The 72,089-nt window shown below is 41.7% G+C and overlaps 2 protein-coding genes across 2 annotated transcripts in view; one reads left to right on the plus strand and one right to left on the minus strand.

The window, feature by feature from the left end:
* The window catches only part of LOC108789311 (protein-glutamine gamma-glutamyltransferase E-like), a 44,832-nt gene extending 31,982 nt beyond the window's left edge, over nt 1–12,850 (plus strand). The window contains exons 7-14 of the mRNA XM_018559283.1: nt 192–327; nt 840–943; nt 2,376–2,618; nt 5,104–5,138; nt 5,172–5,430; nt 6,981–7,141; nt 10,455–10,588; nt 12,661–12,850. Coding sequence (XP_018414785.1) covers nt 192–327; nt 840–943; nt 2,376–2,618; nt 5,104–5,138; nt 5,172–5,430; nt 6,981–7,141; nt 10,455–10,588; nt 12,661–12,814 — 1,226 coding nt within the window. The 3' untranslated portion in view covers nt 12,815–12,850. The remainder of the gene's footprint in view (nt 1–191; nt 328–839; nt 944–2,375; nt 2,619–5,103; nt 5,139–5,171; nt 5,431–6,980; nt 7,142–10,454; nt 10,589–12,660) is intronic.
* Nucleotides 12,851–24,711: 11,861 nt separating this feature from the next.
* Nucleotides 24,712–57,821, minus strand: LOC108789329 (protein-glutamine gamma-glutamyltransferase E-like). The gene is made up of 13 exons (XM_018559307.1): nt 57,604–57,821; nt 55,773–55,891; nt 51,888–52,016; nt 50,218–50,392; nt 43,076–43,211; nt 40,347–40,450; nt 38,461–38,704; nt 38,151–38,154; nt 37,457–37,766; nt 31,815–31,877; nt 29,105–29,262; nt 26,658–26,791; nt 24,712–24,951 (listed from the first exon to the last, which is right to left on the minus strand). The coding sequence occupies exons 1-13, from the start codon at nt 57,716–57,718 to the stop codon at nt 24,795–24,797; spliced, it is 1,848 nt and encodes a 615-aa protein (XP_018414809.1). The 5' UTR covers nt 57,719–57,821; the 3' UTR covers nt 24,712–24,794.
* Between the last annotated feature and the right edge of the window lie 14,268 nt (nt 57,822–72,089).

Below are 72,089 nucleotides of genomic sequence, written 5' to 3' on the forward strand. Positions count from 1 at the left end.
ATGTGCCAAGGGATTTCCTATATTGACTGGTGTGAGCCCACTATTATTAACTCCTTTTTTACTACTTTCTGTGTTATTTTTATCTATGATTTTAAGCCGTTTTTTATCCAAAAATTCAGATTTTATCATGTCTATGCAAATAGTAAGAAATTGCTCTGGACAGCATGTGGTAATACTATTTTTTTTTGCAGTACTTAGGTGCTTAGGCATTCCAACAAGGGTCATCACCAACTTTAACTCTGCCCATGACAAGAATGCAAACCTCTTTCTAGATATGTTTTATGACAACCATGGAACAGCCAATGTGTCCCAGCAAGATGCGATATGGTAAGCAAATGTTAACATAAAACAGTAATGGCTAGTCCAAAAAATGTTTGGCCATAATGAAAAAATGGCCATATTCGGTCTGGACACTAAGGGTCTATTCCTATCATACTGCACGGTGGTAATACATGCATAACAAACGTTTTATTGTGCATTGAGATGCGCTGCAATACTATAGCCCCAGGGGTATCCCTGCAATTTCCGCGGACTCAGGGGGTGCTGGCAGTACACGTAACCTAGAGGTGGGGGTTTGTGCTGTTAGCGGCACACATTACGGGAGGTGTTGGTTCGGGATTGGTGTCCTGCCCAGCTGTGTATTGTCCTGCCCAGCTCACTGATGTCACTGGTTACCAGTTACTGATGTTACTGGCAGGATCTGCTTTTAAGAAACTTTGCATCAAATTAAACTGTATACAGAAAGGCATTATACAGTATAAAGTCAAAAATTGATTAAAATGTTTACATGCACTTCAAGTTCAGCGTTACATAATGTTCTCATACATCTCAATTTGCAGGAATTTCCATGTCTGGAATGAAGCCTGGTTCACCCGTAAGGATCTCGGCCCTGCCTATAATGGTTGGCAGGTTATGGACTCAACACCGATGGAGTTAAGTGAAGGTGAGAGGTTGTTTATATAAACCCATGTTTTCATCGTTTTTAGTTTTACTGCTCAATTATTTTAGTTGTATGGGAAATGTACTGTAAAAAGAGCTAATACATTTAAATGACAACATATTAACAAGAACATTTACCAATTAAAACAATTTAGATAAAATATATCAGGAGTAAATAGTTATTTAATAATAACGTAAATGAAAACATTAATGGATGATAGTGTGCTAAAGCACCGTGTATCATAAACAAGTGACATATTTTTCAAATAATAATACTTGTTTTGACTTTTTTTTTTACATTCATCATGTTTCTAAACAGCTGCTTCCAAGCCTTTCCAGTACAAGATCACAAAGGACAGAGCAGACTCCTGCAGCTAGCAAAGAAGATATTGCTTCCCGTGATATCTGCCATCATTTCAGGGGTGCTCTCTCCCCCCCCCCCCCCCCCCCCCCCAAAAACCCACCATCAGTGGGGGAGAAGGCACCTCCCTGAAGTGAGAAGGGCACCTCCCTGAAATTGCTTTTTTCAGGTTGGGATCCCTGTGAATGCATTTTTAGGATTTAACTCCTGAATTTAGTGTCACTTTAAAGAAATAAAAAAAGGTAATAGTAATAGAAAAAAATACATGCTTGGGAAGGGGGGGTGAAAGCAAACTTGCTAGGTGAAAGCAAACTTGTGACCAGAATGTAGCCCTCCTCCCTGCTTATTTCCTTTGTTGCTCAGATGCTCTATTTGGCATTGGGACCTGAAGTCAATGCCCCATGCTTCTGGGAATGGAGGAGTATGTGAGTCACTCCATGTGACAGCACTGGGCCAGTCATAGCCCTGTGCAATCTCTGACTCACAGTTTACATAAGACCTTCGGCGCTCCCAGTGGCTAAACAGAGCAGCAGAGGAGTAAAAGAAAGGTAGGATCTACTGCTGGTGAGCAGGGAATAAACGTTAACTTGTTGCTTTGCCGTGCGTGGGCAAAGCAAAGATTTACTTTAAAGGGTATTTATGGTCAAAAAATAACTTTGTATTTCTATATTGATTTTCAATAAGTTCGATCCCTCTCCTAATGACCATATCCATCTAGAAATGTGTATGCTTACATATTGAAGATGTCCATAGGATATACTTCCTCAATGCACTGACAGCCCTGAATATGCACTGTCAGCCCTGAATATGTACTTGCTTGTGTCACAGCTCTCACAGAGCCTGCCTTCTGAACTACAACTCAACATCTGGACACTGTAACATTATCATTGCTTGCTGAAAGCAATGCATGATGGGATATGTAGCCTTGAGAAATCAAGATTGCATCACATTAAGCAGCTGGGAAAGAGACGGAAAGCACACTAGGAATCCAGGAAGTTGTTGAAAGTATAAAGCTCTCAGATGATGTTGCAAACATTGGTGTCCTTACTTTACTTTTGATGCCTTGGTATTGTAGGATTATATCGCTGTGGCCCTGCACCACTGGTAGCCATCCGGCAAGGAGACGTTGACCTCAGATATGATGTTGGCTTTATGTTTGCTTCAGTTAATGCTGACCTAACACTCTGGATAACAAGTAGCGATGGCACTAAGAAGAGAGTCTCTAATGACACCAAATACATTGGCAAATATATCAGCACAAAAGCCGTGGGAAGTGATGATCGCGTGGATGTCACACACATGTACAAATACCCAGAAGGTAAGAGAGACCTGGCAAGTGCCAGTCTTTAAGGTATACAATAAAGCATATCTACATCCATAAACACAAATGTAATATATTGCAGCTTTCTAGATGTGGTGGCTGCGTTAGTTTTCTTTTTTCAGGGTTTTTTTCTTCTTTATTTTGTCTTGGTGATTCTGCCAATAACACACTTTCTGTCCTAATATGACAACACTAACTACTCTATCGGGGCAACAGAAACATGACAAGATTACTGGGAACTTCCCCTGTCCTCTTGTCTATAACATGGGGGGCAGAGTTATGTAGTCCTCAGAACAGTATAACTGATAACAGGGCAGCACATGCAGTAAGCACAGGAAGTTATATTCTGTCAAGGTTTCTGGTAGGATAAGCAGGTGTTTATAGCACAAATATAAAAAAACGATTTCAGTGGTATCCATAGCAGACCATAATGAAGCAAATAAGAGACGTTCATTGTTCAGGTTTACAGAGAGCCCAACTCCAGACACAATGTGAATGCATTCTAAGGCAAATTATCTCTTTAGAGTGCATTGGAATCGGAGCCAAAAACATTAGTCAGTGGAGGTATGTTGACTTGAATTTGCATAGTGCATTGACATCCGTTGCGTTTTTGGGGGTTTTCTTTGGTTTGATTTTTACACTATGCTATGTAAGATATTGGTTCTGCCTTGTGTTGAAATGCATTAGCAGTTCACACCAGTCCATTGCATTGTGTTGTGCTGAAAAAATTTAGAGGCTGCTCTACTTCTTCAGTGGAGGACAGCGCAACGCAATGCACTGGTACGAACTGCTCCCATTCACACCCATTCATTTTTAGATGTTCTTGCATTAGCCAACACACCTAGTGTGAATGGGGCCTTAGAATGAACTAAAGTGAATGTCCAGCCATTGGGGCTCGGTTCCCTTTTGCAGATTTTCCCTCACTTCCTGACTGGAGAAATGTTGTCACTAAGACCAGAAGTAAACGTAAATCCTTCTAATGGAATAAAACTTGACAAGGGCGCTCATACTTCCCTACTCTGTGCAAAATGGGACTCATACTTTAATATACAAACTACCAGTGTTGCTGCCCAGGAATCAGTATGAATGAAGCTCAAAAATGATGGTTAGCATTTGGGTCCTGCACATAATATACTGTATATAATATGCACAAACTGATTCTAAAATATCATAATATATTTACATACAGTACATAATACACAAGTAAAAAGTATAAATTGCTAATAAAGTATTAAAATGAATGGGGTACCCTACTGCAGTACATCACACCACACCGCACCCTGTGGTACCTCTGCAATGTCGCACCCAAAAGGTATGGACGAAGGCTTAAACACTATACAAGCAGGGTTCATTCATCAGGCAATGTGATGATTGGACCCAGCATAATGAAGGACCTTCATTGACTGATGAAGGGACCCTGTGTTATCTCTATGCTGTATATGGTCAGAAACATGGTCAGAAAGGTTAATGTTGCCTTTAAGAAATGAAAAAAGGATGATTTACCCAGAGTACCAAACCCTGACTTGATTAGCCCCTTCAATTTTGGGCGTATTAGTTTCTAGGTAACTCTAAGAGAAAGACAACCCCCAGCTGCTTAAACTGAACACAAGAAAAAAGAGCTGAGCCAATAGGTGAGCTGAGCCAATAGGAATCAACTCAAAGTGCAGCTGATCAAGAAGGGTCGGAGAGTCAATATTTAGTACAAATTTGTAAATTTATTTAGTGTTAAAAAAGATTTTTTGGACATACTCAATGCACCAGTAAAACTAACGTCTAAGACGTTTACTGGGTGTTAGTTTTACTGGTGCATTGAGTATGTCCAAAAAAATCTTTTTTAACACTAAATAAATTTACAAATTTGTACTAAATATTGACTCTCCGACCCTTCTTGATCAGCTGCACTTTGAGTTGATTCCTATTGGCTCAACTCACCTCTTTTTTCCAATGTAGCCTTTAAACCTTTACACTCAAAAAACAAATTCTATCAATGCATCCCTCTATGTATGATGATTAATAATAACATAGACATGTCAGGTGTAAAATGCTGAGATTTTGTGATCTGTGATCTGTGATCTGTAATCTCACGAGATCTCAGGGAAAGGCATTTTCCTCCCCTGAGATGATGTGCTTGGTCACATGTCCTTGTCACATGTCTAGTCACATGTGCCAGAAATCCAGGAAGTAAAAGGAGAGCTAGTAATATGCCCTTAGTAAACATGGCCACTGTCAGAAGACTGGGGAAGAAAAGAGAAATAAGGAATGCAAAGAATACAAATACGGCAATTATCTAGAAGTATGTGTTTGTAGATTGTCATTACTAAACATTTCTGAAGGTGTGTATGTTGCTATTTTAAAGAGTGAAGGTCCACTTTAAGTAATCTTTACCCCAGGTACTTGTATCTTTGAAAAAAAAAGGGTAGTTTTAACAATAAAAAATTTTCTTTTAAAGACATGCTGAGGCGTAATATCATTCTCCTTACAGGGTCCGTCGAGGAACGGGCGATAGTTGACAAGGCAGTTAACAAGTTGTTAGAAAGTCCTTTTATGGAGCTTGAGAAAAAAATGCTGCTTTTCAAAAGAAAAGCTGAACAGAAACCACAAGAAGGAACGGGACTCCATGGAGGATTTTCATTGCTACAGAGACCAACCCTTGGACAAGACATAGATATGATACTGAGCCTGAAAAACACAACTTCAACAAGTATCAAAGTGGTTATGAACATGACATCATCCAGCATTCTGTATACCGGGAAACTCAAGCATGAGATCTGGGCAGATGCAAAGGCTCTTCCTCTGACTCCTAATGAAGGTATGGACACAGCCAAGAGTACCAAATCATTATATAAGTGATGCTAAGGTTTTCAGGTGAAAGGCAGTTTGACCGCTCGCCGTCCGCCCATTGTGAAAAAACGGACAGACGGCAAATTCACATTGGTGGGTTGCCGTAAATAGACGGCTTTTTTTTTGTGCTCGCGCACGCCTCCCTAGCGCGCAAGGGCAGAATAAACCCGTCCATTATAAAAAGCCGTTACCGGCTGTTTCACATACAAGCGATCGGCGGCACTATAGCCAGCCAATCGCTTGTATGTGCTGCCGGCGTGTGCCCCCTCCTCTAGTGCCGCTGTCGCTGTCCCGCCGCCGCCCCCCCACTCTTGCACCCTCACCTTCAATCCCGGGATCTTCTGCCCCATCTGCAGGCCCGGGACCAGCTCAGGAGGGTGTCAGGAGGAAGTTGGGAGGGAGATCAGCATCTCTCTCTGTAGTGTGAATGCGGAAGTAATGTGTATTTATGCACATATAAACGTAAATACTTTTCAGATGCGTCAGCGCGCGAAAATGACAATTGCGCTACACATGTTACATATCTCTGCGAACATCAGGACTAAAGGCAATTATTTTATGGCCATCAATCATTGATAATACTAAACTGATCAGCGGCAAAAGCTTTTAAAGCGTCGCCTATGGCCAATTTTGGGTATTGTAGTTTTTTGAGGTTTCACGGGCGAGTGAAATTTTAAGGCTTGACATGTTTGGTGTCTTTTTACCGACGTGACTCCACCTTTTACATTTTACCAAAAAATGGGTTAATCATAAATGTTTTATAATTTAATATAGGGGAAACGTTTTTTTGTTTTTTTTAAATTCGGTAATTTTTCCTTACTATAGTAAAAAATAAAACCCCCAGTGGTGATTAAATACCACCAAAAGAAAGCTCTATCTGTCCCAAAAAATAGTATAAAATTAATTTCAGTAAAGCGTTGCATGACAGAATAAATGTCAGTCAAAGTACTGCAGCGCTGAATACTGAAAAATGGCCTGGACGGGAAGGGGGTTTAACACCTTGGACTTCAAGTGGTTAAAGTAAAAGAAGAAATCTGGGGGGAAAATGCTTAACCCTTGCAGCGGGGATGCTCTGCGATGCAAACCATTGTGGCCATGGCAATGTATACAGCACTGTTTGTGCAAAAGTTGACAGGGAGGGCGGTAAATCAACCACCTGGTTTTGTGGCCCATGTTAGCAAGGCCTTAAAGGAGAATTATGGGGTTAAGGCTTTTCCCCATAGTTCTCCTTAGGGTAACGGGAGACAAACCTGTCACATATCTGGACACTTAATACTGAGCACACAATGAAAAAATGAATTAACAGTGTAGAGCAAAAGCAGAAGTTGAGCTTGGTCCCACCCACCTCTGCTTCCCAAGCCTCTACTATTTGTCCTTTCATATTTTAAAATAATATAATAAATGCTTCCTGAGCTATTCTTTAGTTAGCCCTAACATATCGATTTCTAGCTATGCAATACCAACTCTGTGGAATCTGTGAAAAATTAACAAAATGTCTCTTTTCTTCATTGACCCTAGAAAAACTCATAGCCATCACCCTGACATATGCCCAATACGGGAAATATGTAAGCGAAGACAATGTGATTCGTATGATTGCTCTGTGTGAGGTTGAAGGGACAGAGGAACGAATTTTAATGGAAATGGATGTGATTTTTGCAAAGCTTTCAATAAGTGTCCAGGTAATACGATTGAACAGCTCTGCAGTGGAAACTTTTTCTATGTTAAACATTTATGTTAACCATGTTTTGATTTATGATGGAAGACATGACTGCTAGGAACACCACTGGATCTAGATTAGTATTTATCTCTCATTATTATTATTACAGGTATTTATATAACACCAAAAATTGTCGTGGTGCTTTACATACAGTCCCTTAAGGAGCTTACAATCTTAGGTCCTGATCTCACATGCATACATACAAGGGTCACTTTAAACAGGAGACAATTAACCTACCAGCATGTCTTTGGAGTGTGGGAGGAAACCGGAGTACCTGGGGGAAACCTAAAGCAAGCACATAGAGAACATGCAAACTCCTTGCAGATAGAGTCCTGACCGGAATATGAGTCAGGGACCCCCAGTGCTGCAAGGCAGAGGTGCTAACCACTACGCTACTGATCTGAATTCAATATTTTTTCAATAATTCATTCAGATCAAACAAATATATATTGCCTAGAAAAGTAATTATTTACTCATCCACCTAACCAACCACTCAGTTTCTGCAACCCTCTCTGCCAATCCCTCCACTCATTTCCAATCACCCAAAGGATAAAATTCAAAATATTGACAGCCACTTACAAAGCCATCCACAAATCTGCCCCCGGCTATATCTCAAACCTTGTCTCAATGTATCACCCTAACCGTCCCTTTTGCTCTTCCAAAGACCTCTTGCTTTCCAGCTCCCTCGTCAACTCCTCCCAAGCTCGCCTCCAGGACTTCTCTAGATTATCCCTCATCCTCTGGAACTCCTTACCACAACCTGTCTTTCTATCTCCCATTCTGCCTGTAGGTGATCCCTAAAGTCGCATCTCTTCAGGGAAGCCTACCCAACCTCAAACTAACCACTCAACCATCACGTTCTCAAACAATTCATCCCCACACAGCTACCTCCTCATGTAACACTTGCCCCTCCATTTTAGAGATTGTAAGCCCTCAGGGGCAGGGCCCTCCTTACCATCTTGTCTTGAATTGTATTGTAATTGTCATGTCTTCGTTATACTGTAAAGCGCTGCACAAACTGTTGGCACTATATAAATCCTGTAGAATAATAATAATGTAAATAATAATAATTTATTTTTTTCCCTAACACTCTATGCAATAAGGAAAACAATGATCAGTACCTTTTTGTGTTCCCTGTCTCCCCCACACTTACCTGTCAGCGCTCTCACCGCCACGGTCCCCGAAACAATCCTCCCATTCCCGCTTAGGTTATGGAGGCACTCGTGCAGGGGGTGGGGGGGGGAGGGGTATGAGCGCTAGAGGGACCCACTAGAAAATAAAGAATAGAAAGCTTTTTGAAGAAAAAAAAAAACAGGTGATTAAGAAGGCGGACCTCCTAGATAGAAAAAAATATATATAAATACAGCTTTAATATCACTTTAAATATAATTCATATTAAGCTTTAAATTGCACTTCAGATACAAGATTCCTAACAATGAAACCTTTCTTGGCAGGTAAAGGAGTTACTGGCATTTCTGTTAACTTAAATGTAATATCAACTAATACACTGAGGTCCCCTATTTATTTTATTTTCTGCCTGAAAACTTCCCTCTGCCTTAGCGGTGGCTTTAGAGAATGAAGTATTGGCGCAGAGCTGGGCCCCAATTTGACAAGTACTTCTCAGATCCAAAGCAAGGACAGCTCTCTGGTTGTCAGCAAGACCAATGGGGATCACCACAATACTGACTCTTAAAAATTGTCAAAAGATAATAGCATCATAGGCATTTTAGAAAGTCCAGTCTGCCGCAGTAAAAGTCACAGAGGTAGCCAAGGTGTTGTATAGTCCTGTGACTGTTACTGTGATAAATGAAAACTAACTGAACTTGCTGAAACATCTGTCACACTCTCATCTTTTGACCACTTTGACCATTAAAGTTAGCAGGGACTATGTCCTGCTCTTCATGTTTTGCCTTTGATATCAACCTCTCTTTCTGCAACACTATGAAATCCCTTCATAACATACCTATAGAACAACTTGTTGGCATACTTTAGGACAAGTTCCAGCCTTGCAGAGAGCAAATATGGAGGCTGCTGTAGTTAAACTCTCCTTTTGAAAATGCTGGTGTATGGCTGCCATTTTGCTCCAAAAGGTTGTGTACTCTCAGAAACACTGACTTTAAACATTGTATTGTGATTGTAATGTCTTCCTTATATTGTAAAGCACTGCGCAAACTGTTGGCGCTATATAAATACTATGTAATAATAATAATAATAATGTAGGCAGGACTTCTGACTTTATTTTTACTTTTTAATCTGCTGGGCTGGTTTTCTGCATAGCCTAGGGAGGCAAGGCTTCAAAGAGGCATCACAAAGGCATTGCACACCAAGTTACATCAATGACACTCTCCACACTACTACATTGCCTAATGTAGCAATCCAGATGATTCCTCATTACTGCTACTTTGTACATTCTTTTCATCTGCTATTAATCCGTACAGCTACAAGCAAACTTCTTGCACCTTCTCTTTAAGTTGATTGTTTTAAGTGTAATGATACCGAATGGGAAAAAAGGTCAGTTTCAGCAACCTTGGCCCCAAGCCACAACATGCCTTGTGTTGATATGACCTTGTCAGTGTCTAGATTTGTCCATGAGGCAGTAGTTTGGAAAGTATTAAAGAGTCAGCTAGGCAACCAGTATCCCCAGAAGGAGGCCAACAATGCTCCATATTTCTCTAACTTCAGGTTTGCCTTAATACTGTCTTTCTTTGCTTATTTTCTCTAGAAACTCCTTGTTTGTAAGGTGCTTGTAAGGATAGTTAGGAGAGAGTCCACTCCAGTGTAAGATACAATGTGTCTTATACGGTTATGAGATTAGACCTTGTTAGCAGCTAAATTTGTCCTCGCGGCAGTGGTATGAAAAGTATTGAGGCAGTCAGGAATTAGTATTTCCAGAAGGAAGATCCATATTTCTCTCACTACAGGTTTCCTTTAATACTGTCTTTTTTTAATGTTTTCTCCAGAAACTTCAAAGTGCTTGTAAGAACAGTCCACTCCAATATAAATATGCATGACAGGTGATGTAAATTCTGTGCGACTGAGCCCCAGCCTCACAAATGTAGGTTAGTTACTCTGATTGCTAAATTAGACAATTTTTTTTCTGACCAAAGAGCTTCAGTGCCCTGGTAGATCTGGAATCATGTAGGTGAAAGAATAAATGGTCAAATAGTGAGTCTTACATGGGCAGACACAGAATAAAATGCATATCCAATGATTAAATACAAGTGATGTTATAGTACCTCTTTGTTGGTTACTAATTGATAATATGTTGTTTTCAGGTTCCACAACATATTGTTATTAACATTGCAGTCAATGCAAATGTTACAATTACCAACACTTTAGCTGAAACAATGAACTCTTGCTCGGTGCTGCTTGAAGGAAGTGGACTTCTGAATGGAGTTCTGCAGGCAGAGTAAGTGATGTCACAAGCTGCAAGAAACTGTTAATTTTCTCAAAGTGAGGGAAGAGGAAAGCTTCCAAATTATTGTCGGGCGCATTATGCTGGTCTTTCACATTTAGGCACATCTTGGCAGAAGGTTATTGGACAGAACCAAATTTCTCAAGCAAAACTCAGTTGTATTGATAAGGGGACACCTTATATCCTGGAGGTTCTAAAGCCGGGTGTATGTGTGTTCACCAGAAACCGGACAAAATTTGCACAGTGGGTGCTGCTGCCGTACCCTTTCCAGCCAGCATCCCTCGATCGGCTGATCGAATTAGCCAGTTAGAAAATTCTCGGCCGTACAGCTAGCTTTATCCAGATACAGTGCAAACAGTGGGGGATTCGTCCATCAAGGCTCTTGAGTGTTGATGGAGGAATCTGTTATATTGTAACCATGCACTTTGCATATGTCACAGATTTGCTGATTCCGGCAGAGGTTTTTGTTAATGCTCTGTATTCCCAGTTTGTTTTAGCTCTCTAAGCAAAGGTTCCTGTGTCTTCTCTGCAAAGAAAAAAGGGGGGATTAACTCGTTAGAAGGTAACGAGTCAGTAGCGGTCAACTGAGGGATCCGGACAAGCAGCCAATATGCAAAAATTAAATTTTATTAGAAAAATTCATTGAGACAACATGCATTAAAGACAACACCTTCAAAACACCTCTCACCATTAAAAACTCTTTGGTTACAGACATACATAAATAATTGCGGATCGATCCTCGTGAATAATTAGCCTAAAAGGTTCACACTTCGAGTGAAGACTTCTTCACTGTTAAGCAGCATGCTAATATAATTTATATGAGGCTACAATGTCTCACTCGAAGTGAATGATATCTATCTCATGACGACTGATTCGAGCAGTCTCCTCCTTCTCCATATCTTATAACGTTTACAGGTGCATATTCAGGGTATGTTCCACAGGGAGCCCCTATGGAAGATGACAGACAGAAGCACTCAGCACCTTTCTTCTGTATCAGGGGTTTTTTAGGCTAATTATTCACGAGGATCGATCCGCAATTATTTATGTATGTCTGTAACCAAAGAGTTTTTAATGGTGAGAGGTGTTTTGAAGGTGTTGTCTTTAGTGCATGTTGTCTCAAAGAATTTTTCTAATAAAATTTAATTTTTGCATATTGGCTGCTTGTCCGGATCCCTCAGTTGACCGCTACTGACTCGTTACCTTCTAACGAGTTAATCCCCCCTTTTTTCTTTGCACATGATTGTCTGGTCACGGATCGGTCTAAACAAGCGAATATGCAAACCTGAATTAGGGCGTATAATTAGTCGGATCTCCAGGTAGGAACACCAACCCCCTTTTCTCCTATGTCTTCTCTGCCTTGTATTCTGCTAGGCCACATTTGAGCCCATTTAGGAAACTTGTGGTGCTATCTGACCACAAAGCTTATTAGTCTGGATTGTTAGAAGACTCCCCAGCGAGTATAGATCTCAACTATATAGGGCTTTTCTAGACTGTTACAATGCCTTGTGGTGCATTACTACACACCAAATAATGTGCAGTATTTTTAATCTGAATAGGCTACCAATGCACCGCAAAGCAGATTTAAAGTACATTAAAGGCCATATGAGAAGTAAATTAAACCATTTAAACAACAAGAAATTGCTATTTTTCCCGAGCTTTCCCCACACTGCACTGTGTGATCGAGGTGGAGTTGTTTTTTCATCTAGGCAGTGTAGTTCGATGGTTGATGTGATGACATCAGCACTGCTCTTTGCATCAAAATACTGTGAATGCAGGTTGTCGTTGTGATGCCCACTCAAGGAGCAGGTAATTTACACCCTGTATCCACAATATGTCCTTAGTTTCCTGGGTTGAATGACACTGGGCATCATTCAATCTGAAAGGCTGAGAACATCTTTTGGTAGAGAAGAGGTACTGTAGAGGACAGCATTGGAGAGGAGGTGAGTATTGTAGCCAGTGTTGTTTTTTGAGGAACCTTCTGAGAAAAAAGCCTGAAGTTGGGCTTTAAATAACAAGTACAGTTGGACTTATGGATCCATAATAATCCACCTAATTTCTATTTTCAGGCTGCCAGCTTTAAAACCTGGTGAAAAGGCCCAAGTCACTTTTTTACTCAGTCCTTCCAGGATCGGCAACAGAACATTGACAGTGACCCTCAATTCTGACAAGATAAAAAATGTCAAAAGGTCCTACCAGGTCTTCGTGGCTGGGGCTCGCTGATTCCATAGACCTAACTGACATTGTTTTACTTATTCACCACTGAAGGAAAATATTAATACAACAAGATGATTTACTGAAGTAATACTTATGGTGCTGTAGTAACCTTATTCTTGCCAACATTATGCCTAATATTAAAAAAAACTAGTCATGAGTGGGCTCTTGCAAAAATCTGAATATTTAGACTTAACAGCCCACCAGAAAAAAAACCTTGAATGGCACTGCATGGGTTAACTGTTTGTTAAATCTAGGGGTAGAGGAATAAGCTGTAATAGTTACCTTATTCCTTGCTCTGGCAGGCTTTCTCTACACTATGCAATAGCTATCCCCTGAAGCCTCTGACATCATCACATACAATGCAGGACCAGTAGTCCTTCATTGTATTTGAGGATGGTGAGAGCCTCGCAAATAAAAACTTGATGCGAACAACCAAAGAGAAAAATTGATCATGCAGTTAGGTGTGAATAATTATACTTTATTATAAATCGAAAGCCAATGTTTCGGGGGAAACAAGTACCCCATCTTCAGGGCTTTGACATGCAGTAGAAAGCCAAACTGGCCAGAGGAAATTGTTGCTGGTATAACTGCTTTAATTGCGTATCCAGGTTTCTACTAATAATGTTTTCTATAGAATCTATATGAATTGAAGAAAGGGGATTCTGTTGCCCCCAAATCCTGTTGGCCTTCAACTGATAATGAAAAACACGTATCTACACCTAAGCACCTCATCAATTCTTTTGTTTTGGTGCTCCTTTTCTTCTTCTTCTTCTGCTCAAAACTTCAACTTGAGTGTTATTGGTCAAAAGTCATCTGAGTCCTGTCCTAATACACTGGGGTTGATTTACTAACCTCACAAACACGCCACAAACACGCCATGCACAAACACGCCGATTGCGCGCGCGCGTATACGCTTGGCGCGGAAACGTATGCAGGTTATACAGATGCTTGATAAATACTACCAACGCGCGCACATGGCGCGTTAAAATGCCGAGGATTCCATAGGGATGTGCAACAACCAACAGCAAATGGAAGCCCAGTGGCTGAGCGGTTAGAGGACCTGCCACACAACACCTATTTCCCCGGTTCAAATCCTGCATCAATTGAGTAGAATTAATCCACATACAGCAATGCAAACATCCTGGCCAAAATCATAAAACTGATAAATCTACAGACACAAAAATATAACAACAACAGTACATATATGCCAATGACACAAATCGAAATGTGTACATCATTTCTATGCTGTTGTGAATGGCTTCCAAATGGTACATATGCACCTGCGAAAATCCTGCGCGCAAGTAGTCGTCTATGCGCGCATATATTCTCATATCGCGCGTGTATTGCGCTCATATCCAGGCATGTACATGCAGCTTGGTAAATGCATTTTTGCGGGTTAAAATGCGCACGCAGCCTGCGCGTGTGCGTGTTGGGCTTCGTAAATCAGCCCCACTGTCTCACAGCTTCTGAGTGCATATAATAGCATCAAATAACACAGATCTAAACCTGTCTACACTTGTTTTAACTACTGGGCTATTTAATACTGTTATGCACTCTTAGGAGCTGGGGAATGACGTGAGAGGCAGTTGGAAGGGCAACACTTGTGTGGCTGTGATCTCTGATCGCTAACATTAAAGCTGAGTTTTTTTAATTCCATCAAACTAATGCTAACTCATTGAGCAAATATTAATATTTTTTGAGTTAGCCAATACATGTAGAATATTATTTTATATTCAGATTCCTGTATTAGCCTAGTCATGATTGTTTTTCTCTAAAGAAGTAAAATCTAACTGTATCCTTCAGTTTCTGTAATCTTGAAATAGTTGTGTGCTCTTTTTATGGAATGTGCTCCTTTTCATAGAATGACCTTCTACCTCAATTGTACTGTAAGACAATTCTTAGGTTAAATAAGTAGAACTTCAAGGCTTCTACCGATTTTCCAAATCTCCAGTTCAAAGGATCAGCCTGATTATTTTAAACTGTGATGAATTAACATAGCTGTGCAAGTGCTGAAAAGTGCAGAAAACATGGTCTATTACTGGTCCCTGAGGACTTGTGTTGGGAAACATTGGTTAGGATTATTGTGATTGTTAATATACTACATATTTATGTAAATTAATAAAGTGTTTGCACCTTTTTGAGTGTAATGTGTTATTTCTCATGCTAGAAATTAAAGTGTATTTAAACCTAAAAATAGAAATATTACATATTGTCGCTAACCAGTCCTTTAATGTGGTGGTTGCATTCATTTTCTTTTTTTTAGGCTTTTGTTCCATTATTTTAATTGTGATCTGACCAGTAACACACTTCCTGTCTAAGGGTGGCTCCACTCTATGAGGGGCAATGGAGCCACCCTTGGTCACAAAGTGGACTGTAAGCAGAGGCCTGTTTAGCTTACAAAGCCTGGGAGATTGTGCCGCTTACAGAGCCCAGAGGATTGTGCAGCATTCAGAGCCTGGAGAGTCTGTGCAGCCTAGACTGTGAACTCCATAAAGGAATCCTGTTAAAGGGTATTATTCATTAGGTATTATGTATGCATGCGATGAACATAAGTGATAATTGATTTTCTATATATACATTTGTTCAGTATGGGAGTATACGCAATGAGATTAGAGTCTGTGGTTTAGGTTGTATTTGCTGCACATGTGTTACTGATCAATCACGACGGCAGAGATGGTTAGAACCTCAAGAAAGAACATTGAATTATGTATAAATATCGATACATGCAACAATATATGCTTTGTATGAATGCATTTTAACTTGTACGTAACACAAGGAAATAGGTGGGGGGCTTTTTCTATCCCTCTTACTCCTAATAGTAGTCTAAGTTTCAGATTACAGTTAAAGGAGAACTATGGGGTTAGGGCTTTTCCCCATAGTTCTCCGAAGGGTAACGGGAGGACACAAATTAGTGTCCTCCCATTACCCAAAGCTCAGAATACCGCGAGCTAAAGCTCGCGGTATAATGAGACGCCGCAGCTGAAATGGATCCCGACAATTATGTCTAGATCCACCTAGCTGCGTTAGTGACAGCTGGCTCTGCCTATCTAGAGGTAGAGCCAGCTGTACCCGCCCCCTCCCCCGTCGGACAGGGGAGGGGAAATCCAGTCACTCCCCTGTCATGGCTCACCTGCGGGGATAGATCGAGAAGTGAGCGAGCGCTGGTATGTGTTCGCTCACTTCCCGATCTACAGAGCCGACCTGTGACAGTATTATTGTCACAGGTCGGCTCAGATTATGAGGCTGAGTGAAAAGCACTCACCTCATAATTCTCCTTTAAAGGCTAGATGTCCCAGAGAAGGAGGGGGACTTGAACACAAAGGAGACACACATTCAGGAGCATGCACACAGACAGACACGAGGCACAGAGAAACTAACACTTTAAACTCTTGTTTAGACATATACATCACTTTTTATATTTTGTTTTATACAATTTCTCTTGTAATCATTTGAACCTTTGTAATTAAACACATTTTTGAGTTTTATGCAAGAAAGGAAGCAATTTTCCTCTTTGTAAACTTTTCACCCTGTGCAACAAGAATATGAACATGACATAAAAATATGATATTAAAAATCATATTCTACAAATCCAAAGATCCAGCTGATGCAATCTTGAGAAGGAAGCCCCATGTCTGGCGTGACTTCTTCTCTGTTCCTTGAATTCCTGAAAAAGTGTGAGTGGTGAGAGGCCTCTTGTATTGGTCCTGACTTGTGCTGCTGAATTCTTAGAAACCTTGCCACTTGTAGAGTCAACCCAGGACTTTTGAGGTATCCCCATGGATTATATGTACTTCTGAGAGAGAAGGAGCAATCCAAGGTTGTTTACAGGCCCCACCAACAGCTGACTGTGTATTTCGGGAGTCCTCCAAGTCTGCTGGCTACAGAGGTGTATCTACTATAAAATGCATCTATGGCATCCTGCCCAGCTCCCAGCCATCAGTGACATCACCCTTACATGAAAAAAAGTCAGCTGTCTCTATGGGTCCACAAACTTTCGCAGACCCACAGAGCAGCATCTCCCCTTCAAATGGCACCCAGGGCATGTACCATATGTCTATCCTATCTATCTATCTATCTATCTATCTATCTCTCTATCTCTCTATCTATCTATCTATCTATCTATCTATCTATGTTAAGAGTTCCATATGATCCACACTTACAGTTCACCACTTCTCCAATTCCACTGGCAATACATATAAGTCCCAACAATCCAGGAGTTTTATATCCAAAAGTCCCAGTGTACTGTTTATTACATTAGTGGTAATAGCAGCAGCAGTAGCACTAATAGAGCCATTCACAGCAGCAATTGTCCCTTTATAATCCAGAGAAGTACCCTAAATGCTGGCCCCTTTTAATGTTCAGGGCAGTCCAACACTAGTTGCTCCTTTGGGATCATGTGTTAGTTTTTACCTCCAGTTCTTACAATTGCAGCATTCTTCTCCTCAGCACATGTGTGGTCTCCCTTCCCTCTTCTAGAATAATAAAGTTTCCAGAGGCTTCACCTCTGGAAATGTTGCTGCTGGAATGCTGAAGATTCTTTCCATTTACAATCCCCTTTTTAACCTTTGGAGTCTGGGCAAAGATAGGCATAGCCCATCCGCATATCTCTGTGGTGGAACTTCACGATTAGCCAAGGGTGGTAAGTAACTTTCCTGCACCTCTGGGTGGAGCTCATTATTTCCAGACCTATTGGGTTCCATGTCATTGGTGCAAACAGGGTCAGGTTAGTTTGACTCAAGGGGCAGAGCCCACCATTCCTCTTCAGCAGGAATCATATTTCCAGTAGCTGCGTTTAACTTGCCTTGGACTTCCCAGGGTGTTGGGGCCTCATGTACACAGGGCTTTAGCAAATTATGGTGAACTTCCTTAGTTTGCCTTTGACTTTGTTCCAGCTGTATTTCAGACACTTGTACATGTGAATTAGGCTGGCAAACTACCATACATGGATTTTCCCACTTCCATTGGAGCTTGCTGCCTGCACATGCCATCCGATTCCATAACAGGACTCTGTTCTAAGGATGGTTTAATTGAGGGATATGCCATTGTAAATATTTGGCTACTAACTCATGTGCCTTCCTGAGCCTCTGTTTATGCTCCATCACACAGATTTGAGGAGTGCATTCTACTTGTGACTTGAGTAGGCATGGGGCTTCATCCATTTCTTCCAGAAATGAAGATGCAAGGGGTAAACACTGTGGTCTTATAAAATGTTGCCATATAACCTCACAAGATCTGGGATGTACTCTGGCCATCTCTGCTTTTTCTCTGCGTCCAGGGTCCTCAGTATTTGCATCAGGATATGTTTCAGATGCTTGCAGGCACCATTCCCTTGGGTGTAGTAAAGGAAGTGTGTGACTTCTGGACATTATAAAGCTTGCACAGCTCTGAGAACAATCATCCCCCTCAAAGCAAGTGCTCCTGTCCATGTGGGTTGGTCATAGGCAACTGTGTCTTTGTATAAACTACCTGCATGTGACATGGGCTGCGGTCTCTGTCATCTGATCATTAGAGGGTAGAGCTTCTGCAAATTTGATAAAATGGTCCATTATTACAAGTAGGGAGTAATACTCTGATATTGTCTCCTCAACTGTCAAGTAGTCCATCACCAGTATATCTAGAGGGAAGCTGGAGCCTATATTTTGTACTAGAGCTTGCTGTTCTCCTCTGTTTACCAAGGCACACTCTTTACAGTGCTAGCATACAGCTCACTCAGTCCCTATCAGCCAAGGGCAGCTGTAATATATTTGGGCCCACCACCAGGTCTTCTCTGCTCCAAAATGCCTATGCAGGCTTCAAGTAGTAGTTGAGCTTGTTCCCTTGGGACCACCACTTGCCAGTGGGATTGTAGCAACTAAGCAGAGAAGAACTGCTGGATCACTTGATGCACCTCAAATTGCTTCAACTGTTGCAGGAGCTTCCTTTCCTATGCATTCAGCTTGTCTTGTGCTGTTTGGTCAGGATGGATGTCTTGCTGCACCTGCTCCCTCACCAGCTGAAAATCCTGGTCTCCTGCCTGCCACAGATACCATTTCCCAGATCCACCTGGGCTGCCTGCTTCTCCTTAAATAGGGCTCCAAGTGGACCTTCCTGCCAACTGGACGCAAGCCTACACCACTGGGTTATGCCAAGCAGGGAAATCTAGCATCTCCTTCAGTTGTTGCTCTTCATTCCCCTTCATTGGTTAGGGTTTTACTGGATATTGGGACAGGGCATTGTTGCTGTTACTTTTCCCAGAGTGGTACTGAACCATTCATTTAAACCTGGCCAGTCTTGAGATCCATCTTTGTTCCATGGCTTCTAGCTTAGCAGAGTCCAGGTATGTCAGGGGGTTATTGTCAGTCACTAGCTCAAACTTAGCCTCTCATAGGTATTCTGCAAACTTCTTTGTTGCGGCCCAGATGACAGCTAACAGTTTCCAGGCAAAAGGAGCTGTAGCTTTCAGGCTTTTCTTGGATTCCTTTAGGCTTCTGCTGGCATAGGTTTTGACTCATTGTTGCCCTTGTTATATTTGAGACGGTACAGTCCTGAGCCCCTTTAGGCTCTCATTTGTGTACAACAGGATTGACTTTGTGAAATTTGTATAGGCCAAAATGGATGCACTGGTTATCTTCTCCTCACCAGTATTAAACTCTCACACCTTTTTCAGTAATAAATCCAGATAAAACAAACATACATTGCCCAGCAAAGTATTTCTTTAAATTTTTTTACCCAAATACTTACATCATGTTTGCAAACAGCTAGCTTCAACTCTATCAGCTTCACTTCCCTGATCTTCCTGTCCAGTACAAGGGACAGTACAGTTTCCCTTGTCAATCTACTAGCTTGGAGAAGGAAGGGGGAGGAGGAACAGGGAGTAGGGATGTGGCTTACCTTGCTGTGCTTGTGTGTCTGTGGAGAAACACACAGCTTCCTAGCACACACATACAGGATCCATAGGAACCTGTGAGAGCAAGGGGCCACCCTAAGGGCAGGTTCACACCATTTTCCAGACCAGATCTGGACCAGAAAATAGTGTGAACCTGCCTGCAGTTCCAGTGCATTCCAGACCAGACAAAATGAGACATGCAGTATTTTTACGGTCTGTTCTGGAACAGACTGCGCTGGTGTGAACAGAGGTCAGAAGTAGCATAGGGATATATTAGGATGCATTTTGGGTCCAAAAACAATCAGGTCTGGTCTGGTCTGGAGATGATCTGGATGTGGTGTGAATGGGCCCTAAAACAGGATATTAGGGCCAACACTCAGGGGAGCAGCTGATTCACTGATTCTGCAGGAAGCTAAACCTTTTTAATATCAAGAAGCAGCATCCCTTGCACTGTAGGCTATTCCTCATTTGAGATAACTTAAAAACATTTTGATGTCAATATCAAGCTTGAGGCTCTCTCCACTTCAACTGTGTCCTTCTTGGTCAAACTGCTGCTTCTCCTACCCACAGTTTATTCAATTTGGTTGCAATTTTAGCAAAGTCCTTAATGAACCTGCAAAAGTATCCGCCAAGCCCCAGAAAAGAGCAAACTTCTGTAGTTTTGCATTATGTGAGCCAATCCTGTCATTTGTCTAACCCCTTCACAAAACATTTAATGCCCCTGGTATTCAATATACTCTTTGAAATGCAGAACTTGCCTGGTTTCAGTTTAAATTAATTAACCTCTGAAAAACAACATCCAACCTGGAGAGGTGTTTACTGAAGGTGGCAAAGAACATGATGATATCATCCAGGTATATAAGGATTGCCTCCTGATTTTAGTGCCCCGGATACAGTTCCATGAGTTGCTGGAATGTTGCTGGTGCATTAGATCATCCAAACTGCATCTGTTTAAACTCATAGAGTCCCATGAGGGTTACAAAGGCAGTCCTTCTCATGTGTCAGGACCTGCCAATACCTCCTTGCTAAATCCAGGGTAGAGAAATATTTGACATTTACCAATGTTATCAGGGACTCCTACCCAATGGGAAGGGGCTAGGCATCTCACATTATAGAATTGTTCAAACACCTATAGCCCACACAACTTTATGCCCCCACCTTTCTTTTTCACCAGCCCAACTGGGGTGGCCTATGGACTCCAGCTCTCCTAGCTAATTCTGCCCTTGAGTAATTTAATAGGCATCTGCTTCACCACCCAGTACATCGCTGGGGGAACTGGTGTTGTGCCTCTCGCTGATATTTTATGTACTACAGTGTCTGTGCTCCCATAGTCCTCCCACCTACAAAAATAAAACTGCCTTACCACACAACTTGTGTGGTAAGAAGACCTTCCCACAATGTAGTTTTTCAAGGACAAGTTGGTCATTCCACCAGTTGGCTCTGGTGGCTCTAAAGTGTCCTTGCCACGAACAGACCTTGTGTTTGCTCAATAGGCTGCAGCAGTACAGCCACCCTGGAGACTATGGTGGGTCCCTACCCACAAGGGCAGACAATTTTATGCTGGGCTGGGACTGTGATGGCTGCCTTGGCAGGTGCCCTAACATGTTCCAGACAGCCAGAGCTCTTGGACAGTGTATGGTGCCGGAGACAGATCTTCATCAGCCACTGTAACAAACGCTGACTTGGATGCCTAAGGAGCAGACTTTTCCAGTAGGTGGCCCCCAGTTTATGGAACAGAATCCCATCCAATTCCTGAAGGATATTCATACCCACTTTCGGATATATATATAGAATGGTTATCCCCTTGTTTCAAATGACCACGCACTTTGGTGGCAGTCTCTTTCCTACAAGCTCCATTTAGGCCACACTGTCTACAGGGATGGGCTGGTGATTTGCAGCCATCAGGGAGATCCAATTATTAACATTGTTATTACATGCTTTTAGGTAGTGTTTGTCTAGGAGTAGGTATTCATCAATCAGTCCACTTTTTGACCAATAAACAGTCCCACAATAAATGGACACTCGCCAACCAGCTGATGACGGGGTAATGATGGATCATTTGCTTTAGTGCTCCTCGCAGTTTGCCTGACAATAACAGGGTTATGTACTTTAAATCCTGCTGCTCTTAGCTTCAGAATGCAGGACTTTGACACTCTTTTCCAAAGTGATCACCTTTTTCACACCTACAGCAAGGTCTGAGCCTCCATTCTCTTCTAGATCATGACTGCTCTACTGCTTCCAAGGCTGCCTTACTTATCTGGGCCACTTCCATGGTATCCCACAGTTCTTTGACAGTCTCTTGAAGAACATGCTTATTAAATACTTCACCAGAACAAGCGATGTTGCAGGTATGCTGGTATAGGGCCCAAATTTCTCTCTTCCATATTCCTGTGCGCAGCCTCCTTTTGCAAATGGTGAAATCTTATGGCAGGGTCAACATCCACCTTCTCTTGGAACACCTGCTGAAGGAGCACAATTCTCTGTCCAAGCAGAAATTGATAAAATATTAACGATCCATCTCTATCAGTGCCTGCAAATCTGCAAATAGTTTGTGCCCTTTCTTTGCAGCACCACCACAAGTGAGGGTTTGCCTTCCGTCTGGAACTTAACAGAGAAGTGTTTGCGTACCACAGCGGCTAATGAGGTCTCTCCCAATATAGTTTTAATTTCACTCAGGGTTACTCTTCCTTCTAAAGATCAGAGTAAAATGGGCCTATGGGCATCTTGCTCCAGCGTGTTAAGGGCGAGCTCTGCTTGAAACTCCTGGTGTACATTATACAAACATTATACATTATATACATTATACAAACGGACCATGCTCTTCAATCTCTTTGACCATTCTTCTATTAACAGGTTGGAGCCATCACATTATGAGACAAGATTGGCTCCCAGTGGCACCATAGTAGTGCTAAGATGTGGCAGGTAATAATATGCTGAACACTCAATGGAGTAAACAAAAAGGAGCTTTATTGCAAAACTATGTACAGCAACACAGACCCACATTAATATGTACAGCCAGACAGAATTAACTAGCAGTCAGTATGTTCCAATATTTAATGTGCAAATGCATATTATGTTAAGACTTCCATATGGTTCACACTTACAATTCACTCCTTCAAGTCCACTGGCTATAAATATAAGTCCCAACAATCCAGGAGTTTTTTATTCCAAAGTCCAAATGTACTCGGTTCCATTACATTAGCAGTAATATCATCATCAGCAGCAGTAATCAAATTGGGCACAGCAGCAAATATCCCTTCATAATCCACCGAAGTTGGTATTCTTAATGCTTGCCCATTTTAATGTTCATTGCAGTCCAACACTAGTTGCTCTTTTCGAGGTCCTGGCCATCCAAACCTGCAGCAGTTTTTTCCTCTAATTCTGACAATAGCAGCATTCTTCTCCCTGCAACATGAGCCCGGGGCACAGGGGGGCCCAGCAAGGACATCCCCCTGATGACATGTGGGCCGCTCGGGTCGCTATGGCATCGCAGGCTGCTGGCTGTCACTAACGGCTGTGAGGAGGAACGCACCGCTATTCACATGTGCAGCGGCGAGTTCCTCCTCACAGCCGCTGCTGAGTCAGAAACAACCAGCAGCTTCGGAGGAAGTGGCTGGGCCCATCGTTTGCAGCGATGAAAGAGGTGGGGTCAGCGATGGAGGAGGTGGGGCTCAGCAATGGGGATGCGGGGCCCAACAATCAAGGAGGTGGGGCCCAGTGACGGAGAAGGCGGGGACCGCAAGAGATCGTGGAGGAGAAGGAGGCGCACAGAGGACCGGAGTAGACAGGTAAGAGGGCTTGACTGCCCACTGAGACCCTGCAGAGCCCACCATAGAGAGTCTATGGTGGGCTCTCCAGGGTCACCCTCAGGTGGGCTGTTTGGGTTATCAGGTGGGCTTAACTAGAAATCACAGGGCCCCATACAAACTTTTGCTCTGGGGCACTGTGATTTCTAGTTACGCCCCTGTATATCTATATGTGCCCCCTTGGTGCCCCTTCTCCCTGACCCCTTCATGAATAATAACGTTTCCAGAGGCTTCCTTTCCGGAGACTTTTCTGCTGGTACCAGCATCCCTTCTTCAGCACACATGTGCCCTCTCTTCCCCTTTCATATATAATAAAGTTTGTAGACTCTACAGTGTTCCTAAGCCCATCTCTGAGCAAGCCAAAACAGTGAGGCTACCCCTTTCACTGCTAGGGTTAAGTGCTTGTTTATGTCCAGGGGCCGGAGTTAAGCAGATTTATTAACCTGATCCTCGCTCTTGCCTGCTCCCTCTAGGCTACTAGACTGGTCTCCGCGGCCTCTTCTTTTCGCTCTGGCGGTCTAAGGACCGTTGACATTATCACGTCTAATGCAGGTGCCATAGAGCTGCATTGGACATGGGGATGCCAAGGGACAGTCCACGAGCCAGAGTGGAGGGAAGAAGCAGAAAGTGTGGACTGCCAGGGGTGCAGGGACCAGGTAAGTAAATCTGCTTTACTCCAACCCCTAAACATAAAGGAGCACTTCACCATTGCAGTGCTGGGGCAACCCGACTGCAAGGGTACATTTTTGGTTTGTCTGGAGCTGGCTTTTACTATCTCCTAAACACACACTTTTCACCAAAATCACGTTTTATTGCTGATGTTTATTGCTGTCTCTGTTCTCATTGAGCATATTCATCCTCATTATTGGTATCAGTCACCATTGTTTCTTGTACAGAAAGAGACGAGAAATTCAAAATGTGTGGGCTATCACAGGAACAGGAAGTGAGAGAAAATCTTCCAATGGGGAAACCTGTAATTGTGACAGTAGATGGCCTGATGCTTTGGATCAATATTCTCTCACTTCCTGCTGTGTTTCTGCTTCAAGAAGTGAAGGTAATTCTCCAGGTTTGCGTTAAAAAATAATAATTAAATAATTAAACTAAAAGCAGACGGTATTACATTTTCATTCACATAAGAAGGAGTAATCGGTTTGTTTCCCAACAAATCACACATTTTAGGAATGGGTAAAGGTATATATACGAGATATTACATTCTGGATTTATTGATGATCTCTTTATTTTTAACACTTACTGGTAGGAACAGATAGGCACTGAATAACCAAATAATACAATAAAGTTGTTATTGCAGTCGGGGTTATGAAGGATGTTCTGACACGGGCACAGTTACAAATTCCTTAATATCACTATATTTGTCACATGATAAATTGAGTAACAAATGTTTCTCTCCAGATGCAAAAGGCTTGATGTCCACGGTAAAGGTAATCGATTTTCCAGGTTCCAAGGTACCAACACTGTAAGGAAAAACAGATAGAATTGCAGCTCAGCTATCGCATTCATAAATTAAGGATTTGATTTGTTCCCCAGGCCCACTAACTAGTGCTAAATGTAGAAAGCTACACAAGTTAAAATACTTTATTGGGGCTAAAGCTTCTATATATGGAAGTAGGTAAGTAACAAAGGTAATGCACTGGCAATGGTGGCAATACATGGGCAGCAAATTGGGAATGGTGCCAATACACTGGCTAATGTGGCAATACATAGAAAACAAGCGGACAATAGTGGCAATACACAGGCAACAAATGGGGCATTCCTGACAATTTGTTGGCACAGCAGGCAGTGGTGGCAATAAGTGGGCATCAAAACGCCCAACTGTTGCTCATCCAATGATCGCTAACTGTGAAAATATATAGGCCATAAATTAACAAATGCGATGATACATGGGCATCAAGTGGACAATAGTGGCAGTACACAGGCAACTAATTGCACACCATGACAAAAGGTGGGCAACAAACGAGCAATGGTGGTAATACATCGACAAGAAATTGGCAATAGTAGGAAAACAACATAGACTAAGAGAGCGATTGACAGACATCTTTATGCAAGCTGATCAAATCTATCTCCATGCAGCTTTGATGTAAAACTCACATATGCCTATGGGGCGAACTGAGCACTGATAGCTTTGTGGATTGAGGCTGAGTAGGGCAGCTGACTGAACTTCTGATGGGAAAGCCACTTGGAATAATAATTTTACAGCATGACCCCCTGTGGTATTTATCAGTAGCACCTGTTCCTGCTGGGAGCAATGAGCGATGATCCCAATTTCTGGTGAAAACATTTCACAAAGCAAGCCAGACCCTGGGACCAAGGACAATGATGGACTTTTATGACCTCTTGCACATGTCTTTCCTAATGATGGATCAAGTGATCTTTTTCCCATTACTGACTTACTATGCTTTTTTCTACTCCCTTTTTTTGTGAGGAGGCAGGGCTTTGCTTCCTTAGATCAGAGCTGTCCCACCTCATAACTGGTGATCTGATGACTGGTGGGGGAATATTCATAAAGCAATAGGAGACATAAACTAAACACAGATCCACAGAATGGGTGAAACAGAAGGAGATCCTTGTAGTCAGCTCACCACGAACAGCTTCCTCTCCAGCAAGAAGAACAGTGGGCAGCACAATAGTGACATCACCAAATCTTGCGTCAAATCTTGTGAGACTAGCAGTAACAGGCAGCAGTGCCTTAGATGATCTCACATGATCTCACAGATACACAGCTATGAGGCTCAAGCCACAGTATTGCCTAGGCACAGGAAATAGTCTGCTATTTTTTAGGAGGAATTTAAGGAGGAATTTAAGATTTTACACGGTGCTGCGTAGCCACAACAATAACATTTTAAATGTTTCCTATAGGATCGCAACTCTTCATGTTTTGAGTTCAGCTTCATAATTACTAAAATAAATAACTGGAACTAAAAGCTCCCTATAGCGTATTCTACACCACTAGCATAAAGCAGAAATCCATTACGCATCATTGGAGAACTGTCCAATCAAGCTACATCAATCAATACTACATGCAACTCGTGTAGCTTAAACCAGAGAACACCATTTGTTCTATTTGTATGGGATCGATAGCTACTCTTAGCAATGCTGCAAGCAACATTAGCAGTGCAAAAAAACCCCCCAAAACTTCTTTCATCTGCTATATAATACTCACCTCTTCCTAACTTCATTTTCTGTTAAACCACTACCCTCTGCTGTGAGCACACATTCATTTACTGCGACTTGAAGAGGATTAGTAAATGTAACTTCTATAGTCGCTGATTTTCCCAACTCGACTGGTCCAACAGCCTGACAGATAAAAGGACAAAAGTTAAAATAATACTGATGAAAATACAATAAAAGTCTGTGGAAAAACCCTGGGGCAAACATGAAATATGGAACCCTGAATAGATGGGGCCAGTTTACTAAACAGTCGAATATTAAGTTGGCCAAGTAAACCAATGCTCACTTCAGTCATCCCAGTTTTTTTCCATTCCCTTGCACAGTAGAATCAAAAATAATGTATTTATCTGAGAAAACATATGTGCCATTCAAAACAAGTAATAATAGATATTAGGGCTGCGGAAATTAACAATTCATTTCTCGATTAATCGTTAAACTTTTTTAACGATTACAATTCTTTTGATCGCTAATGAAAACACTCACCTCTCCGCCGGCTTCCGGGAGTCCCGTTGGAGATCCGGTGACATTACGCACATCCGTGTCACCGGACTCCTCCCCCCTTCCCCAAGTGGCTCCGTCGGCTAACGAAGGAAAGGGGGGAGGAGTCCGGTGACGTTGATGTCCGTGACGGCTAACTAAGGGAAGCTTCTCTTCGCTAGCCGACGGAGCCACTTGAGCCGGTGAGTTTGACCAAGAAACTTTCTGCACGAGCGCCAGCCAAGGCATTGGCCTATACACATACAGCACAGCAATGAAGTAATAAAATGAACTAGGATCACACTAATCCAGCACGTTATTATTCTGAGTTGCCCCACTCAAGCGGCGGCCATATTGAGTGGGGCACGTGAGATTAATAACATGCTAGATTAGTGTGATCCTAGTTCATTTTATTTCTTCATTGCTGAGCTGTATGTGTATAGGCCAATGTAGTCGGATCTGTATGTGCGTTATAATTAATCGATTAAAAAAAATGTTGATTAATCGAACACGAAAATTTTAATCATTACCAGCCCTAATAGATATGTCATTTAAAGCTTGAAGTAAATCAGTTATGAGAAAAATATGGTTTCCTTATTGCTCATTTTTTTGTAAAAATGTTCGCTGCCTGGCTCATGCTCACCCTATAGTTTCAGTACTTCCTGCACCATTGACATGAAACAAGTATGCCCATCATAACAGTCAAAGACACACTATATGTAGTAATTTATCACATTCAATTGGACCTCTTTTGAAATGTTTAAGACGTTTCAGTGCTCATCAAATTGGCTTCCTTAGTTCCTCAATTAGCTTATTCAGATAAGTGATGACACATCTTCAACATCACAGAACAAGTGTAGGTGAATAAGAGAAACTACTACTAGCCATGACCTGAATACATAGGTAGCCTCAATAGCAATATTGTCTAGAGATATTCACAAACATGTAGATCAGAGCCCATGAATTAGGGACATTTTGGGCAGTGGTGTATTTAGGTTTTGTGCTGCCCTAGGAAAGTCCCCCACGTAAATTTGCCCCACCCCTTCCTGTTTAAGGCATTTTGCTGTATCCAGCTTCTGACAGGTTGCGCTTCTAGCATAACAGGGAAGCCTGAGAACCTACAATACCCTGCACAGCCCACCTGAGACCACAAAGAGACTTACTCCTTGTGACATTGTTGGGTCAAGTAACATCGTCACATAGTTGGGAAAGTGGGGGGGGGGGAGGCACAGCCTTGTATAAGCTTTGACTCCAGTGACTCATAGCTTACACAGGGCATTTGCTATTACTCCTGGTGGCAGAATGTAGTGTCGGGGAGTGAAAGGAAGGTAAGTATATGCAGGAGGTCTAAATTCAAGTGAACATTGAAGTGTAAAGTTGTCCAAAAATAATTTATACTTACACTCCATTATTATTCTTACCATGGCACCTGGGCGTGGGTGATGTCACATTCCTTCCATTGAAAAGATGCCCTTGGAATCGACTACAATGTGTCCTTGTGAGATCTGGGCTTCTCTGAAGGACAGTGACATGACATCCAACGATGCAGAGGACAGGGGCAAATTAAGTATAAAATCGAACTTTTTTCTTTACCGGCACATTGTGCACATTCTACCGGGCAATTTGTACAGGAGGAGGGGGCCCAGCCATTATACGTAGACCTTACATTGTACTGCAGGGTCCACTTTAATAACGGCATAAACATGTGAAAAGGTAAATAAAAAAAGATTTAACCTTAAAAATACAACATAACCTATGTCTGATCTGGTTTAATATAAGGTTGTATGTATTGCCAGTTTGGGATATACCACATGTATTGTTGTTAGAAGAGGTAAGCTCAGTATAAAACATAAAAGAATAGGTGGTTAGTTTATGCAAACTGTCAACTACATTTCTAAAAATAAAACTGGTTAAAGGTTTAAAACAAATATGTTAGGCACTTAATGTAAAAAGGACAGTCACCTGAACTATAAGACGTGGTGTCTTCAAAGTGACGGTACCTTCCACCAACAGATCCCCCCAGCCTTCAACCTGACACACGGCCATTACATGGATCATGTTATCCGTCGTCAATGCTTTTTCATATTCAGAGTATTTAACATGAATTGGGACCTCTTTCACTAAAAAAAGAAATGTAAAATAACAGAAAGTTGTTTCCTTTACTGATGAAAGGTGCTCATGTACAAAGCCTAATCATCTGACACTGTAAAATTTTCTAGTAGCGATAACAGCTACAATTGGGCATTCATTAAAAGATAATCATGGCTAATTGTGTTTTTCAAAGCTGACCCCTCATGTTACAATCTGCTTGTACAATCGTCTTTAGCTTTTCAACAACCTTACCTGACAGAATCAGAATTGAATAGATTCTTTAGCAAGGTGCTCTCACTACTGAAACCTAATAACAGGGTAATTCACAAAAGGGTGAAGAGTTTGGAGGAGGCAGGAGAAGTGAACAATCTAGGACAACATAGCTTAACTGGAAAGTGAGCTAAATTGGAGAATTTTTCCAATTCAGCTATATTGTCCTAGATTGTTCACTTCTCCTGCCTTCTCCAAACCCTTCACTCTTTTGTGAATAACCATGTAAATATTGCCATTATTATACAATGAAAATTAATCCACTTTTGTCAAGGATGCCAAGCATATCTGGGTCTTTCCGATGTGGTCAGGTATTTATGCCCAAGCTTGTTAAAGAGTTATCGCCTCCAAAACCTGGTTAGGAAGCTGGATCTTCAGATGTGTGTCTTCCTTACCTCACTCATATTGTCGTGTCCATGTTTTCTTCATACCATCATTACTGGATAGGTCTTCTTTAAAAATCCCCTTTCTAGGGCTTTTTGACTAGAAGGTAAAACTAGTGCTAATTTAAGTGGGCACGTTTTTAATACCAACTAACCTGGTTCCATTGCAGCAGAACTCTAGCCAAAATAAATGTTTTAAAAATCGCCCCCTTTAAAGAAAAAAATAAAATTAGCTTTAGCTGCAATGCTCACTGTCAGTGAGTTCTCCCCTGCAGTAGATCTTTTACCCCACAAGATCTCCTCATTCTTCTGTGTTGAATGCCACCATTCATCATTTACCCCACTTCTTCTGAGCAAAGGCCATTTTGGGCCCACCCCCAGCTTGGAACTAGACAGTGAAACAAAAGCAGCACAGTGATGATGAGTTCATCTCTCTGTCACTGCTGTCTCCCTCTATCACCAACACACAAACTGATTGGCTCCTTGTGCTTCTATTTCTTCTTTTATTTAGATTTGGTGAACAGGCACTACAAGAGGCTTATACCAGGTCAAATTCAGGTACTTACACTGCTTGCATTTAATCAAGTAAATGTGATTAATGCACTAATGATTACGAAGCTGCATTCATTTGTGTCTTTTTTTAATCTGCCTAGAGTTCAGCTTTAAGCTAATAATCTAAATGGTTGCTACAGCCCAATGTTTGTTCCAGTCTCCAAATATTAGATACCACAATTTATGACATCTTCACTGAGCAGTAAATATTTTTTATGTTTTTCCCATTTTTTTCTTCTGCCCATTGGTCAATGAACTGCAGTGGAGCTTCTTTGCTCGCTTGGATTTGGAGAAAAGATGACTGATGTTTAGTAGCCTGGAGTTTGGAAAAAAGTTTCAGTAAACAGTGAAAACTTAAATTAGGTTTGTTTTGTGAATGTAACCAATGCCTTGAATACCTGCCCCAAGGCCTTGCTGGCAAACCATCAGGCTAGACTTCAGACGTGAGCAACTGAATACTTGTGTAAAAATGTTCGTTTTCTACCAAATTAAATACAGTATGTCAACAAATTTGGGGTGATTGCATAAAGGAATAGTGTATGTAGGCTGTGTCCAATTTAATCGCCCAATAATGTGCAAGGACAATTACTATTTTTATATTCATGCCATGACTGTTCATTTTAAGGGAACACAGATAGCCTTCGCTACCTGAACTTTCTACTCTTCTGTAAGTACTATAATGTGAACAGGCTTCAGGGCAGTGGTTACGTAACAAACAGAAAATCAATTTGCATGTACCTATTTACTAAGCACTGTAAATATTATAGATACATTTAAAATATGAAGGTTTATACAAAATAAAAGGTTCACAAAGCTCTCCTGAAATAAAGCCTATAGAGTCTTAACTTCAGGGCTGGTGGATGATCTGCAAACAGATGTGACCATTATTATTATTGTTAATATACAGAATTTATATAGCGCCAACAGTCTGTGCAACACTTTACAATATAGGGAAGGCATTACAATTATAATACAATTCAAAACAAGATGGTAAGGAGGGCCCTGCCCATGAGAGCTTACCATTAAGAGACCGTCCTGGGTAATGCAAAATTCTCAATGAGAGGTGGGGGCAGTTGTGGCTATTAATGTTGTTCAGGAGACAAGATATGGTTATATCTTACATTTAAGTGTTCAATATCTACGGGATAGCTCTCAGTCTCAAACATCTGGGGCCCATTATTAGCAGAGAAAGTGTAAAACAAACCTGCCTTTGCAGGTTATCTGCAAGTACTTGGGAACTTTAATCTATAATGATGCTTGGGACAGTATTATGTATAAACCTTAATACAGAGATTTACATAATTGATTGCTTGCTACATCCTCGGATCTCCTTATAGCACAAATACTTTAAAATTAAAAATGCAGTGAAGACTTACCAAACTTTTTTTTCTTTTTAGTTGGTATGCAGGACAAGCAAGCAGGAAATCCCTGCCCCCCACCTACGGTAGGACAAGTACAAGATTAGCTAGTGCCATTTAAAACCAATATTGCCCATTCTACCATCAGTATGTCATTAAGCCACATTATGTAAATCAAAACCTTAAGATAGACACATTCACATTGTATTTAAGCAAAATCAGCATTTAGATTTTGGATTGTTAATTACTTTCCTGAACTGCTGTACAACAAGAGGACAACGGATGGGTTCAGCTAGGAAAATACTGAAAGAAAATGTCCGTGCTGCATGTTGGATGAAGAAAAGGATAACACAATATACAGTATTTTCTCAGTTCTTAATACCCACATGCAGCTCGAAAAACCTGTATGTGATAAACTGGGTTGACATTTGAGTGTGGGCAGTTCAGATTGAAATAGTCCAATTTCTGCAAGAAAAAAGGTGATTAAATGTAGAAGAATATTATGTGGTTGGTGATCAGTAAGTAGAAACTGGCTGTGAACTTAAGACAATATACACTCACCGGCCACTTTATTAGGTACACCTGTTCAATTGCTTGGTAACACAAATTGCTAATCAGCCAATCACATGGCAGCAACTCAATGCATTTAGGCATCTAGATGTGGTAAAGACCACTTGCTGAAGTTCAAACCGAGCATCAGAATGGGGAAGAAAGGGGTTTTAAGTGACTCTGAACGTGGCATTTCAAAAACTGCGGATCTACTAGAATTTTCAAGCACAACCATCTCTAGGGTTTACAGAGAATGGTCCAGAAAAGAGAAAATATCCAGTTAGCGGCAGTTGTGTGGACGAAAATACCTTGTTGATGTCAGAGGAGAATGGGCAGACTGGTTCAAGATGATAGAAAGGCAACAGTAACTCAAATAACCATTCATAACAACCAAGGTATGCAGAAAACCATTTCTGAACACACAACACGTCGAACCTTGAAGCAGATGGGCTACAGCAGCAGAAGACCACACCGGGTGCCACTACTGTCAGCAAAGAACAGGAAACGGAGGCTACAATTCGCCAAAATTGGATAATGCTGTAGAAGATTGGAAAAACGTTGCTTGGTCTGAGGAGTCTCGATTTCAGCTGCAACATTCAGATGGTAGGGTCAGAATTTGGCGTAAACAACATGAAAGCATGGATCCATCCTGCCTTGTATTAACGGTTCAGGCTGGTGGTGGTCGTGTAATGATCTTGGGGATATTTTGTGGGCACACTTTGGGCCCCTTAGTACCAATTGAGCATTGTTTAAACGTCACGGCCTACCTGAGTATTGTTGCTGACCATGTCTATCCCTTTATGACCACGGTGTGCCCATCTTCTGATGGCTACTTCCAGCAGGAAAATGCAGCATGTCACAAAGTTCACATCATCTAAAACTGGCTTCTTAAACAAGTCAATAAGTTCACTGTACTCTAATGGCCTCCACAGTCACCAGATCACAATCCAATAGAGTACCTTTGGGATGTGGTGGGACAAAAGATTCACATCATGGATGGGCAGCCAACAAATCTTCAGCAACTGCGTGATGCTATCATGTCAATATGGACCAAAATCTCTAAAGGAATGTTTTCAACACCGTGTTGAATCTGTGCCATGAAGACTTAAGGCAATCCTGAAGGCAAAAGGGGGTCCAGCCCGGTACTAGCAAGGTGTACCCAATACAGTGGCCGGTAAGTGTATAAGCTTTCACCTCCGGGAACTTGGCTCTGGAAGTTTTTGGCCTCTCAACATAGATTCCCTACCTAAGGTCCCTCTCACACTTACTCTTCCTGTAACCCCAACCCTAACATCAACTTTCCCTGTGATCATAAAACTAACATTAACCAGACTTAGTGCATACTCACCTCTCCTGTACTGGGATCCCCGTACCAAAGACAAACCATTTCTGATTTGGCATCCTGGTGTCATAGTATATTGTTTCATATTGGAGAATGAACCTTCATTTATATATTTCTATAGCTTCTTATAGTAAAAAAGTTCTCAGTCATGGATCCAGTAGTAAATGTCCATTTTGTTTTCATCTTTAGCTTTCATGAAGTTACAAATGTTTAATAAAGTAACTACCACTTCAAATTTTTTTAAAAACAGCCAGCTGTAACAGAAGAGTAATTCTTACTAGTCCCACACCTGGTGATTCTGACCTACAATCCCTTGTAGAGCTGCCCTGCCCAAATAATCTTCAGCGTCCAATACTTCTGAGGGGTTTGAATGCCTGCATCCCCTACTGCGTTATGGTTCCAACCTGCCACTCCCTATGTCACTACAACTTTGTAGGGACATGCTTGATGGTCACCACCCATGACCACTGCAATACAATTAAGGTTACTTATTTGTATATGCTGGCAGTCACCCACTGTAGGTGGTTCTGAAAAGTGTAGAATTTCCATGAATAGCAGGGTCGAACACTGATGGATTTTTATGCAATAGCCCAATAGTGTGTTTATATGTGCACAGTTTTCTTTCTACATTTCCGCTGTCCAATAAATGGGCAAAGTTTGGCTTTTCCTATCCATGTGTCTAAATAACAGGCTTAATCCACTGAAGGTGAAGTGGGCAACGTAGGGCTTATATGACACGTGGTAATCCTTCTTGTAGTTACTCACTCATGTAATGCTCACTGAAGACACCAGCCGAGGTAGATACATTGCCTGTGCCGCCTGTGCTACAGCGCAGGAGCTCCAAAAAAAACGAGAAGGTTCATCAGTAGACAATAGAGGGAACCTCAATAGGAAAACTGGACAATCAGGTATGCATGATAAGCTGGTGGTGGGTCTTCTTACTGCAGATTACCCAGACCAGTCTTGGGGCGATCACATTCCAGTTCTGAAGATCCTTCCGTGCTGGTGATACCACAGGACATAACATGGCAGCAGTAAGCACATCGATAGGTGATGTGTGTTGGGATGCAAAAGGAACAAGGAGCAGGGTGGGCAGCTGCACCTTGGGGGAGATTGCAGGAACACCCTTGACCAACAGCAAGCGTGCAAAGCTAGTAAAGACAGAGACTGGCAGCCATCACCCTGAAGTTGGGCACAGATCACTAACAATAAGCACTGGTTTTCTGCGCACAAAGGCCCATTGTCGTCCACCAATGAACCCCAGCAAAACATTATGCAAGCTATGCATGTTTTTCCAATTTGGTATGTTCCTTAAATATAGCAGTCTGTTATAGCAGCCTGTTTGTCTCTTGGGGAGACTACAAAGTCCAGGTTGTCCACTGTGGGGAGAATTATCTAACTAATATTTTGATATGACTGATTGCACTGTAGGATAATAGATGCAAACTTGAGCAGTGCTGCATGTTAGTAATATTTGACATTTCTAAAAGGTCCTTCGATGGGATGAAAAATATTTTGTCAACATTTCAAAAGTCATTTTCAAGGTCTCTGGAACTATTAACTTTTTTGGAAGTTCGATGAACACTATGAGGTTGATTTTCTAAAGTCAAATTGGCTGTTCAAGTTGCAAGGGAATTTTGTCTTAGCTTAGTGAATGTGGTAAACATTAACTTTGAAAATAATACCTAATCACATGCAAGGGATATTCCTTTGTAAAGTGAAAATTGTCTTTTAAAGTGAACAGCTTATTTGTCTCTAAATTAAATATCTAGTAATGAAATGTTATTTAATTTGGAAAAAAATGTTTCCTGCCTGGTCATTTGTGAAAACCATGTACGTTTTAGTGGACAAACGTCCAGAACTGAGACACGCAAGGGAAATCAGTTTAGAAGAAGAAACAAAAGGGTGTCACAAATCCAGGGCTGGGGGCAAATGTAAAGCGAACATTAACTGTTACTTTACATTATAAAAAGGTAATAATGCACATACATCATGCAAAACATGCAGGTCAGGAAATACATTATACAATAACAAATATTCATGTAATTCTGAGAACATGAAAAATGTGTATCTTACCACTGAGACCCAGAGAAAGTTGTACATATGTTAAGAATCCTATAAGGCCTGTTTCATAGACATCAGTGGAGTTCAGTAAAACAATGATGAGGGCTTTGATGATATGCAAAGTGCAACTATGCAACGTGATAATGATAATATGCTAAGTACAAGTGTAACTCATCAGACTTAAGGGATACATGTGCTTTTAAAATTCCGAGAGCCCCTTAACTTATCCAGACAACTCAATCAAATCTGCTTATATACTGTCATAGTTAGCAATTTTCCTGCTTCCTTTTGGGATCTATAATGATCAAGAACCCTGTCATCCTATAGACACATTCTCTGCATTCCTTTAGATGAGCTTGCTCTCTAAAGTAGTGAGAAATGGTTGGTAGGGACCAGGGAGTTTGCACAGCTAGATACCAAGGATACTCTCATCCATATACCATTGCCATGTGTAGCTGCTGACAACATCATCTTAGATGCCCCTATGCATCATTGTAGGGGTGCATGAGGAGAAACACAACCATTAATTGTATTACCTACTTTTTAAAGTGTATTTCTAACCCAAACTTTTGTTTTAGATAGTGTAGGGAAGGGTGAGAACCCTTGTCAATTTTTCTTTAGATTTGTATATTTATTGTTGCCATTGGTAAGATTTCCTTTAATTGTCTTCCCTAGAGACACATCATGAAGTAAGAGGAGGTTCAGGTGTCCACATCACTGCCTGTATAATGGGACTCTTCCTATTGGCTCTATACCGCCAGGGTACTCTCAGGATTCAGAAAAGAGTCTGCAGGTGATGTCAGTTTGAGGGGATAGGTGCAGACCGGCTGGCCCAGGCACATCTACAGTGCTGGATTACTGGTCCACCCCCACAATCTGGAACAGCAGTGAGGATGGACCCAGATGGTGTACTTAGGTACCAAATGGTTTGTACGGAGATGGGCTTTAAAGAATTTACATCCACACCTGTACAAATTTAATTGTGTATTAATTGCAAGTTAATACACAAAAAGAGGATGGCCATTCCTTTCTATAGGGCCTGTTCACACCTGACTAGCCTTGCAGTAGGATTACCCCTGCACTGCAAGCTTTAACTGGTCATCTAGGGGTATTGTATAAAGCATTTTTACTAACATGATCCCCACTCTGTCTGTAGGGTTCCAAGACCGGCCCTTTCCGCCTCTGGTCCAGTGGTAGGAGGACTACCGATGTCATCACGTCATGTAGAGTCCACAGTCCTGCATTGTATGTGAGGATGCTAAAGCCCCCGAGGTAGGCTCTAGGATTCTATTCTGACTTGTTAAGAATATGTAAAATTTTACATGGTCTAGGCACTATGTGCACAGTAGGGAAATCATAACCTAAAAAAGGGAACAGTAAACCCAAAGCAACTGATAACCTTTTATAGTCATCACAATGAATTAGTTTTGTTGAGTGATTGTTATGCTTTGTACTGAAGAGCCTCAAAGCTGAATACACTCCACTGGTGTCTAGTAGCATAGGCATAGCACTGCTTATTCACTTCCACCACTATATTGAATTATGCCCAACCCCCAAAACATAGAAAGTCTACTATGCATTGACCGTAACTCAGTAGCACCAGGCTGTGGTTAGGAGCCCTTAGCCTAGCAGCATTATCACTAGCTGTTAGTATATAAAGCAAAATGAGTTAGTCTAGTCATTTATATTGTTTCAAGGAGAGTACCTTCATTTGGGTTGAGTTGCACGTTGACAGTTTGCTTGAGAACAGAGTGTCTCACTGCTTTGGTGTACACAATAGCAGACACACATATGTTGACAGTTACATTTTTGATTGTGGGTTTCAAATTTGTTAAAGTCAGGATTGCAGTGATATCTTCCCCAACTGTAGGTGTTCCAGAAAAGGTTATTGCTCCAGAAACATCCTGTTCTCTAGCGGACGCGGCAGCTGGAGATCCGTCAGCAGAAAATGCCATGAATCCAGAACTTACACCAACTATCTGCTGAGCTTTCCGGTAAATTTCTCTCTCTTTTCCGCTGCCTAAAGTAAGAACACATTGTTAGAACAGAGGGATATTGCTGGTAATATCCATCTTTGTATTGTGCCCATATCTGTATTAGTAGCCTATTCCAATCACTCAATGTCGAGTAAGTGCAAGTCAAATCTAAGCTATATTTGGTCACAGTAGGTGTCTGTCAATGCCTGTGTCCATCCATCAGCATCCTTTAATATACGTCAGTCTATGGCTATGGGGTCTATTTACAGAGCCATTCATCTTTTGAATTTCGGTGAATGGTCATTTTGTGGAATAGGGACAAAAACAAATGTTCTTAGTATATTTTCTTTTCATTTTGGTGTCACCCCCCCTCTGAAAAGTCGGGCGCTCGGTCATGGACCGAACACCTGACAGTATCAGGAGAGAGGAGGGGACCTGGTGGCATACTTTATCCCGCCGGGTGACTGTCCCCTCACCAAGATGGCCGCCGGCAGGTATCAGAAGATCTCCACGCGTGCGCGATGATGTAATCGCGCATGCACTGTGACGTCTCGGCGGGGTGACACCCAGTATATATATATATACTGTATATACACATATAAACTCTCATGCAATTCAAAAACTATTGATCTGCTTAGTAAGGTCTGAACTTCCTCTCATTTTTTTTAAAATATGTTACATCTCAGTGATGTTGCTGCTGATATCATCAACTGTTGATATGGCGGTAATCTTACCTTCTAGGTACTTATACAAATGAGTGATATTTTCGTAATCAGATATGCCCACAGCTTTTGTGCAGATTAATGTGCCCACTTCTGCTGTGTTTGTCCTTGATTTAAATTTTGAATTGTTCCCTTTTACGACATAGTAGCTGACATCTGCATTCACCTCCGAAAATACAAATTGAGTGTCATAAGACTTATCCAAATCTCCTTCTCTTATTGCAACTTGAGATGCTGGACCTAGTTGGAAAATACCTGTAAACAGAAAGACATTCATATTTTTTGTCATGGAGTTTTTGTTGCTATCTGTAGATATTGTTGTCCCCAATTTCCTGGGGGTCACATGAACAGGACCAAAATCTTGACCATGAGGACTTTTTTAATAAAATGAAGAAAGATTGAAAAAAGACTGTTCAAATTATTGTTTGTGTTCCCATTGAAGAACTCCCCCCCTTTAATCGCACGCAGTGATTAGTAGGGATGGGCTCGATGTTCGAGTCGAGCATGAGTTTGACAGGAACATCGGCAGCCCGTGTTCGGCGAACACACGAAATGTCTGGGCGTTCGTCAGGCTATTTGCCCGCCGAGCTCCCCACAAGGCACCTGTCAAATGCCTGTCAAATACCTGTCAAATGCCATACAACTGTAAACAGTTGGGTGGAGCCAGATGCCACTGCTAGCTCCGCCCAATTGTTTATATTTTGCCGGCATCTGTCAAAATGCCATTCTGCGGCGGGAGTTCATTGCAAGTGGACAGGTCGGCGGGCGTCGTTTTTTAAAATTATTATTTCTATTTATTTTTTCTTGATTTATTTTTTATTTCGTCGAGTTGTCGTCATCGTGCACAACGCTGGATGTCGTGATTGACCCTGGATTACGACGGTGGATCAATTTATTTATTTATTTGTAACCACTTCCATGCCGCAATACGTCTATAGACGGCGGCCCGCAGAAGTGGTTAAAACAAGAACACGGCTGCTGCAGTAGCCGTGTTCTTGGTCAGTAGTCTTTAACAGCAGGCAATTGCTGTTAATGTACAAGCGATCCGGCGTCTGTTTGTACCGTGCAGTGCCCCCGCCCCCACAATAAACGGAAAGAGATTCAGCGGCTTAAAGGCGCTGGTCTCTACTCCGATCACTGGACCAGAAAGTGATGTGTATTGCATCACTTCCGGTGTCACTCTTACCGTCTCCGGCTCTTTGAGCCAGATGAAGCTGGGGAAGCAGATATCTGCTTCCTCAGCTTCTTTGGGGTCCCTAGGTGACATTAGGGGTCAAGAAATGATGTCTCCATAAAGAGGACCTGTCATACCCTATCTGCTATTACATAGGGTGTTTGTTAGCCCCCTATATGATAGCAATAGGGTTAGTGTAAAAAAAGTGTTTAAAAATTATAAAAATGAAAGTAACATATAAGAAAAATAAAGAAAATGCAAAAAAAGCCTACGTGCGAAAACGACAATTGCGCTACACATGTTACATATTGCCGCGAACGTCGGAGTGAGAGCAATCATTCGAGCACTATCAATCACTAAACTGATGAGTGGTTTAAAGCGTTTAAAGTGTTCCCTATGGGAAATTTGGCGTATTGACTTTTTTGTGGCTTCACGGGCGAACGCAATTTTAAGGCTTGACATGTTTGGTATCTATTTACCCGACATGATCCTGTCATATTTTACCAAACAATGGGGTATTATATTATACTTCTGTGCACTACATTTTAATTTAGTTTATTTTTTCATAAAAATACTGGTTTGATAAACATTTGCGCAAAAACCGTGCGACATAAAAAATTGCAACTAGCACTTTTTTATTCTACAGGGCCTCTGGTTTCAGAAAATATATAATTGTTTGGGGGTTTGAAACTGTTTTCTAGCCAAAAATGTATATTTTATTACCATCACTTGTTTCTTGAGGAGTTGAATCAAAAATTTGCCATCCATTATAAGCACTACTAATATCAGGTCGAGTGCACCACAATTCATTCCAGCAATGAAAATTCCTATTGTTGGAAAAACACACAAAATGACGTGCTTTCATTTTGATTAAAGTAAAAAAACGACATATGTCAAATTAAATAATATGAATATGACTAGCACAAGCTAAAAGATTAGTACTGACTATCATTGAAGGAGGTTTTATTGCTATGAGTGTCCGTGATAAGGAAATTCAAGAAATGAAAGTGGGTGTAAAGCCAACATTTTTGAGTTGCCATTAGAACAGAAATGGGGGGCAAAATTCCAATGGGGCTAGTTGTTCCCATGACAACTGTCAAAGTGGGCATTTCCCTTACATCGGAATTATATCCTCTAGCTCCCTATTCAGTCTACGGGCCAAGAAGTGAAGAGAAACCTCCCAAAGGAGACACAGAAAAAAACAATGAGGCAGAAAAAAAAATGACAGCAGTTTTAACCCTCCCCTACTCTATCCCAAATTTATTTTAAACTGTTGGCTTTATATATACTTTAGGGCTGATACACACTATTGCTGAGTGATTCTTAATACATCTGATTTACTAATACTGCTTCTGTAAAGGGGTGACTGGTCCCATTTCCATGTTTATTAGACATACACGTATTTAGGGTGGTTTTTCTTGCCACATGCTAATTATTTTTTACGACAGGCTCCTCAGTAAGGGCCTGGCCATAGAACAAGCGGGCTGGCAGTAAATGTCTGGAAGTAATACTGGCCAGTTGTGTGCAGAAAAGGATATTAGTACATGGATGTAAATAGTCAAGGTGCGATGCTCCATAAGAGTGTTTCAATGACTCACAGGGGAATAGAGTGACAAAGGCAGGTGGTCAAAAAAAAAAGCTGGGATTTCAAAAACTCTGTGGGTGACAGCCAATGTGAGGGGGCACTCTGATGGGAACAACCAATGTAAGGGAGCACTCTGATGGGGGACAACTAATGTAAGGGAGCACTCTGATGGGAACAACCAATGTAAGGGAGCACTCTGATGGGGGACAACCAATGTAAGGGAGCACTCTGATGGGGAAAACCAATGTAAGGGGGCACTCTGATGGGAACAACCAATGTAAGGGGGCACTCTGATGGGGACAACTAATTACTAGTTGTCCTCATCGGAGAGTGGGGTAATACCTCCTCTCTGGCAGAAGGGAAGGGTATGAAGCACCATATTACCTCTACTCTACTGGATAAGAGGGGGACATTGGTTAGAAAATAAAACTCTTCCCCTGGTTGTCACAACAAAGAGCAAAGGAACAGGAGCTTGCAATTTCTGTCAAACATTTACTGAAGTAATAACAGTAAACAACGGCATAAAAACAAGCGTTAACCCAAAATCAGAATTCTTCTTGCAAGTAGACTGGTGTTTGTTAACCTACTCCATGGCATTGATGCAGTCCTCACAACCTCTTCAGAATATGAAACATGGTTCTAAGGTTCTTCTGAACACCTCCAGTTGTTCACCACTTCATTTGCTTTTACCACTGCACTTCTTAGGAAACCATTAGGGACCTCATTCCCACTGACTTTTACATAGGAAATTATGAAGGAAAAAAAATCAATGGTAGTTCTTGGCTTGGGGCCACACATACATCTAGCAGCCTTGGTAGAAGCTACAATCCAACCTTCAGTGGGCTCAGCAATGCTGCTTTTAAAGGACTGGAAGCTCTGATCTCTCCAAAATCCATATCCACATCTCACAATGCAGTAGTGTTAATCCTTTTTATCATGAACCTGGAGAGATTCCTCATGTACTATTATCACAGGCAACCCAAAACATACCAACTATGCCAGTATGGGCTAGAGAATCATAAAAGGTGAGGAGGGATGGGGACTGAAGAATTTATGGATTTGTTAAACTATTTCTTTTTACTTTATTAGCACTTACAATGACAGGTTGTATTTACAGAAGGACACTGGTAGCACACTGTTACCAAGATCAAAATGGATTAAGGTGCTAACTTATTTAATGGCAATCTTCTTACTAGTTAGCTAGCTGGTTAGTTCTATGGAATCAAGTTGAACTAAGAAACCCAAAATTGCCAATATTATTTTTAAACACTAGGGGGTTGATTTACTAACCTTATAAACACACCACGAACATGTATACACCTCTGTAGAGTGTTCCCTCCCAGCATGATCTATGGGTGGAATCTAAACACCTTTGTAGTGTGTACACACCCAGCAGGTGTGTTGTGCAAAGCCAAGCATGAATTGCAAGGTGATGTTGTGTAAATTAGCTCTATGTTGTGTTGCTTGCGTTGATGAATGCAGGAATGTAAAAGCATGAGCTAACCATTTTTGTCTAAACTGTGAAGCAGCATTATATATGCATCATGTGCATGATTTTTCCATATATGGCATTAGTGGAAATATGCTTTTAGAGACTTTTTGGTTGATAAATAAATTTGGCTGTGTGAAAATCACACGCACCTAGTGCGTGCGTGTGTTTAGGTTAGTAAATCACCCCCTACATGTCTCTATACACCATTCTGTAGAAAGTGCACAATCCAGCTCTACAGCATCCACAGTTTGAATGAGGGTAAATGATGTAATAGCTATGACTAAAATGCTTAGCAGAGGTGTGATTCCAGCTTGCAAATTGTAAATTGCAATTAGATGAATCATTACACTAATCTAATAATAGTTTAATACTTACCAAATACTGTCATCGCTGATCTCAACTGGATCTCCTGATTCAGTAAAGTATTTTTCAATGCTCAAGTCACCATTTGTGTCATGGGCAGAATTGTAGTTAGTAATCACTCGGCAGGGTAATCCCAGGGCTCTGCTGACTAAACAGAGGAAAAGAGAGAATAATTTTAAAGGAAATGTACATATTACATAATTTGTGCTCGAATGTTTAAGTACATGAATGTAACGTACAAATGTTATCTTAATGTAAACATTGTTTTCCATGGATTTTATTTCTCAGTACCAAGTTTATATAGGATCATTGCTGGGTTCTGAAGTGTAGACACACTGTGGTTCCTGCAGGTACCTGTGCTAGGCACCTACAATCTCTGGAAGCCTATGGAGCCCCTAGGCTCAGGCTGTACTCGGGTCCTCGACTTCTGCCCAGGTCAAGATTAAGCACCACCCCTTCCTGATGTTAGGACTAGCCCCTTAATGTTAAAATGCCTAATGCTAGAATGTAAATGGTCAGTAGAAGCTGTGAATTTTGACGGCTGAATGACAAGAAGTACAGCTTACCACCAGGTAGGACGGGGAGCCTAACCCTTTCATGCCCATGGGTAATTAAAACCTTCAGATACTTCCGGTTGCGGCACCCATGTGAGTGGCAGCAGGGAGACGGCGCTCCCGTTACGGCATCCTAATTGTATAAAAAACCGGCTACCCACCTCGTGACAGGTACTCTACTGAGCCAGCAGAGTGTCCGGTGCCCGGGGATGGACCGATTCCTGGTGTCTGCACGATCCAGATCGAGATCCCGATCACTTAATCGGTCTCGGGCGCTCACTCGGGAATCACGTGTAGCCAAGATGGCGGCGGCCCCACATACTTCCCCACAAAGAAGCGTGTCTCCGGCCTCTGAGGTGCAGGGCCTGGATGAGGACAGCACACATGCTAAAATAGCAGCAGCGGTAGCCAAATTGTTGAGACCGACTATCACTGAGGCGGTGGAGACAGCCATTCAGCACAGCATGGGCCAAATCAGGAAGGATCTGTCAGCACAGGCACGAGCACTTAAAGAAGTGGAACACCGCATCTCCTCACTGGAGGACGACTTGCTTGAAGCTCAATCGAAGCTGATTATGTGTGACACTACCTCACGGGCGATGCAAGATAAGATAGAAGACCTTGAAAATCGTTCTCGCCGCAACAACCTGAGGGTAGTGGGTCTGCCTGAGTCATACAAGCCGAACGAATTGCTCACGTTGTGCGCATCCACTATCCCGGCGTTGCTAGGGGTCTCTGCAGCCTGCACAGCGGAGAGGGCTCACCGCCTGGGGCAGCCAAAAGACAACGCCAAGGCACCGAGACCGGTTATCGCCAGGTACCTTAACTACGCCGACAAGCTCCAGATCCTAAAAAAATATAGAGCTGCTAAATCTCTTCAAATTGATGGGAATAAAGTACTACTATTCGCAGATTACTCGGCGGAAGTGGCGAAACAGAGGAAAGCTTTCAGTGAGGTATGCTCCAACTTATATCGACAGCGGATCAAATTCACACTGGCCTATCCGGCCGTCCTGCATCTTACCACGGCTGAAGGTCGCAACTACTCATTCCGGGATCCAGATGAAGCACTACAATTCCTTAATCAGATGGATGCTACAAATACTGGGTCTCCCTCCAAATCTCCCTTGCCTCCACGTTCGCCACGCAAATCCACCAAAATACCAAAGCGGGTGATGGGCACCCCCCGCAAATACCGTAAGCGTTGATGGTAACAGGAGTGAACAAACTGTTCAATTACGCTAACTGTTCTCATTCTTTCCCATCATAATTATAGAGCAGAGATGGGTAGCGGACACCCTTCGTGTGTTGCTCTCTCTTCTATATATTGCCAGGATGACCTGTAACGGGTTTTGAAGCACATATCCCGTTTTGCGTCCATAGGGAAATGGCGAAGTCAGTAAAGTATATGTTTTATTTTTCTTCCACTGTACATGTTGTATGGTTTTCATGCACTGTTTATGTTCTATCATGTTCTAATTGCACTATTGCCTACTCTCTGTTATGTCTCCCTGCGGCTGCTTGGGCGAGCTTCTGGGGGGAACGTCTCAGTAATGTCCTTGCAATGCACTATCCACACCTATTGGAACCGTGCATGAATAATCCTGACCCATCTCGTATACATTCATGAAAATAATCTCGTGGAATGTTAAGGGTCTTCGTTCCCCCCAGAAGCGGACCAAGGTATTGCGTCACTTAAAACGCACGAGGGCGGATGTGGCCCTATTGCAGGAAACGCATCTCAGGGACGAGGATCTATTTCGGATCAAACGCCTATGGGTGGGGGAAGTGTTCTGCTCGCCATCCCAGGGCCGCACAGCTGGTGTTCTAATATTGCTTCGTAAAAACCTTGCCTATTCAGTGTTGGGGGTAGACAGAGATACCGAAGGGAGATTACTGTCTGTCACCCTGAAATGTGAACACACGCTCTTTACTGTAACAAATGTCTATTTTCCCAACTCGCCCACCCTAGCAGACTTCCAATCCCTTGCTCGCTGGATTAATAAGTTTGATCTGCCCCACCATTTGATTGGAGGCGACTGTAACTCGACAATGTCCACGTTGCAGGACAGGAAATGGATTTCGGGGACTATTCCCAAGAGCAGACGGTCCGGTTCTGGCAGGCAGTCGGTGTTGGCATCTACGATGGAGGATCTCTGTCTCAGGGATGTTTGGAGGCTCACGCATCCCTTAGAGTCGGAGTACACGCACGTATCCCTGGTACATGACTGCCTGTCACGACTGGACTATTTCTTCTGTTCAGATGCTCTGATGCCCAACACGCAAGGTCCTGAGATTCACGACTTGGTGATATCGGATCACGCCCCGATCTCAGTGGTGGAAAGCCACTCGCCGCGGGTAGAGAATATGATTTTGTGGCGCTTCCCGTCCTTTCTGGCCGAGGAGGATTTCCAACACTTCCTTCGCTCTGCCTGGAGGGATTATGCCATGTGCAATGCGATACATACGACCGATCCCACCCTCTTCTGGGAAGCGGGCAAGGCCTGTATGCGGGGTAAGATTATTTCTTATGTCTCAGCATACCGGAAAAAGACCATGAAAGCATATCATGAGGCGAGTGCTCGTCTACGGGTGGCGCACGCCTCTTTGATAGCGAACCCATCCTTGGCTCACAAGCAGGACTGGGTGGGAGCCAAGCAGGAGTTTGACTTATGGGCACAAAGGCAGGAAAACATTAAAGCTTCCTATGCAGGCCTACGTCTCCATAAGTTTGGGAACAAATCAGGGAAGCTTCTTGCACCTCTGGCCAAGGGTAGCTATCGCCCTAACCCCATTCTAACTCTCCGCAGTCCCAAGGGTGAGCTAACCACTGACCCAATAGCTATTAATAAAATATTGGAGGAGTTTTTTTGGGGCTCTCTATGAGGAGGACTCTTATGATGAAACAGCAGCCATACGGTTTCTAGATAATATTCGTCTCCCAAGTCTTTCGCTAGAGCAATTAGATTTACTTAACGCAGATATCTCCAAGGAGGAAATTCTAGGGGTGATCAAGAACTTATCTAGCTGCAAGGTGCCAGGACCAGATGGATACACGGCTGACATGTATAAAGTACTACAGGAGGATATAATAGACTCCCTGCAGGCCCTATACAATAAAGTGTGGGAGGGAGGTCCATACCCCGCTACCGGTCAGGAGGCATACATACGGTTGCTATTTAAGGAGGGTAGAGATCCAACTAATCCAGGATCCTACCGGCCCATCTGATTGCTGAATCTAGATGTCAAGATTTTATCCAAGCTTATAGCAAACAGATTGGCGAATATATTGCCCACATTAATACACCCTGCGCAGGTTGGCTTTGTCAAAGGTCGAGCGGGGGTGTCAAACCTGAGAAAAGTGCTGTTGGCGTTGGAGATGGCCCGGTCTGATCCGGAGGCTACATTGGCCATTATTACGCTGGATGCTGAAAAAGCATTTGACAACGTCAATATGCAATGGATGTTTCGAGTATTATCTATGTTTCGATTCAGGGGCAGGATCTCTCCTACACCGTATGTATGACTCTCCGGTGGCGAGAATATTGACCCAGGGAGCTATATCTTCCTCCTTCGCTTTGGGCAAGGGGATGCGACAAGGTTGTCCTTTGTCGCCCCTTGCTGTTCAACCTGGCCCTAGAACCTCTAGCACGTCACGTCCTAGAAACACCTGCTCTCCATGGTATAAGGGTGGGCAAGGAGGATTTGAGAATCGCTTTATTCGCGAACGATGTTTTGTTGTTTACCTCCCGGCTCAAGGAGGACGCACTAGTGATACAGGAACTATTTGGCCAGTTTACTACATTCTCGGGCCTCAGAATTAATTTTACGAAGAGCGAGATATTACCCCTATCAGCCAAGGTGTGGGACTGGGATGTGCAAATGCAGTTTAGAGTGGCACAGCGAGACATTACCTATCTAGGACTCAAGGTGGGTAAGACACCATCCTCCCTGTATGGGCTAAATTATCCCCCTCTGATTGATAAAATTATCAAGGAGTTGGAAGCCTGGGAAAATCTCCCATTATCACTCTTCGGGAGGATACACCTGTTTAAAATGTCTAGCTTCGCCAAATTGTTGTATCCGCTCCAAACTCTTCCTCTCCTGTTAAAGAGTTCGGATATTGCCAAAATTACAAGAGCCATGACACGCTTCATATGGCAATCAAAACGGCCTAGAATATCTGTTAAGAAGTTGTGGCTCCCGAAGAGTGAGGGCGGTGCTAACCTGCCGAATATAAAATTATACTATTACGCCTGCCTATTGAGACACGCTCTGGATTGGCTCAACGACGATTCTGCATATTCTAATACGCCCCTGGAGAAGGCGTTTCTGGCCCCTTGGGATATTAAAGCAATTCTCCAGTGCAAGGTCTCAACTCTACCCATGGGTGTTCGACAGAATGTATTGTACAGGGACACGGTGGTGGCGTGGAGAGAGATGCGGAAAGGTCTCGGGCTTTCCCCATTTCTCTCCAGCCACAGTCCTATTATGCATAACCCAATGTTCCCCCAAGGCATGGAGTATAGGGCGTTCAGCCTGTGAAAATCCACAGAATCCTGGAAGCAATTGTTCCGGCCGGACACGTGGGCACCATACACATTCCAAGAATTGATGATACGGTATCGTCTGCCCTCACATCACTTTCTCCACTTCTTACAGGCCACTAAACATTGGCAAGCGATATCTAGGGATCCCAAGAACATTTTTGCTACCTCATTCCTAGACGTTCTACTGTCCTCTAAATCATACTCAATATCTACTCTATATCCTAGACTTCAAACAGTATTCACGCCATTGCTGGCTACCTCGAATGTTAAAATTTGGGCCAGAGAATTTGAAGATCCGGACCTAGTGGACAAGGCCCTGCAGGGATACAACAAAGTCAGGAAGGTGATCACTAGCGAAATATGGAGGGAGACCCAGTTTAAGCTGCTGCACAGGGCTTATGTCCCTTATTTCATGCCGGAAGGCACCGCTTCACATCAAACCAAGTCATCCAGCTGTCCGAAATGTGGCTGTGCCCATCCCACTTTGAAACACTGCCTATGGACTTGTCCCCGGATCCATCAATTCTGGACGCTCCTGATGTCCTATATCGCACAGATTCTTTCCTGGGATCCCCAACTAGACCCTGCCCTATGTCTGTTCAGTCACTGCTCCTCACAGGAAGGAGACAGACAGGGTAGGTACCCCAAGGGGCTGGACTGGTTACACATCTGCCTCCTTGCAGCTCGGAGAGTGATTATGCGCAAATGGAGCGATGGCAAGCCTCCTACAGTAGAGGAGGTGATCAAGGAGCTCAAACTTCTCTTTTGCAGGGAAAGAATAGACGCAGAATCACATGCTGATGCGTCTGCTAAATCTTTCTTCCGCAGATGGAATTGTTTCTGATTCAATCCTACACGACAGCGGAAATTAGTCAACTTGTTAAACCATTCCGTTACACAAAATGGTATCTAACTGGTCACATGTCGAACACCCTGGGGAAACTGGCCTTAGAACAGGAATAGTTGAGTCATTTGTATCTCCAGCTTACATTAGTTTGTCTGTATTCATTGGAAATTAGGATCCATACTATTTACTATATGGCACTAGGTCGATTGCATACAAATCTGTGTCGAGACACCTATCATAGATGCAATTTATTGATGTTAAACTGCATAGAACATATGTTATTTTTGTTTTGTTTTTATTTTATTTTCTTGTTACTGTTTTCTTTAATATGGCCTGCAATTGAGGCTTGTACGTGTCTGTTCTTGATGTCACCTGTGTTAAAGCGTGCGCTATCGACATGCAGATGCGCAGACAGTGCTTTTGTTTTTGTATCACAAAATTCTAATTAAATTTGTTTAAAAAAAAAAAAACCTTCAGATAAAATGTTTACATTTTGCTGTGTAGTGGTTTATTCCCTCCTGTAGCATTTTGACCATGCCAAGCATGAAAGCAGATCCTTACTGGCATGGTCGGTTTATGTCCATCAGTTTGCTGGTCAAAACTATGGGATGCTGTGAAGATCCACAGCTTGCCTGTAGTCTGTAGTCAGCATTGCCACTGCGGCTGCGGAACATATTGTATTTCCATGGTTACAAAGTTAAGTACCCACGCTCAATGGAAACACTACCCCTGCTCCTTCCTTGCAAATTAGTGTGTTTGATTTCCAGGTCCATTGTAATATCAGGAAAATACCACATTATGGCCACTAGATGGAGCTGAGGAAACAAATACGTCTTTACTGCACTCATCAGCTCTATCTAGTGGCCATAATGTGGTATTTCACTGATATTACACTCAGGAAATATTACAATCAGGAAAGAAAATACACCTATAACATGCATTTCTTCTATTGGCACAGAACAAATGTACATGCAGTTCCGCAGGACAACTGGCTATGCACATGTTTTATAAATGCACCCCAAGGTATTTTTGGTTATATTTGATTATGAGTGAAGTAATTATTTTTTGCAATGATTATACATAGTGTACTGATTGCTTGGAGATCATTAGCATTCACATATACTTTAAATTTCTTCAAATCTATATGTCAAAAGAAAAATGATATAACTGTAAATATGACATGGTATTACAATATAACATTACCTGTACACAGAACACCAGCAAAGACCCAGCACTGTCCATATTTTACTGGCTGCCTACGTTCAAACCAGCTCTTCAGAAGGCTTGTGCTTCCATTCCAGGCACTGGGATTGGTACCACCAGAATACTCTCCACTCCAGTCACCCATCACCACTCCATTATCATCTTTACTATTCACCTGGCAGAGAGACATTGTACACCAAGTTTCAAAATTAACATGGACCTATCATTAACATTCTCATCTCAGTTAGGCATGGCAGCATTACTAAACTATGGCATTATTTTAAAGATGAACTTCAGGCAGATGTAAAACACACAAACTAATGCAGCTTTGTAATCATTATTACATTTATTAAGGGGCTCCGCTCCTCAGCACCATCTAGTGGCGGTAGTGCTGTGCGAACGGCATTTCTTTTTATCCTAATATTTTTTTTATTGGAGTTCCACTTTAAACAAAAGAAGTACTTCTTGCTGGTCTCCAAAAAATGACTGATCCTGAGCTGCCAGCCTAAATCATATGGTCTATGGCTGCCAGTCACTTGAGACCAGAGAGAATATTGTTTTTAGATCAGACAAAATAACATTATCACATAACTGGGTACTGGACCAGTTCAGGAAAGCTGTACTGAGAATAATTAGTAGCTTGCTGAAAATGCTAGTTACCTGGCTGACATGCTGAACCAACAACCTTTCTGAGTAAAGCCTTTAGGTTCAATGTAAAGAATAACTCCTGCACCGCAAGGGCTAAGTGCTCGTTTTTGTCTAGATACAAAAATAACATAAGTTATATTCAGGGCCAGATTTACTCTCTCTGCTGCCCCAAGGCCAGGTTCCTCAATGCACTCCCCCCCCACCCCCTCTGTACATTTAGCTTTGCTTGCCCAAAGCAGGGCTATATATAGAAAACAACTACCAACTCGGTGCCCGGAACTGCATGCCCCGGGCATTGGGAGATAGGAATTCCACACCCCTGCTGCCCCTCTACTCCCTGCCTTGGGTGCCCGGGCCTTGGTTGGGCTTGTGGGAAAGCCGGCCCTGGTTATATTCACCCAAAGCGCTGAGATGGCCAGCTATCACAGCGCCCCGTTCAGCCTCTCTCCTACACTGCAGCATTAGAATGTTGACACATGATGGGACCTCAGACCGATGCAGAGGAGGGGTAATGTAATTAGTAGGGATGCACCGATACCAGTTCAGATACCAGTGCTGATACTTGGCATTTTCATGAGAACTACCAGGGTGGCAGCGGTTGCAGCTGGGACCTAGCTTTGGCACTCCTTCACTGTCCTGAAATCATTAGTCGATATTGTTTTAGAAAAACTGTCACATGACAAGAAAAAAAATGTATCAGTACTTGTATCTGTGAGCACTTGCAAAAATGGTATCGGTGCATCCCTTTATATATGTTTATAGAAACAAAATCATACATTAAAACAGAGATGTACAAATCCCAGGAGCTCCGTGTGCTCCTTACAAATGACAGCTGCCTCCTAACTTTTGCATTTTTCTCTAGTTTAGTCTTGGAGCTGGAAAAGTATCTGTACTTGTACCGAGTACAGTACTTGGTATCGGTGCATCCCTAGTAATTAGCTACTGAATTACCACTTTGGGACAGACAGACCTCCTATACATAGTGTTGAATAATTATGACTGTGGATTGTTTCTTCACTCACTATAGCACTCAGGACTCTGGCGATATGTAAAGGGTTGTTGCGTTTTCTGACATCCTCAGAAGCATTTCTGCGAAAACTCAGAGATGAATCCAGTAGTGCGAGAGTGATGTAGAGATTCTGTCCCTGAAACTGAGTACAAATGTATCTGTAAATAATATATCCAGTATAACAATTTCATTCATTAAAAACTTAGAAAATCAGCAGTTATCATTAAAGTGCAAGACCTTTTTTTTGTTGTGATAGGGGTGGGGGGCCAGGCATTAATTGTGATCTGATGCTTGGGGAGATTTTCCTTGAATACCTTTCCCAGCGACAACTTTGTCACCCTGGGCAGAAAGTAAGGGAAAAATACTAATATAGACACAGACAGCAATAAAATGCTGCAAGGGGTTCTTGATTATGTTTCAAGAGCAGATTTATGCTTTGACATACCTCCGTTGGACCTAGATCCTTCCGGAGAGTGTAATCACCACCAGAATTGGCTCCATCTTCAGACAGCCTAACTCTACAAGAAGACACAGAAGCTACTTCTCAAAGTAGTTACAGAGGATGTTCCCTAGTCACATGAAGTGTAAAATGACAATAGATCTTCTAAATCTAGTGTCTGCAATAAGGGCTAGACATACAATGAGGGGATGTGAAAGAAGGAAGTAGGGTCTATCTAAAGCTATACCAATTGACACTAAAGAGGAGGCAAGAACAGTGGAAGATACCAAATGTATATAGAAAATCAAGTTTTAGTAGAGCTAATCTACCACTAGATGTCATGAATATACCATAACATAATAATATGCAATTAATACATAGCAGTGTAATGGAAATAATGGAAAACAGTGGTCATGGCAGCACAGTTCTAGACTTCTTCTTTTCTACTAAATAACATTTTTATTGTTGTCTGTGCATTTCTGAGACATTTTTCCACACTTCCTACCCTACTAAATTGTTGACGTCGGGACTAGAAGTGAAAGCAAATCTCCCCCAAACTTCTGTGAACAACAATAAAAACACTGCTTTTACTTGAGTAGAGGGAGACTAGATAGATGTTTTGATCCCCGCCATTGCTTCCCAAGACTAAAAAAAACCAAATATGAAATTAAATATCCTTTAACACAATCCAGCATCTCATTCAAGCCATACACAATGGTGATGCTGGTGGTTCACTTGTACTTATTTCTGCCAGTCTTCAAAACCTCTGACTAGTAATCAGAGGACTTGCTCTTTGACTTTGATGTGGTTACCTAAGTGTAAATTATTAAGATAGGCATTTTGCAAAGAGGTTTTTAGAAACTATTATAGCAGTGAGGTACTACTTTCTAGAAGACACCACTGTCAACATTGGCCATTGTGCAGCTTAGTATACCAGAAAGATTTAATTAGACTTTTTTCAGGTTGTTCTTGGCTGATTATATGGCCAATGTCGCTAATTTTATCATGGCTCTATTATAGGCAAGTGTACACAGACATCTGAGAGCAGATAAAGTTAATCTGTGCTTTGCTTTTATTCCTCCATACAATTACTGACAGTAATATTTGTATGGATTCCAAGACAGTTACAAGTGGGTTCCAGAGACATTATCTAGTTTTTTACTGATGAGTGGAAGTGTCTGGGAGGAGATACATGCATGGAATGGGCATTCCCTGCAAGAAATAACACATGCTACAAGTAATTCGATTATGTCTGCTTTCTGGGGAAAAAAGGCTCCTGCTGAGAAGATTGAGCTCTGGTCTTGGGGCGGGGGGGGGACGGGGGGTGGATTCAGGAGTGTACTCATCTGGATGAGAATAGGACAGAAGAGGTTCTCTTGTCTCAAGAGAACCAATTTTAGTGCAGTGTTGCAAGTCACTGTGTTTTTACATTAAAGTGTATGTATAGCTAAAACTTCAGTTTTGGTTGGAGTAGTTAATTTCTGCTCTCTGTGTACCATTTGCTAAATTTCCCCTTGTTTCCTGTCCAAGAGATGCAATTGAAAGTTAATGGAAATCTCCCAAGGCAAGGAGAATTCCCCTCTTAGAAATGTGTCCCTATCGCTTGCCTCTTGTTCTGGGAACAGCTCTTAAATTTTGGATTTCCCCTAACTTTCTTTCTCAGTGACATCGGTTACCAATACATATTGGGCGGTGAATCTTCCCAATGGGGACAAGTTAACAGATAGTGTTACCCTTACCCACTCTAACCAAAACTAAACAGAGTTTTGCCTAGAGGCACATTTTAAACCTTGCCTACCAAATTAACAAAAGTACCTTATCTTGACCAAAACCACTTCAGGCAGTCATAAGGGAGAGGTTTGTAACACTGATGGAAAGTGGTTAACAAAAAATTGAATAGAATGGCCTACTGAGGCCCAGGTATGTACAATTAACTGGGTCTCGGTGGGTAATGTATTCTATTTGGCCCTGCTATTCTTATATCTCCAACCAAGCACAGCTGCCCGCCACTTTATACATGAGACCTATGCGTTCAGTGGTGTGGGAACTTGGAAGGTAGTTCTAGTTTGGCTACACAGACAGTGCACCTTTCCAGCACCACTAAAAAGTCAGGATGACCTCTCCTTGCTGACACAACAGACTTGCTTTCTTTTTTTTGTCCACTACCTGCTAAATGTAGGGACTACAGGCTCCTGCTGAAAGGTGACACTGGCTAGGGAGGGGTTTAGGTGGTGTCCTGGCTACACATTGGCACATATCATGGACCAATTTTATCCTATGCTTGATGAAGGCATACCCTTTATCAATGTAGGTAGCTTTTTCAGGTCCCTGTCTGGAATTCTGAGAATTATACCCTTAGAAAAACATGGGCTGACTTTAAGATAAGTTTCCTTCTAATTTATTCATTGCTATTGGTGACCTATTGTTGGGATTTTTTTAGATTTGAGTAGGACCACATTTAATGAGATTCCTTGCCATTACGTGTGGCTAGAGTAGCTTTCTGGACAGGTACATAGTTCGGAGGGTACAAAAGTTCCAAAAAAACAGCGCCAAACGAGACCCTCGTATGGCCCAAAACACTTCTTAAAATCCAGTAAGGCTGCCCCTTTCAGGAAGAGGGATCCTGGACACTGTGTAGAACACAAAAAGCACAGGGCGCTTGACCTGGTGCAATAAAATATTTTTATTGGTAAAAGATGTATACAAAATATATATAATCATAGGAACTCTATGGGATCGAAATACAGCCAATCAGAGAGCAGCATTCTGTTACTAAGACAACCGCATGTCTGGCCAATTATAGCTAAGGGGACAGGGCCACAATCAAAGGGGAAGAACATTTCCCACATAGTAACAGAATGCTGCTCTCTGATTGGCTGTATTTCGATCCCATTGAGTTCCTATGATCAATCATAGAGTACACATTGGCACAGGGAGAGTCCAGTTACCCAGCTCTGAGGAAGGAGGTGTGTCCCTGAAAACGCGTTCAGCAGTGGTAGCGTGTGTCTGCAGACCAGAAGAGCCTGTGGACTCTCTCTCACTGTCTCCCACTCACCTCCACAGCAGAAAAATCCATGGAGGACTGTCAGTACACTGATGCTTTTTATTCTTGCTTCATTTGTGAGTACATATTTTGTATACTGCTTTTACCAATTAAAAGATTTTTATTGCACCAGGTCAGGTGCCCAGTATTTTTTTGTGTTCTATACATAGTGTGGAACGGTTTTAACAACAGCATACATAGGTTCCAAGAAACGTGTTGTGTTTTTCCACACTTTTTAACAGCACAACATTCAGGCCACATGCCTTTGAATCCACAACCATACCAAGTCACACCTTGTTCTAAGAAAGGTGGCAAAGTAGAACATTAAACAACACAGGCTGTTATTTATACAAATTTTTTTAAAAGTGCACAATGGGCTGTATTATAAATTCCATTAAAAAAAAGTCTGCAAGTACCTGCCCATAGTTCCAAGGAAACTGAGAGGGAGAGTTGGAGTCCCCACCATAGATAAGACCAAATTCCGACATCACATACTCCTGTCTTTGGGATTGATCTGCTATGTAAACCATATCACCTGCAATTAAGAAAATAATGCTGGGTGTTACCAAGACATGCCTGAGTTGTCTCTTACTTGTTTTTGGCACTTAAGTATAACTATATTGCACAACTCCAAAAAATGTACCTGCCAAAAATCCTGAGTGACAGTAGGATACATAATTTCTGTGAAGCATACATGTGCGGATTACCTGTCAGTACACAGTAAGTTCAGCACATGGCATGTGACACTTTATAGCCATTTCTCTGTGTCAAACGCACATGACAGTGCACGTTGACAAACCATTTAATGCCATGAGCAGAAACTGTGACACACAGACTGGAATCTTAGAACTTTTAATTTACAGCTAAATAACGCAATGTATGGCTCATCATATGAGGACCTGTTCCTTGTACTTACAGATCATCAGGATGAGTTTAAAGGGACATTGTCACCTGCTAAAAAAAACTGTTTAGTGAAATAGAAGAATAAAATGTATCTTTACTGCCTTTGATGCAGTCAACCTTAAAGGCCCCTTTCACATGAGCAGTCCAATCGGGTCTGTCTGTCAGTTTTTCGAGTGGATCCGATCAGATGCTCAATGCTAGCCTATGGGCAGCTATTTGTAAAAGGAAGAGCATCCATTTATACCCGGTTACCCCCGACTCCAGCCAGGTCTGGGAAAACAAAAGCTGGAGCTGATTATCGGGGATACATGTCCATTTACATCCAAATCCCAATAGACCGACATGGGGTCTGGTCATTTTAGTTTTTCACTTCTTCGCAAGATGGAGGAAAAAACTGAATGGACATGGATTTTACAGCGGGGACATCTGATCCATACTGCTCAGATCAGGAGAGGATCCATGTACGGATCCCTTCCTGCTCACCCCGTGTGAAAGGAGCCTTACTCTCTTGCAGTGTTTCAGGATCTGACACTTCCCAGGGTGTCAGGTGCCTGCTTCTCCAATTTCCTGGCTGCATGCTTGGTGATCTCCTCTTCCCTGGCACAACTCTGTAGGGACACACTAGTAATGTAGTGGCCAGGAAAGTAAGGGGGATCCACAGGCCACAGAAGGAAGTCACAGGCTCTCTGGTATTCCCAGAAATGTTGGATGCCGAAGACGATGTCACCATGTTTCATGTTATATCCTGAATTTGAGTGTACTGAAACATGATATAAAAGGGGAACTTAGCCTTTACACAAAAAAAATCATGAATGTTTTCTTATATTTCTTCGATAAGTTTAAAAAAATACTTGTTAATCCTGTCACAAATTCAGAGCTGGCCACTGTCACCATGCCTTTGTTATGTCAAGCACTAGTATCACCTCTGCCTAGCTCACTTTTTTAAACTGCAAAACGATTCCCTCTTTGTTGTGGAGGTGAGGAGGGTGAGAGATATCCTGTAGTTTGAAAAAAGACAACTAGGCAGGGCTGACACCAGTCCTTAAAATGTCAGTTCAGTAAAATCAGCGTAGTGTCAGCCTCCAACAGGAATTAAGGAGCTGAGTGCATTTTTTGCAGACCAACATATATTTTTCTGTACTTGAAGGGTCTTTAAAGAGATAAAACATGGGCAAATGTGCATGCATTGCAGAGATGCACTTCATATCCTTTTATTTTTAATTCTGCCTAACATACACTTTAAATTGATATTTCACCTAAAAAATAAAACAGTTAAAAATTTGATAGATTGGCTTTAATGTTCATTGCAAACAATAGTCCAACTTCAATATAGTTAATTATTACCTGGAGCCCAAGGGTTGAACAGCAGATAGAACTCCCCGATACGTCTGGAGCCTCCACTAGTCAAGTATAAAACATATCGTCCAATAACTGCATCATTAGGGGTGAAGAAGGTCATATTCACAGTGGTGGATCCACTCGAGTTTCTCTGAGCTCCCCAACTGTTTCTTGAAGGTGATGGGGAATCAGCAAATGTGTATTCAAGGAGGGAGTTACCTGCCATTGTAGAAATAATGGGTTATAGGGTTATAACAATGCAGTTAGTTGTCTAAGTAAGAAAGAGAGAGAGAGAATGGTGGGATGTTTTTTTCAGAGGAATAACATGCAAGTGAACCTGTCTTTACTTTCTATTCACCCAGTCCTGAGATTTACACAACTCTCTCCCACTGTACAGTCCTGCCTCGCAGGCAGAGGGTCTGATATTTCTCATCCCCATCCTGTGACTGGACAGTGAAAGGAGAAGCAGCACACTGATAAGCTTATCCCTCTGTCACAATCCTATCAGTAGCCTCCTTGTTTTGCTACACGTCTGATTGGCTATGTATGTTGCTTCTCCCTTCCCCTCTTGGAGCTCTGCTCTACAGGGACTGCAAGAGGCTAAACTAAGTCAAATTCAGGTACTTACACTGATTATATATGAAAAAAATAGAATATTTGACACCCAGGACTGTTCTATACAACACAATTATTTCAGTAATAGTAATGAAATGAAAAGAAACAAATAATAAAATTGGCCAGAAAGAAACTCGGTTCATGAAAATTGTAGTGTTACCTCACATTGGTGGTTAGTGGAAAAGAGCCCCCTTCCATTGGTGATCAGTGAAGTCCACATTTACACTTGTGGTCAGTGTAGTACCCCTTACATTGGTGGTCAGCGAAGGGCTCTATTACATTTGTGTAATGCCCCCTATATTGGTGTTCAGTGGAGAGAATGTCCATGATACCAAAGGCTAAAAAAGATCACTGGTGTCAGTGGTAACTTATCTAAGAGGTAGAATTTGCTCATTGCTTGAGGAACCCCTAGCAACCTTTGGAGAAACCCTAGTTGAGAAGGGGTGGTTTAGGGCAAGAGTTCTTACCTGGGGGGTGGCCATACCCCTTAAGGTAAGGGGTTTATGGGGCTACGATGGGGTTAGGACCAGTTCTAAAAGCCTTGTTGTTGGATTAGAGTTTAAATAATATTCTAATCATTAGGTTATTAAAATGTAAGTCTAGCAAAAGATTTTCTTTTAGTTTCTAGATAGAGTTTGGAACGATTAGGACCCCTTTAAAGTTTTACTGGTATCTGGGGCTCCATATCCTTGAGATTTCCCCTCATTGTCATGGTGACAGTGGTTTCACCAGACAGGAAATGAGGGTACATTTCCAACAGGGACTTAGACGCCAATAAAAAGATGACAGGGGTTGAAGTCTTACTCAACTCCACTGTTTGAGGAAACTGTTGTCACTAAAGTAGTAAATGAGGTTAAATCTCTCTAATGGAGCTCTAAAAAGCAATAAAAACATGACATGGATTCTAATCCTTCCACACTTCATCTAAAACTAAGAAAAAAGGTTTCGACTGGACATACAGATTATCGCTGTTATTAATACAGATTGGCTTGCCAGCAGTGAATGCTTTGGTTCACTTCACAACAACTTATCATTGCGAAACAGGAATCTCTGCATTACTGAACCTGTAATCAAAGTGAAGAAATCTTGATGTGTCAGGTGACATGTGACTAACATTGTCAGTAACTGGAACTTGATTCCATGTTTCGATTGCACAAAAGCAACAGCAAAAAAATCTCACTAGTTGTATCTAGTTGTAGCTAGTATGTGTATTTGTGATTTGCTGTTTTGATATAAATAAATAAGATACAATCTTTTTAATTTAATTCAACTGTTCTAGCTGTCTATATGTAAAGTAGAATTAAGGTGCTGATATCGATATAATTCATACTGGTCCCCCGTAGACCATTTTTTCGGCCCCTAATTCAATTAAAAGTTAAATGTTCACTGTATATTGATTGCCAGCTAGAGTGAAGTGAGTCGTGCCCAGGTCTACTTGAGAGTGAGATCTCACCCATTTAACCCACATCTAGTATAAATAGGCACCTGTGTCCGAGAGGGCCCTTGTCTAACTGCACAGTCTGCAAAAATGGCATATCTGGCCTTGCATACTGATACCTAATGATGATAATGATTTTGACAATTTGGTGAAGTGTGTATGGGGACATTTTGCACAACCCTTTGAAGTGTTTGTAATTCTAAAAAAAGTTAAGAACCCCTCGTCTAGAGTTAGTGAAAAAAATGTATACCTGCTCAACCTCTATCCTCAGCACAGTTCTGAGTTCTAATCATTTATTATGCATAAACAGCTTACAATTATTATGAATTATATTTACTATTACGTAATGATCAGTAATCATTATAACTATTATGCAAAGGCAAACAGTTGACCGTCTGCTGTCTATGTGCCCATTATACACTGTTTGTCTACACATAAAAAACAATTAGAACTTGGATTTATTGGGGGGAATTAATCAAAACTGGAGCCGACAGAATCTGGAGCAGTTGCCCATGGAAACCAATCAGCATTTCTCTTCAGTTTGCTCAGGCAAGATTTGAAAATGAGACAGACAAGCTGATTGGTTGCCGTGCAAATCTGCTTCAGATTTTGTCTGCTGCAGTTTTGATAAATGCCCCCCATTATCTCATTACCCTAGGTTAGAGGAGTTTATTCAGGCATGAACTTTCAACCAGTTCTCAGCACAAAGGTTGGTGTATATGATCTATGTATTATTCTGTGTCTTTTATAGTTCTTTGGACCAAAGATCAGGATTACTCTAGTACACTGAGAAATTAGATCCCACATTCAACATGGATATGGAGCACTAGACATTATTGTTCAGTGCAGTGGGGAGCTTCTGGGCTTTGACCCAGAAGCTACAGAGACATGCCAAGTAATACAGGGACCCAATATGCATGGAAAATACATATACCTTTGTGCTTAAATTTGTTTGAAACACTTTTCCCATTGGAGGTCCTCTAAAAAAAGTGGTTTCCAAAAGTTGCTCCAGCACTGGTGCCAGTCTCTGACTTCTATGTTCTATGTCTACTGTATCCCACAGAGTCTGCCCGGCGTGCACACTCAAGGCTGTGTGCATTCACCTACACTGCGTCCTCTCCCCGCCAATGATTTAAACTGCGCATGCTCCCGCACACACTTCCTCCTGCATGACCATTCGGGAAGCTGGATTCCACAGCCGGGAGCCAGCGGCGCAGACACAGGTACGTTTTTACCTTTTTGGGAACTTTTTTCCTTTCCTTTTTCTTTTTTTTTCAACATTTTTACATATACCTACTGCTTGCGAGCAGTAGATATATGTAAAAACAATTGAGACTTTAGTACCACTTTAATAGCTCCAGAAAATTATGGGATATTTGAAAACACACAGCCCAAATGGTTGTTGCAAACTAAATGTTTTTATCCACTATGTTTATGTGTTCACTAAAAGCTTTTACAAAGTTTTTATCTTGATCCACATATCATCCACATACCTAAACCAATGACTTGCTGTTGTTTTACTAAATGAGTTCAAGGATCTCCCCTTCATCTTTTACATGTTAGCCACAATGAGAGACACCATATTGATTGGATTATGGAAATAGAATAGGATGGTCTCACAAACTTTCACACCTCCTATTTTGTTCTTGGATAAAAAACATCTACCTTGACAGATTGCATGATGACTAGATTCAGGTCACTGAGGTACCGTCATGGCTATATATTCTGGGGTATGTTCCCCACACTCGTTAGAACTGAAGCGTATGTTTGGATAAACAACCAAATTGTTTTCAACATTACAGAACAATTCCAGTTAAATGTGAATAATTACTACTAACTGTTATGCAAATAGCAACCACAGCTTTCACATTGCTTTGTTAAAAGCCTCATTCTGCTTTCCTAATATATACCAAATGTGAAGAGAGGCTTTTACATCACACCCTTGCTTTCTCTTGAACTTCCGCACCCACAATAGGGCCCCGGGATCCTCCTCTCTAGCTATCCATTGTTAGTCACACCAGAACAGACTCTTGTACTGCAGGGAAGCCCTTCTAGACCCAACCACCACTTCCCTGACAGAGTAGTTCTGTCATTGCTCACCACAGGTTTACATACCATCAGTTAATTGCTTAAAGTGATATTAATGTCCAAATGTTTTTAAGCTATTTCAAATACTGATTAAATAATTTACAATGGATGCTTCTCCTTGATGTTTAAAAGTTTTACTTTCCTGCAGAATCAACTGGTCCCCTGAGCACAGGCCCTGATATCCTGTTTTAAGGTGGCTCCTTTCCCTTGCAGGGTCCTGTGGAGCCACTAGTGTGTGTGCTAATTAGCTGTGTGTGTCTCCACAAACACACTGGCAGCGCAAGGCAGGCACTCCCTTGATCACTGATCCTCCTTCCTACCTCCTCCAGGATAGCAGATTAACAGTTGCTGAGAGAGTCGTAGCCAGCTGTATGGAAACATTATGACTGTAAGTGCTTGGGAAAAAAATAAACAAATACTTTGCTGGCCAATGTATAACTAATAATACTGCTTTAAAGAAGTACTCCAGGAAATTTAAACATTAACACTTGTAATGTTGCTATCTTCTATAATATATAAAAAGGTTAAGATAATAACTACAGAATTTACCAAAAACTTAAATACCTCTACTGGGTTACAAGGTTTAGCGCTCACCCCCCGAAGGAGCGGCCAAAATGACCCGGATCATCACTAACCAGTCTAGGGATTTTGGTAACCAGCTCCCCCACTATCATTAATCGCCCTCTTCTAGTGACCAACAGAGCTGATATTTAAGCCAGAAATATGATGCTGATGAACTTTATTAATATTTCCACACTGTGACAGGGGGTATAGGGATCCCAGACATCCAGAGTAGAACAGACACAAACTCCAGACTCACCAGTCCCGTTTAATAACTCAGTGTGGATCCATTTGCAGCACTGTTGAATAGGGATTGGCACACAATCTTCAGTAGGAGAGACACCAAACTTGCTCCTGAGGTCCTCCCTATTCCAGGCACCTCCAGTAGCCAGCAGTTTCCCTGGTTTAGCTCCTCTAACAATAGCAGAGGCCTCCTTCAGACTTGAGGCCAAGCGAAACACTTCCCGCACGCATGTGTTGCCATCCCCCAGGCCTAGCCCGGGAGCAGACTGGACAGCACCCCAACCTGGACTAACCCATGGCTGGAGCCAGACTGAGCACATGGCAATTCCCTGGAGTATATATGCCCTGTTCCAGCATGCAACACTGGTTGAGAGAGCCCCAGTGATTGGCTGTTGAACTTCACATGCACTTACAGTGTCCCTCGTTGGATGTCCCACACTGCCGCAGAGTCACACTCCACCCAGGTAGATACAATCAATGCCAGAACACCTGGAATTAACCAGATAAATGCCTATTTATTTTTTTAAATCTGGTTAATGAACCATAATTCAGCCAGACTGACTACAGTTCTGGCAATCACTGCATTAGTAGCCACGCCACAAAAGGTTGAGGGGGGGTGCTACAAATGATTTTTTAAACAAATGCTTTGTAACAAAATACAATATTAAAGATCATATGCATTTCCCTATCGAAGGTCTGACAAGTTGATACTTATTCCACTTATTACATGAGTAATAGACCAAATGGCATTTACTGAGTATTTGTAATAGTTACAGTGTGGAGATTAGGTCATATTTGTTTTACAACGTAAATAAGGGTTTAATGGGGTTTACATAACATGGTGAGTAACATATAATTGGTAGCAAAAAAAGTCTACTAACATTCCAAACTTCAAAAGCTGCATTTAAAAAAAAAAAAATACATAGTAATGCCAGAGTGATGCATTGTTTAAAAAATTGTTTCCTAAAGGATACCGCCACTCAATAATTGATGTGGAGATGGGGAAAAAAGTGTTTAATACTTATAAACTTTGTAGCACCAATGCTGTGATCCTCGATTGTATTAACGGAACCATGAGCATATTTGTTTCCGTTTTTCCAGCAGATTGCCGAAAATATTCCCCAAACTTGAAGGGATAAGTGTTTTGCATCATGCATAACGCAAACCAAATGGACTGCAGGAGGTCTGAGTGCAGCAGTGACCTTTACAACATTGACAGCATTGGCAGCACACCGAGTGTATGGCGATAAGCATTATCTTGTGTGGCTATGATCTATGGACACCTGACTATCATACGTTAATGAGCTTTGTGGACATCTCATTCCAGTTCCATTGGTATTAATGTGAAGTTGCTCCCCCTTTGCAGCTAAAAAAACCTCCACACTTCTGGAAAAGTTGTCCACTACAATTCTTCCCACTACAGTCTATTAGATGTGAAAACACCAAGGGACATTCCATAGACTGGAGTGAGTCAAACAGAGGATAAAGTGCTAAAAAAATAGTAAGACAACTGGCTAGGCTGTCATTGCTGACCTCTGCTTCTGAACGTGAGGTGCCATGCTGTCATGCTGATACAATTACTTCAATACATCTTGAGTCACTGGCTACGAATAAGTTACATCATTCTCATTTGAATTAGGTAGCAGATGTTTAGTAAAATAGGCATTCAAAGTATAGCACTTGCTAAGAGATTGAAGTAAAAGAGATCTCAAGATGCTGAATGCTGTATGACTCCATTAGTGAGCCCAATGCCATGTAGTTAGATACCCTGCACCCACTTTCTGTGCTGTCTCACAAAGAGTGGTTTAGCAAGACAGAAAAGCACCCTGTTAGAAAGAATGACAATAGGACCCTACCACCCCATCTGTTAATTATTCAGTAAGAGAGCCCATTTTATATCCTAGTGAATGTACACCATAATTCAATCCAATCTAGACCACAGAAATGTCTTCACATGTAGTTTTTTCCCCCTTCAGGGAAGATCCCTCTAGCTAATGACAGAAGGAACAGCAATTCATGTATTATTGGGCTGCATATGGAAAATTATCCCAACCTTGCTTTAATTTGTATGTAAATTAAATGGATATCTGAATAAATGATACAAACATAGGATTGTACCAGGGTCCTCAATAACATGTGGGGAGGCATCAGTTGACCCCTGAAGCACGAAGGACCTGCAGTTACTCAATACACAATTTGGACAATGGCTGGCAGCATCACTTGTTTAGTCTAGATTTCTTATCACTTCTCAGTCACAAGGGGAAAGGGTTATCTACTTGCACCAATTTAGTAAAACTTGTTGTAAAATCTAAGTGAACAAGTGTTGGAAGCTGTTCTTAAGGCTTACTCCTAGGGGTATCTCTAAACAGGCCATTCCCAGTCCAAATGTGTCATCATGAGGCGCATCCACCCTAAATTGGCCCATTGTTGGCTAGCCTTAGACATTGACCTTTGATAGACAGTCTTGCTGGAATCCAGAGACATCAGAGGTATGGGATGTTATAAATGTTAACATTGCTGAGGTCGGTGCAAGGTTGTTGTAGGCTTCTTACGCAGATTGCTCTTACTCTTTAGACCAAAAGACAGGGCAAATCATAGCAGTACGCTGAAGAAAAGTGGTCAATGGCATAGACAACAAATGCCGGATGGGCTTAGACAATACATAGGGCATTTATAATGTATCTACAATAACAAAACAGTTCCTCAGGAATGCAGAAATGTGATGTTTCACCAAAGCCAGAGACACCAAGTTCAACACGTTCAACACAGATTAAATATCGTATTTCTTTGTTTGCAGTGCAGACAGAAACTGGCTCTAAGGTTAATTTTACCTATGGCATATTATTATGACAGAATTGGTGAATAAGGGTATTTTTAAGGTTAGACCTTTCCTTGGGCTGCATTCACACCTTTTTGCAGTGAATTTCCAGTATGGTACATTTCAGATGCATTTTACCTATGGATAGTGCATTTTGCCAGAAACTGAACCAGATGTGCAGCAAGCATGTTTATTGGAATGTACTCCATGAAAAAAGGAGAGGTGTGAACAAAACCCTAATGCCAACCTTCAATGCTTATGTAAAGTCTTAATACATAAAATCATGACCAATTTGTCCCTTAGGCAAACAAACAGATCTATTAAACACTAATCAAAATACTGTCTAGAAAGCATACATGATTTACTCTCTGACTTTGAGGTGTATCATTTATAAAGCAAGTACTCTCACAATGATATCTTAGTTTCGATTTGAATTTAAGATTGATCTAATGTGGATATTTCTGATACCTTTGTACCCGAGTTCCCAACACTAATCATGAGCAGTCTTTATTCTTATAATTATTGATTGTTTTTACAATTTGGAGAATGTAGCAGGAGGTATCACTCCACTTGTGTATCAGCAATATACTGTATAAAAAGCCAATTGGTTCAGCCAATCTAAAATGTAGGCTTTTGGTCAATATAATATTTAAAGTGTAACTAACTGTGCTGTTTGGTCAATAAGAGCTGTAGTAACTGACTCTACATTTATTTATTTTAAATGACACTAAACTCAGGCGTTTAATCTTAAAAATGCATTCAAGTACCTTAACTATCAACAAAAATATAGCTTACTTGTGTATCACTGGGCTGTAGATCCTCAAATCATATCTGAATTTGCACTGACACTGTTCTTCCTTCTAGAGGGTGGCTACTTTTGTTCCCCATGGTCCCTATGTGTTGTAAAGTAGTCGCCGTTTCAACTCACTCCTGTGATAGACTATAACTTTAATACAAATTAGTAAACTAAATGTGAGATTATAGTCCTTCACATGAGTGAGCTTGGAGCAGTGGCTACTTTACAACACAGGGGCAATGGGGAATGAAAGTAGCCACGCTCCGGAAGGAAGGACAGTTTCATTAAGAATTGAGAGATGAGTTGAAGATCTACAGCTAAGTGATACACAAATAAGGTCCAGTATTGTTAATAGTTAGGGTACTAGAATGCATTTTTAAGATTTACCTTCTGATTTTAGTGTCACTTTAATACCAATGGATAATCACATCATTGAACAATCTCTAGTAGGTACTGCTTCATCTTTGTTCAAAAAGAACTGCAGTAAGTGATTGTGAAATGCATTCTTCAATGACAAAAAATATCACATCTGCTTCCCCATTGTTAACTAACATCAGTTGTTTCCCCAATGTAAAAATGTTTTGGTTCTTACCTGATGAGACTCTTGCAGCTCCTGCCATGATGTCTGTGTTGATACTTCAGTGCCTATGACTCTTGTGTGACAACTGTAATCATAGCTAGTCTTTATAGTGACACATCCTCTCTTGGATTTAATTAGTCTTTTTTATAATGAGTTGGGTGGATCCCAATGTTATTTTGACTTGTTCTTGCAATTATTCCTAGTGTACAAGCCATGAGTACATTGTTTCAATGGCCATGTTAAAGCTGAACTCTAGATATAAAGGACACAACTTAATGCAGCTCTGTGACCATTAATACATCATGAAATGTATTAGCTACCTAATTAATTATCATTAGTAAATGAAGAATGAGGTGTACAGTCTGTTTCCAACTGAGGGTATTAAAAGGTCAGTCCATGCAAACCTATTAGATTTTGGAAACAGATGCTATCTGGCCATCTAAAAAGCTCTTTGGTAATCTAATATTGATATTTCTGCACCTGGGTCTGTGTACCTCCTGTGGCTATTGGGAGGGTTTCCCAATCTTTATATGAATTTTGTATTACAAAAAGGGCTGAGATGAGGCAGTAACAAGAGAGACACCCGCCTTGGGTGCTCTGCCGGTGGGGCTCAGATGGGACAGAAGCCTCATTTTTCTCTGCATCACCCAGCTGTGTCCTATGCTGTGCATCACTGAGCTGTCATAGTGACAGCCTTGTCTTGCCATTTACAAGAGAGAGTGTGGCTCCACTGTCTGTGTGAAAACCGCCTGCTCTGTATCAGGAGCAGGAGCAATGGCAGCAGCTTCTGATAAACTAAGCACAGCGGACCACCTGTAAAAGTGACTGTGAAGAGCCGGGGATTACACTGGGAGAACTGCTCTCTTCAAGAGTAATCTGCAGTTCTGGCCTATCATTGTGTCACTGGTATAACCCCATCTCATTTGGTCATCCTTGTATCAAAATTGAATTACCCCAGGGCACATAGACATCAGCTTTCATTTTTATGCCCTACATTGGCCACGCCAGGGTATATGTTCATGTGCAAACTCCATCTGTCTCAGCTGGGGGAGTAGGTGGAACATGCAATTGTGGGAGTAACACCCAAAACATCCAGGTGTACAGGGGCAGTTTCAAATTATTGTGGAGAGATGTCAGGGTTTGATTACCTTTTATAAATACATAAAAGATAAATAAAATATACTTGGTGGAACTGTGTTCATTTTAAGTATAGGACACTGGTTTTTCAAAGACAACTGGGACCCCAAACAACAGCAGGGGGTAGCAGATCACAACTATCAGCCTGCGTAGAAACATGATTGAATCAAACAACAGCCTGTAGGACCTTCCAGACAAAATTAACATCCTCAGATGCTTGAACATTCATCCTGTAGAATTTTGTGAACATAACTCGTATTTAACAGCCCAGGTGGAAGACTTATAAAATCTTCAAGGCATGCACCTGATGACAAAAAGGCCAAAGAAGCACTTACAGACCTTGTAGAGTGAGCCCTAAGCAGAAAGGGCCCCAAAACATCCATATCACTGCCTAGAGAATGACCTTTCTGATCGAACAAGATATGGTGGACTGAGAAGCAGGGAACCCCCTGCAAAGCTCTTCTGGTAAAGGAAGAATCCAACTGTTCCAAAGGATGCCAAGGCAGACAGATAAACACATATCACATGAACATCTAAACATATCACATGAACATGAACATCTAACTGGTGTAGCAAAACCTCCCTAGAATTCTCAGGAGCTGAACAAAAGGAAGGCAGAACAATGTCCTGATTAAGATGAAAATAAGACCTTAGGCAAAAAGGACTCACCAGGCCTAAAAAACAAATTTTCCTGATGAATAACAAGAAAAGGACAGAGCTCCTACATCTGAAATTCTCCTAGCAGAAGTAGTAGGCACAAGAAACACAATTTTACTTGTAAAATCTAATAAATGAACCTCCTCTATAGGCTCTAATGGAGCCTGCTGAAGAGATGAGAGGACTAGGTTGAGGTCCCATGGGGGTCACTTAAGGAGCTAAATAGCCACTTCCAGCACGATATAGCCTTAACCAAGGAATGAGAAGTCAAGGGTTTTTGAAACAGAATCGCCAAAGCTGAAATCTGAACCTTGATCATACTCAAGGCCAACTGCTGATCCAGTCCCAAATTGGGAAAGGCTAGGATCCTACCCACAGAATAAGATTGACAATAAAAGTTTGGCCTTTCACACCAGGCAAAATAGGCTTTTCAAGGCCAATAATACCCATTATGAGAAGTGGACTTCCAAGCCTGTAATAAACTAGGGATCGCTTCCTTTAACAGCCCCTTATCCCTCAGGTCCTGGGCTTTAACAGCTATGCCCTTGTTACAGTAGGACTGGGTGACCCGGAAGTCCAAGGAGCATCTGACGACAATTGATGAATGCCAGTGTACCTCCTGGGCCAACTGGGTCCTACCAGGATTACTGGAATGCCCTCCATTCTGGTCCTGTAAAGCAGTTGAGGAAGGATCTTCAGAGGAGGAACAGCGTAGATCAGGGAGAACTCATCCCAAGGCATCACTAACAGATCTCATGTGAACGTTTTCAAACCTCTGGATCTGTATACAAACCTGTCCAGCTTGTTGTTGAACCTGGATGCTTGTGGATCCATATCCAGTGTCCCCCAGCAGTGCCAAATCTGTGGAAAAACATTAGGGTTCAGAACCCGAGCTGCCGTGCATGTTTGGGGGCAGGGAGGGACGTCTTAAAACGCCCACCTGCATCTACAAGGCTCCCGTCCGGCCGTAGGTATGGCAAATGGACGAGACGTGGTTAAATATATAAGTTAGGTATACCTATATTTAGTGCTTATAAGCTAACGTTAGGCTCAATATATAATAACAACTCTGCTTGCTAGAATGACTTGGTTGTTGTTAGAACAAATGGCTGTACTTGGGATTTTGGCAATGTTTTGTTGTGCAACATGTAGATAGTTCATCTCCTTGTTGTACAGTGAGGTATTTGGGGGTCTGGAGATCTATGAAGTTGATAAGGTGTTCCAAGATAGCAGAAATTAATGTTTCTAATGTAATTAATGATGCGCTGCTTGAGCTAATTCTTAAGTGAATAATTTAATATGTAAAATATTTATCTTTGGTAGGATTTGGCAGAGCAACTGTCCAGGATTGGCGCTTAAAAGCCTCCATTCTGTACCATAGGTCAGATCCTTGGTATACCAGCCATGTCTGAGGATCTGTACATGCGTTAATCCCTCTACTGTTTTAATATTTAGCTCTATTTTGTACCTATTCTTTTTGGTACTTTCAAAATAATCACAGTGAGCAGAAGTTGTTGCTTTCCTTATTATTAGGATGAGGTGCTTTATGAACTAAACAAAATGCCTGCTATTACAAACAGAAGAAAAGCTGGCCGCATACCGGATTACGCTGGGATAGTTTATTGAAGCTTGTTCAATATCACTCAAGGTTCTTCTCCTCTTACACGTTTCACTCAATCACAGGCTTACTGGTAAAGATCCTTCCCTGAGCCATAGAGGTGCTTATTTTGTGTGTTCTCCTTGCAAAGTGTCTCTTTTAAAATAGACTCACTTTCAAAAATACATACCATTAACCGTTCTTTACAACACAACAATAAAACTACATATCTTCCAATATTTTGTCAGTGGCAGTGTTATCACCTGTTATACTGTTAGAACCAAAGCATTTCAGCAAGGAAAATGTTTTTTGTTACTGTCTGTGGTCCTGCGCACACTGCCCGTTTGCAGTCATCGTAAGCCCGCCCCTCATTACAGTCATCGTAAGCCCGCCCCTCAGGGTGGCGGGCTTGCGATGATCAAGAGTACGATCTGCCTGTCCAAGATGGGCAGATCGTACGTTTTTTTAAGTACTTTACAACCATCGCAAGACTAAGGTCTTGCGATGGTTGTACAGTGTATGGCCACCTTTACTTATCCAAAACAAAATATCTTTTGACTTGAATTCTACTTGAAGTCATGTTAGTGACACTGTACATGTATTTCAGTTATTTAAAATGAGCTGTTTCAGCATAATGATACAATTCTGAGATTATGTTTCCTAGTTACATTATGAAAAATATCGTTGACAGTACTTGTGCATTTGTATAGAAAGATAGAGAGTGCTTCTAGTGTTCAGTTCTAGGGACTCCAATCTTCAACGTCAGCTGTAGAGGGGGGACTCTGGGAGAAAGGTAATTTCTTAGATGCCTGGGACACCCTACGTGTGGCAGTGAGTGGATGGCAGACTGAACTGTACCCAATGAGATTGCTCCTTATGTACTTTTTCTATTAAAACTGAAAGAATTCATAAATGTGTGTAGCAGATACATTTGATCTGTTTGATTTTGGGAAGTTCTGAAAATGAGTCATCTTTATCTGTTAGTAACTGATTTGATTTACAGATTAAAGGATAGTTTTTTTGTTGCAACTTGATTGAATTAATTACCTGAGATTGTGTTTAAGGATTAATGAGAAGTAATAAATTAAGACTAGAGCTATCAAACTATTTGATGATATTATCATTTGATTGAATTTATTTGAAGCATAAGTATATACGTATTTATTTGAAGTATAATAATATACTTTTTTGCAGTGTAGAAGTACAAGAAGATATTTTTTTTAGAAATGTAATAACGAGAAGTCAAAACAGTTGTTGAGGACACTGTATCCTTTCCAGACCTTATTGATGTTTTCCAGTGAATGAGTGTTATCTTTTTGAGTGTGTGTCTGGTGGAATGTGTTTACTGGAATGGGGAGATGTCTTAGACATTTAAAGGTGTAGGATATAAACAGGCTGTAACTACATAGCAAAATTCCCCCACGTGACCCCTCTCTGTAGCAGCTAACACTATCAACTGTGACAATATGTGATATTTATCTTAACATAAAGTGTGACTAAATCACGGAAAGGCAGCAGGAGAGCTGTCAGATAGGGATGTACCGATGCCGATACTAGTATCGGCATCGGTGCCGATACCGAGTATTTGGGAGAGTACTCGTACTCGCCCAAATGTTCCGATACCTTGCCCGCTATCAGAAGTTCTGGTCAGAGGAAGATTTCCTCTGCCCAGCAGTGCCGTAGGGGAACATGGAGTCAGCTTGCTGTGCGATCGTGAAGCTGGGCGGCCAGTAATGACCCGCCTGCCAGCTTCCTGATTGACCGGGAAGCCGGCTCCATGATGGCATTTTATTTAAAGCGAAGCCTTGCAGCAAAAAAAAAAGTTTGCAATGGAAAAGAAAGCAGGTAAAAGTAACCTCAAATCAACCACAAAACACAATTGAAGACAAAAAGCCACCAAGTAAAAAACAAAAAGCAGCAAAGTACAGTTTCCTAACTAATCCTAATCTCTTCCTATGCAAT

The sequence above is a fragment of the Nanorana parkeri genome, unplaced genomic scaffold (genome assembly GCF_000935625.1).
Source record: "Nanorana parkeri isolate BGI_ZX_2015 unplaced genomic scaffold, ASM93562v1 scaffold387, whole genome shotgun sequence".
Lineage (NCBI taxonomy): Eukaryota > Metazoa > Chordata > Amphibia > Anura > Dicroglossidae > Nanorana > Nanorana parkeri.

Coding starts and splice junctions, on each gene's coding strand:
- LOC108789329 (XM_018559307.1), bottom strand. CDS start 57,718: ATGACCTTCTTCACCCCTAATGATGCAGTTATTGGACGATATGTTTTA. Junction 52,017..55,772: donor TTCCTTGGAACTATGGGCAG/GTACTTGCAGAC, acceptor ATTTGTACTCAG/TTTCAGGGACAGAATCTCTA. Junction 31,878..37,456: donor GCAACTCAACCCAAATGAAG/GTACTCTCCTTG, acceptor GTCCTACCGTAG/GTGGGGGGCAGGGATTTCCT.